The sequence below is a fragment of the Procambarus clarkii genome, chromosome 52, assembly GCF_040958095.1.
Source record: "Procambarus clarkii isolate CNS0578487 chromosome 52, FALCON_Pclarkii_2.0, whole genome shotgun sequence".
Classification (NCBI taxonomy): Eukaryota; Metazoa; Arthropoda; class Malacostraca; order Decapoda; family Cambaridae; genus Procambarus; species Procambarus clarkii.
Window position 1 is genome coordinate 23675353 of NC_091201.1, and position 71519 is coordinate 23746871.

General features: G+C 40.5%; 6 protein-coding genes across 10 annotated transcripts in view; 4 read left to right on the forward strand and 2 right to left on the reverse strand.

Moving 5' to 3' along the window:
• Positions 1–1965: 1965 nt before the first annotated feature.
• On the forward strand, positions 1966–21766 carry Ero1L (endoplasmic reticulum oxidoreductin-1-like protein). Of its 2 annotated transcripts, XM_069304330.1 has the most exons (13): positions 2010–2449; positions 3833–3952; positions 5190–5273; positions 6332–6433; positions 8094–8227; positions 9247–9441; positions 9970–10016; positions 14625–14717; positions 15242–15379; positions 15900–16017; positions 16443–16596; positions 16757–16905; positions 19899–21766. In XM_069304330.1, exons 1-13 carry the CDS (start codon positions 2324–2326, stop codon positions 19951–19953), a joined length of 1515 nt encoding a protein of 504 aa, XP_069160431.1. In that variant the 5' UTR covers positions 2010–2323; the 3' UTR covers positions 19954–21766. The 2 variants fall into 2 exon arrangements, with proteins under 2 accessions (XP_045606879.2, XP_069160431.1); XM_045750923.2 differs by lacking the exon at positions 6332–6433 and having other exon boundaries at positions 1966–2449.
• Positions 21767–25057: 3291 nt separating this feature from the next.
• On the reverse strand, positions 25058–53690 carry LOC123763659 (WD repeat-containing protein 89). Of its 2 annotated transcripts, XM_045750925.2 has the most exons (5): positions 53553–53690; positions 38295–38448; positions 30906–31088; positions 29778–29920; positions 25058–27998 (listed from the first exon to the last, which is right to left on the reverse strand). In XM_045750925.2, the coding sequence occupies exons 4-5, from the start codon at positions 29797–29799 to the stop codon at positions 26842–26844; spliced, it is 1179 nt and encodes a 392-aa protein (XP_045606881.2). In that variant the 5' UTR covers positions 29800–29920; positions 30906–31088; positions 38295–38448; positions 53553–53690; the 3' UTR covers positions 25058–26841. The 2 variants fall into 2 exon arrangements, with proteins under 2 accessions (XP_045606881.2, XP_045606880.2); XM_045750924.2 differs by lacking the exons at positions 30906–31088; positions 38295–38448; positions 53553–53690 and adding an exon at positions 30206–30312.
• Positions 30956–36631, forward strand: LOC123763657 (histamine H2 receptor). The gene is made up of 2 exons (XM_045750922.2): positions 30956–31090; positions 33747–36631. Exon 2 carries the CDS (start codon positions 34841–34843, stop codon positions 36254–36256), a length of 1416 nt encoding a protein of 471 aa, XP_045606878.2. The 5' UTR covers positions 30956–31090; positions 33747–34840; the 3' UTR covers positions 36257–36631.
• Positions 39474–46622, forward strand: LOC123763656 (uncharacterized). Its single transcript, XM_045750921.2, has 2 exons — positions 39474–39801; positions 42681–46622. The coding sequence occupies exon 2, from the start codon at positions 42684–42686 to the stop codon at positions 45210–45212; it is 2529 nt and encodes an 842-aa protein (XP_045606877.1). The 5' UTR covers positions 39474–39801; positions 42681–42683; the 3' UTR covers positions 45213–46622.
• LOC123763796 (solute carrier family 23 member 1) lies at positions 46752–58912 on the forward strand. 2 transcript variants are annotated; one of them, XM_069304329.1, is made up of 13 exons: positions 46752–46976; positions 49603–49722; positions 49954–50111; positions 50786–50988; positions 51857–51983; positions 52589–52712; positions 53202–53343; positions 53633–53746; positions 54146–54285; positions 54573–54812; positions 55231–55360; positions 56947–57052; positions 57979–58912. In XM_069304329.1, exons 2-13 carry the CDS (start codon positions 49609–49611, stop codon positions 58292–58294), a joined length of 1914 nt encoding a protein of 637 aa, XP_069160430.1. In that variant the 5' UTR covers positions 46752–46976; positions 49603–49608; the 3' UTR covers positions 58295–58912. The 2 variants fall into 2 exon arrangements, with proteins under 2 accessions (XP_069160430.1, XP_045607070.2); XM_045751114.2 differs by lacking the exon at positions 46752–46976 and adding an exon at positions 47181–47297.
• A 4451-nt stretch (positions 58913–63363) lies between these two features.
• LOC123763655 (mucin-22) overlaps positions 63364–71519 on the reverse strand; it is a 14937-nt gene continuing 6781 nt past the window's right edge. Inside the window, exons 7-14 of one of the 2 annotated variants that reach the window (XM_045750917.2) lie at positions 70796–71519; positions 68982–69206; positions 68348–68812; positions 67809–68033; positions 66583–66843; positions 66229–66453; positions 65535–65837; positions 63364–65319 (exon numbers count right to left, since the gene is read on the reverse strand). The exon at positions 70796–71519 is cut by the window's right edge and continues 698 nt beyond it. In XM_045750917.2, coding sequence (XP_045606873.2) covers positions 65095–65319; positions 65535–65837; positions 66229–66453; positions 66583–66843; positions 67809–68033; positions 68348–68812; positions 68982–69206; positions 70796–71519 — 2653 coding nt within the window. In that variant the 3' untranslated portion in view covers positions 63364–65094. Of the gene's footprint in view, positions 65320–65534; positions 65838–66228; positions 66454–66582; positions 66991–67808; positions 68034–68347; positions 68813–68981; positions 69207–70795 lie in introns of both variants that reach the window. The other variant, XM_045750916.2, reaches the window with a different exon arrangement.

The window sequence follows — 71519 nt, forward strand, 5'->3', positions numbered from 1 at the left end:
GTACGGTACACCTCCCACCCACGTGGGCCGCTCCAGGGAAGTTGTGACGCAATACTTCCATACTATTCCCATTTTAATTATTGGGTTATTAATTTAAAGAGAGAGAGAGAGAGAGAGAGAGAGAGAGAGAGAGAGAGAGAGAGAGAGAGAGAGAGAGAGAGAGAGAGAGAGAGAGAGAGAGAGAGAGAGAGAGAGAGGAGAGAGAGAGAGAGAGAGAGAGAGAGAGAGAGAGAGAGAGAGAGAGAGAGAGAGAGAGAGAGAGAGAGAGAGAGAGAGAGAGAGAGAGAGAGAGAGAGAGACAGACAGACAGACAGACAGACAGACAGACAGACAGACAGACAGACAGACAGACAGACAGACAGACAGAAAGACAGACAGACACACAGAAAGACAGACAGACAGAGACAGAGAGAGAAAAAGAGAGGGGAAGGGAGAGAGGAGAGACAGAGAGAGAGAGAGAGAGAGAAAGAGAAATATGCGGAATAAGAAGACAAATATAACCTGGCAATAATTGGTTTCCCCTTCTTGTACTAGATAAAATAATTCGGCTAATTTAATGCTTAATTCAGAGCTAATAAATAGATTTTGTATGAGTGATCATAATCGCATCTGTAGACCAGGAGAGACAATAATCTACAGCTGCAGTTGAGGCAGGAAATTCTGTAGAGTTAGACTCAAACGGCTGCTCAATTGCTCAAACATATATGATAGCCATTCTTGAGGCTTTAGAACACGTCCTTACTAAACCTCAATGGTACGTCATTATACATAAAGATCTGTGAATTACAACTGAAACCTTGGAGCACAATTACTTACGTGACAAAATCTATCTGATCACAAATGTTGGAATATTAATGCAAACACCATATATTCACCACACATTCTGCTGTGCTATTTACATGTACAAAACCTTGTTCCTAAATGTTCACTCTGATCTAAAACTCTTCATTGATAGATGTAATAAAACCCATGAGCACCACACCAGAAATAAATATCTCTTTGATATCCTCAGAGTCAGACTAAATCTATGGAAACACTCAATGCAAAAAAAAGACCCAGTCTATGTAACTGACTCCCTACTGAATTAAAACATCTCAACCTCTACTGTATTCAAAAGTAAAACCAAAAAGTACCTAATTTCATCTTCACAGTTTCCTAATTTGCGCTTCAAACTCACACTGTATCTTGTGTTACCCATTTCCCCAATATTATAAAGTATTATAATATAATTATGGTATTATTAAAGTATTATAGTATTAATAAAGTATTATAATATTATTAATTATAGTATTATTAAAGTATTATAGTATTATTAGTACTATGCATCTTCACCAGTGTAATCATCTCCGTCAATTTATATTGTAGTTATTATGTTTAACTCAAATTTGGCTACAATATACCTATTCATCTTACCTTATCTGTTAAATTAAGGACCTGCCCAAAACGTTAGCGTGTTAGTGGCTTTGCAAGAATGTAAAAACACCAATGTTATGTACTCTCACAAACCCAATGTATCTTCTAAATAAAAACAATAAATAAAAAAAAATATGTCTAAACTGTCTGCCTATTTTCCGACACAATTAAGCCGTTCGTTTTAACCGTACATCCAAGGAGCAAGGAAATAATGATCTAGAATAGCCACGTTTAAGTCATTATAGCTATATAGCATATACAGAGAAGAAGGAATAATGATGCATTATTTTAGTCTTAGATATGACACGATTCACCAGCTTTCTGATGCAATTAGAATGTCGCGGTCGTGCCTTAATACACGTCACTCCCCAGCCTCCTCGTCGTCTTCTTCCGCCACCTAACAATCATCAACTGGGAATCCCCCCCCACACGATAATTCATAATCATTATTAAACAAATATCACCCAATGATGATTAAAGAATTATAATAAGTGCTTGTTAGATAACCAATAAACTCAAGCTGTCCCGTGTGTTGAAGGGATACTACTTTATTTTGCGTAATAGTGTTTACATGGGAGGCGCGCGGCGGGCCAGCTGACGCAGAGGAGGAATGGCATTCCTAGAGTTGGTCTAGAGCGGCCCGCACGTCTCCTCCCACGCCCCCTGCCTCAAGAAACCCTTGTATAGTGTGCCATATACATCACTAACTAACTTTTTACAACCAAAAAGGATACTTGGTTTATTCGCTCTCGCTGGGAAAAGAGATATAGGACATTAAACGTTGATAGGCGAGTCAGTGACATCCTGCACCGGGTTTCTGTGATTTCACCTGAAGCGTTACCTCTAGTTTTTTTTGTGTACTGTAGACTGGAGGTTGGTGTATGGGGTGTCGGTGGTAGATATACACAGGATGCGGTGGTGGACTCCTGTCTGGCTGTTGGTAGGTGTGGTGCTGGGTGGTGCGGCGGGACAGTGGTTTGGTGGCCAGACAGTCTCCAAGGGGGACACATCCGCAGTCGAGCGATGCTTCTGCCAGGTAAGACACCGCTGGCTTTTGGGAGTGTCTCTTTACGATGTACTGGTCTTGTTAGTTAGGGTCTAACAACACCATTACTGGTTACTGGTCTAGCCCCCATAGGATACTCAGTTTTATTTATATTTATAAACATATTTAGGCATTGAATGTAATAGTTCTATCTATAAATCTATCAAAGTTTTGTATCTATGTATGTACTTTACCTGAATAAATATTTGTATTTGTATTTACTGAAAAAGTGACTGCTGCAGAGAAGTGGGGTGGGAGCTGCTGCAGTTTATTTACAAATAAAATTATATGGCTATTTTATCACACATTTTTTTTTAAGCAGAGTTTGAATGTAATTATAAACTAATTAAAGGTGTCATACAATCCTTAGGATATCAGATACATAAAGATTTTAATGATAAATGCAATACTATATTGATGACCAAACTACAGAACACGCCAGAATATGAAGAAACGACGATGTTTTGGTCCATCCTGGACCATTCTCACAATTGACTTGATAATAGTCCAGGATGGATGGAAATGTAGTAGTCTCCTCATCTTCTGGTGTGTGGTTTGATCATCATATCTTCAGCCATGTTATTTATATATATAGTGACTCATCATCTCCAATAATATTGTCAATTGTCAATTATAATACTGTTTATTAATTATGTTTAAAAACTCATCACACTTAAAGGTCAATAAAATAATGGGCCTCAGATTTATAGATAAATGGTCACTGGTTCTATTTCTGCAGCAGGCCAGATATTTGGGCATGGTTTCCATTCACATGATGCACCTGTTCACCTAGCAGTAAATAGGTACTGTTATGGGTTGCACCCTGGGGAATAGGTCATCAGTAACCTTGGTAAGCCTAATGGGAATCCTGACCTCTACAATAGACTACTAGTGGAGAAATTGACAATAATTTGTGTTTAGTATGTAGTTAGCTGAATTAAGTTAGGACGAAGCAATGAACTTGATCAAGAAATATGATGCCATAGAAATAGTTTACTTAAAGGTTGTAATTTACAAGTTTGTATTAATAAGCAGAACATATATTATCCATTGTGAAAAAAACTTTGCTTTCATTCAAGAATTTAAAAGTAACTGGCTCAGCAGTTAAGACATGTCTGTCTTTGTGAATGGAAAGCATGAAGCTGCAGTTAGAAGATGAGAATGAATGGGTTCAGTAGGTATGTTGTTGGTTTTGAGGTTATCCAAAGATTTAAATATTTAAACCTGGTATTTAGTTTTTCATATTATGGAGGGCAGTGTACTGAAATAATGTAAGATTTTTTATTTTGTAATGAAATGGTTGGGATCATATGAGTGGTCTAGCTATGTTAATTATGGCAATTGGATATTAATTTTTATCTTTTCTTTTTATAGCTGAAAGGTGCTATAGATGATTGTTCCTGCTCTGTAGAGACAATTGACAGTTTCAACAACCTAAGAATATTCCCCAGGCTCAATAGTTTGTTACATCAAAACTTCTTCAGGTATTGGAAGGTGAGCCATAGATGAATTGAGTTTTGAAAAAAGGAAATAGCACTACACTATTGTACATATTTTTTTTTAATTCTTCTAAATAATGCTTTTATAGATTTAGTGTGGTAATTTTTGTATTGGTAAGTTTTTAAGTGTAAAAGTCACCAAGAACTCTGATCCTTGCTTAAATCAATCTACTCATCTATACCGATAGTGCTGCTCCCTTTTTTGTTTCACAAGGCCTAAACTGCTACCTTCTTTACTGCTTTTTTTTCATCCTTATCACCCTGTCTTCATATATAATCTGCATATACCCTAATTTTTGCAATTCATTTTATTAAATATATAAATAGTGTATTATTATAAACTACATAGATGGTTTTAATTAATATGTATAATATTCCATTGCTAATCAAAAATACCCTAAATTATGGCAACAGTTAGGTGTGGTATATATCTAAATTAAAGTGACAATTCTCCTAATGTGTCTGGATAGTAAAAAAATTACATAATACTAATAATATCTCGCCTCTGTGAACATGCATTCTTTGCTTTTGATTAAACTCTATTTTAAATTATTAGACATTATTCAACAAAACAATTTTGAGATACAGAGTTGTTGTGTACAGTATTTTAAAACTTGTGAAGTGTAAGAGGATGTGATACTGTATACTAAGTATGGCATAATATTACTAAGCAATGGACATTTATTTATTGACACACTTGGTATTTGCAAGTGTTTAACTCTTGCGAGCTGCAATCTTTGCCATTGATTGTATTTATTTGTAGTTGGTTACATCTTATTCGACAGTGACGAGACATTTAGACATGTCTGTCCACCTGATGCCTCTGTTCTCCTAGCAATGTAATAGGTACTTAGGAATTGGGCAACTGTTATGGGTTGCATCCTAGGAATGGTCAGTAGCTGGCTAGAGGGACCTCAATAAGCATAACTGCAGGCTTTCTGTCCCATGGCAATGGGAATTAATATCAATAATTGGGCACCTTTTACATTATTATATATATATATACTGTATGTGGACTAAATATTGATTCAAAGCCCACACACACCTGAAAATGAAGAAATGAAGATGTTTTGGTCCATTATCAAGACTTGATAATGGACCAAAAAGGGTCCAGGATGGACTGAAACATCATTTTCTTCATTTTCATATGTGTGGGTTTTGACTCAAGACTTCAGCCACATTGTCACTCATCGTCAACTATAAATAATGTTGTAATAAGCTTTTCTCAACAGGTCAATTTAAACAAAAAATGTCCATTCTGGGAGGATGATGGCAAATGTGCAATTCGTTATTGCAGTGTACAACCATGCACAGATGTAAGTCATTTATCTTTTGATTTTTGTATGAGAGGGCAGGAGGGCAGTGGTGGGATGTATTTAATACAGGAGGTAAAGCATCCTAAGGGTTAGCAGATCTAGCTCAAATTTTATCTTCTTAACATTTTTAGCAGTACAGTTGTCATGTTGGGTAATTACTGATGACATATGTATACTTTTGAATGATAGGTTCCTCTTATTGTGTCATTTTGCACCCAGTGGCTGATTTTAAAAATTGCTGTATGAGAGATTTTGAGTAATATCAAGAGCATAGCTACACAAAATCTTCTACACGTCTTAATGATAGGAAATTACCTCTCTTGCAAATGGTATTCTAAGAAATTTTGCAAATATATATTTTTTAATTGCTCAAAATTGTTAAAGGTGAGAATGCTACCTCCTATACTAATTATACTGTACTCCCTATACCATAGTTATCACTGTGTACTGTATCACCATTGTAATAAGTAGCACATTGGTCTACATCATCAGCTCACAACTGAGGATTCAATTCCTGAGCAGGATGGACTGGTTACCACTTTTCTAAATAGGTACCTGGAGCTAGGCAACTATTATAGGTTGCTTCCTGGAGAAGGTTAGTACTGTAGTTGGGTTACGGGACCTCGATAAGCCAAGTGCAGGTTTCTTGAACTCGACATCGGAAAATTAATTGATGACCAAACCACACATCAGAACATGGAGACGATGACGTTTCGGTCCGTCTTGGACCATTATCAAGTCGATTGTGGAAATTAAAACTATGAAAAACTCTTAGAAACTAGAAGCAGCAGATTCAGGCCGTGAGCTGTGTTTACAGCAGTAGTAGTTAGCAATAATGTTCAGATGGGTGTTTTATTGAGTAAAGTGGAAAATTGTTGAACTTTGGAGAGCTCTGGAACACACACAGAAATGCATCCTTAGTTTTCTACTTCATTTAAAAAAGTGAATATGACATCACCTTCTAAAAATTTTAATATTTCTTGTATGTTGTATATATATACTAATAATGTCACTCTTTATTTTTCTTTTATTTATACTCGGATTTCTTTACATTGTAGCAAGAGGAATCGATTAAAGCAACCAAGAACAAAGAAAGTCAAGCAAGCAAAAGTGCAAGACTGAATTTGAATTTTATTGAAGATACGGAATCGTGTAGCAAGGTTAACGTGGATGAAACTGTAGAAACATTTAGTTTTGAGTAAATATATAAAGCAAATTTCTGAACATGACACTCAGATGCTCCCGAGGGCAAGCTCACTGAGTGTCAGATTGAACAAGATCATGAAACTCGTGGTAGGATAATATTTTGCGCTGGCATGCAAGGGAACTTTTCAAACAACCCCGACAAGTTATACTTGTGTTAGGCAAGCAGTGGAGAAAAGCTCCTCAGTGCACACCTACCCTGTCTCTTCCCTGCACACATCTTTCCCCATCTATCCTACCATACACCCTCCAAATCTTTTTCTCCCTCCCCCCCCCCCTTCTTCATCTCCCTTTTCACAGCCCCCGTCTCCCTTTCCACACTCCCTTTCTAGACCCCCATCTGCCTCCACACCCTCCTTGCCTCTCCATACACCCTACCTCCCTCTAACCCCCTCCTCTCTTACCAAGTGCATTCCTGGCACCTATATGATCCATTGGAGATATTTGAAGAGGTCCTTCCTGTGCCAGCACGGAATGCCAAGCTGCCCTAGACCAGGATTCATCAAGAATTTACCTTGTGAAACCTGTACATCTTTCCTCAGTCATGGCTGCTTAATCTATATTTATTAAACAGTTTATTAGCTCTGAAGTATCACAAGGTTGTTTATAATAATATCCATTGGTTGTGAAGCATTGAAGCTCGTTAGCTGTTTAATAAATACACAGTAAGCCGTCATGATTGAGGAAATACATACAGGTTTCATAAAAGGACATGTAAATAATTGATGAATAATGGTTCTGACTGTCATGATCTTGTATAATGAGATATTTAGTGAACATGCCTTTGGAGGCATCAGTGTGGAATGATCAGAATGATTTTCTTGTTAAGTTTCTCAACGTTTTAATTTTTTTTTTAAATACGGCATTAGTTACTCATTATTATATGTATCTAATAAATTTTATAACAATATCACTGGATTATGTAATATACAAGAGTATATATGAGTGAGTAACTTTTGTTAGCTAATTGAAAATATTGGTGGCACACGATTGCTTCGATAACAGCACTGGGTTTATTGTGTGTTGGATTTTTGCACATTATAAGCAAGCTCTTATATTTATATGTTTATATTTATTTATACTGAATATGTTTTATTGTGTTTGGAATATATGCTCTCTATTGTCATAAAAATCTGATGCATAAAGGGGGGATTTTCCTGGCACCTTTAAAGATTTCCCTAAAAATATATCACTTATCAGGTAACTAAGTGTTTTCTGATTAATTTTGTTCACAGTTCTAGGTTATGGAAATGTTTGGTCATGTATCATGACTTATTGCCCTCTTGATTATAAATTTCAAGTTTAGACTCTCCTAATATTAAAGTAATGAGTGCGTGGGTTTTACTGCAATTGTCATTAAATATTGCATCTTAAGAGCTTAAGTTTGACTGTGGTTTACCGCATTCAGATCACTGCAGAATATATAAACTTGGTTTATGTGCTTCGGGAAGCTTAATGCAAGTTTTAATCGGTTGGAAATCAACATTATGTATTCTGTGGCTACGTTGGGGCTTGCATTAGTGTGGTTGTTGACTGTAATTTTAAGTAACACCTTTGTATACGACAATTATTATTATTGTTTTGAAAGCAACAAACCTTTTGTTACATTAAATCTAGGTCCCAGAAGGCATCAAGGGAGCAGTCACACCTAATGGAATTGACACGTCACAAAGGCAAATAAAGAAATCTCCACCGACTGCAACAGACTGTGATGCTGAGAATGATTTGGGTTACCTCAACACAACGCTCAGGTAAAGGCAAGATGTAATACTGTTATGAAAGATGTGGAAGGTGAAAATCTGACCTGTATAACTGAGGACATTATACTTGAAATGGTATGGTTCTCTAAATAATTGGATAAGGATTGATGAAAAGGATGCAAGTGATATTGAGATTGGAGGAGGTGAAGGCCAAACACATGAGGAACTATGGACATTAAGCAGTAAAAGGTGTAGAGATGGAATACAAAGATAATTGCAGACATAAGGAATTTAAATAAAAGCCTATTCATTAGTATCTGTGCCTTGGTTGGAGTGAGACTTGGGTGTTAATTCATCAATATCCATATGTGCTGGGTTAAAATTGTGCACAATGTTCATCCACAAACTGCACTTAACATGTACATCTGTATCTCATTGATCCATATTAGTTAATTTACAGTAAATACAGAAAAATAGAATAAATACATTCAATAATTCAGGAAAATTAACAATGGTAACACAGTCTTTCATTTGGTAAGTACTGGACTATTTCTTATAATCCACTCCCTCCCTGGATGCTCCCCGAGTCAATTCCCCTTAGATGCTCCCCCCGAGATCCCTTTTCCGGAGGCTCCCCGAGTCCCCTACCTCAGAAACATCACTGTAAGTGGAGCGGAGCCAATGTAGGCAAGGAAAGGGATGTCGACTGAGAATCCCAAATGTGGCCCAATCAGGTCTGAATCTTGGATGGAACCAACTGGGACTTCTACCAGTTTACCTGAATCTGGTGTGCTGGGAAAGAAACAGATTCCTGTCCAACTTGTTCTAATTTTGAGGCCACATAAGAGCCTAGTGGAGGCAAGAGACCTGGGTGAACCATAATGATTCAAGCTTGGGAAACGTCTAAGAAAGTGGCTCGGAAAAGAATTTCACTACTCTCACCATCATCCTATATTTAGTTTTTTATAAACTTGCTTAAATATTAACAAACTTTCATGTAATTCAGCAATAATACATTGAAAATGTAAAAAAACTATTCACCTTACAATTTGGAATGTTTTTATTTCCAGTAAAGAGTCTATTGATGGGTTTGAGCGGTGGGCTGCTCATGATGATGCTCAGGATAGTTTTTGCTACCTAGATGATGATTCGTCCCTAGACAGTGAGTATGTGGACCTCCTGCTAAACCCCGAGAGATTCACAGGTTATGCTGGAGACTCTACACATCGTATCTGGAGAGCTATATATCAGGAAAATTGTTTCAAGTGAGTAAAATGTTTGTATATATTGTTTAAATTAAAGCTAAGATTGTAGTCCAAGGTAATTTTAACTTTGTTTTTATAAAATATTTTTTGGGGAGGGAAAAAAAGTCTAGATACGAAAGTTTTTAAATGACTTTAGATATTTTGAAATGTTGTTTTGGGGAGTTAAGAATATTGAGGGGGTTATAATGCATGCAGAATATTATCATGAAAAATACCTAAATGGAAACAAAATGAAATTAAATTTTAACTTCAAATCACCCTAACCAAGAAAAGGCCTCCAAAAAGGGGCAAAGAATCAGAACAGGCTACAGCAAGGTAAAAAATCCATATAAACAAAACTCCAAGAATCATGAACCACTTGGTAGTAAAGCCATTCTGACTTTACTTGCATCTTTGCACCACCAGATGGCTGTGTACCTTCCTCCTCAAATCCCCAACCTTGAAGCCTAAGCTAACTTTGTTTTATATTCATTAATGAAGCTTTGAACCAGAAAAAAAGACTCATCATGAATACTTTTTTCTTGACAGACCTACAAGAAGTTTTCGGCCATATGCAGACTTCAGTAATATTGGAGGTAAGTGAATAATTTTTACTTTATAAGTTGCTCAGGATTGCTTCATTAGGCAATTTCATGCTGTTTTAGAGAAGAAATGAACTAGATGAAGTAATGCAGCACCTTCAAGTATGAATTGGTTTTATGCTCTGTGTCTTTGTCAAAAAAGTGCATTTGCATCTTTAAAAAGCAACAAACTTTCAAGCCTTTCATCAACACTAAGCAATTCGTTGCATACAGGTACAAGTATGTTTAAACGGAGGCGAAGCAAGGCTGGCATTTGGCTACCTGTATTATGAATGATGTACTGTATAAAGAAGTGGATGAGTGAACATTTTGGCCCTGGTCTAAGCCCTGAGATCACGAGTTTAATCAACATGTATAGTCGAGGGCTCGTGTATCAATAACTGCTGACAATCTTAGGGAACCCACAAATGTGATAATAAATACATTATTGTGGATAACATTGTCAGAGCTCTCAACCTAAACAACCTTTCCAATTTTATGAAGTTTGATGTGAAAAACATCACAAATAGTTTTCCTTTTCCAGTTGAGAAAAGTTGGAAATATTTGTTTGGAAAATATACGAGGAGACTGGAGAATTTAATTTCTTCAAGAAAGATAGGGGTAGTCTGTAGAATTTTAAAGGAAATGGGGAAAGCAAAATTTTTTTGTTTGTGGCCACTCTAGTGACATGTGCGTGCTGCTACCCTAATGGTCCAATGTTTGCTGTACCTGTAGCTTAACAGCCATATTTGTTTAATGCATAAGTATTTTGGTGTACATTTTTTTTCCCCCTCTTCTACCCAATCTTAAATAAAAAATATGAATGTCTTGAACTGCAATATTTTCACCTAAATCGTTGTATTCATTTTGGTGTGTTTAGAATAATAAAAGGAAATGTCGTAAGTTTTTTACTAAGAAGTCTGATATATATTTAATATTTTTCTCCCATTTACCATAATTACAGCAGATGACTTTCTAAAAGGTAAGCAAGTTATCTGTAGATTGATGTGGTTTATTTTACTGTAGAAATTCTCAGACTTGTCTTGAAAGTACTGCATAACTGTTAAGTAAGGCTGACATTTATGGGTTAAGTTTTAATTGCAAGTTTTGTTAATCAATTTATTACAGAAGACCAGATCTAGAGTACAGTAAACCTTAAAACTGTAACCTTTGTAACTTTAAAAACACAGCTCTACCGAGTTTTGTTTTGGCAATAATTCTGTGTTTTCTGCTTGAATGGATTAATTGGCTTCAGATTTTCTATTTCATCCAATTTTGGCATACTTAACTTTTTATTTTAATGCAATGAATAGAACACCTATATTAGCACTTTGAAGTTGCAAACGAGTAACATAATATTTTTAAATTTTTAATAAAATGTAAAACTAATTAGGTAAATAAAACGGTAAATATGAAAAGCAGCTATTTGAGCAGTTTACACCTTTGCTCGCTAAGGTAAGAACAACGGTTTCTTAAAGACAAGGTCGTGCTGTTAGAATCATTAACATTCTAGCACAGACGCTGCAGGGAATTTCTGAAATGGTCCCTGCAGGATCATATTGGTGCTAAGGAACAATGAATATTGAATCCAACTTGGAATGACCTCTCTAGGATGAGTTACGAATTTGCTTGTCCATGTCTTACATTCTTGCGCCTCGTATTTTACCGATTTCATATTAGTATCACTCGGTGCCATCAATATTACTTTGATACTGAACTTATTGGAAGATATTAATCCAGATCACTTCTTTAAAAGATCTATGTAATGCATTCAAGGGGCAACAGCTTCAAGCCACAAATCAGAACTGGAAACCGGATATGCTTTTTTTACCCATAAGGTAATAGTAATAAACCTATAGAATTGCCTACCTGCTGAAACCATAAATGCTAGGATATTACTTCAGTTTAACATTAAATTGAAAAAAAAATCAGGAATAATGGGGAGGGGGGGGGTGGATCTTTGACAAGCCACTGGCTTCCTGTCCCCATCACGGCCATTAGAGATGTTGGCCCTTCATGAACTCGAGTCATATTCTTTCTCGTGATTGTTATAAGTTGCTTTCATTTATCTAACTCCTTTCTTGTTCCTGTTACTTGCTGGTGGGCTTTAGGCATTTATGATTATTAATTTTTTTGTATAGTTTAACATTTTATGTTATCACCTTTACATCCTGTGGGTTATTGTGTTCGGTAATATATTATTATATATTATTTAATTTAAATTTGTGTTTTCCTTAATCCTTGCACTGTGCAAATACACAAGTAAATGGGCTTTCACAGGACAGAGTCCAATGGATGGCAAACACTTGGCTAGAATTAATTCAAAGATGTTTAGCATCTCCAGGAGCAGTCCACACAGGCGGACATCAAGCGAAAGACTGATTAGTGTTGGCATGGAAACCAGCGCCTCCCGTGGTTCTGCCACCCGTCAGTTGCCACTTGTAACTGTGAGGGTTCAACTGATTACCGAGTGGTTCATTTGCAGTTGTTTGCGCCTTGTTTATCTTTTCTGTGAATTTTGTGATTGGCCTTTTTGGCTTATCCCATTTTCAGGATGCTTCCTTAGGTGTGGGTGATCTTCCCCTGACCACCTCAGGAGGTTCCTGAGGAGTTTCCCTTCCCCATGATTTTGAGGTTTTTCTAGCATTTCTGATCACATCTGTTATTGTTTTGCCCCATTTAGTGTCACTCATAAGGGGTCATTCTTCACCTCCTTATGCATACTGATTCTTCTATATTCATTTTCTTTTGTTCAGAGGGTTGTTACTACACCTACAATTTTCTCCAGGTCAAAGGCACCCTGCTCTTCTGGACCAAAAACTCTCATAATCAGAGAAGCAAGAGTAAAACCTCATGGCACAGTCTCTGAATACAGCATACATGAAAATGGTACACCGCAAGGAGGCATTCTTAGACCCTCTTCTCTTCAACTGCTTAATTGAAAGAACAATGAGGCTGAAACTCCCACAGCACTGCAGGCTGCTAAACTATGCGAACAACTTTGTCATCACCATAAAAGGACGGGATGTAGCACCTTGCACCCAAATGCTTAGAATGCATCAGTGAAGTGGCAAAGCAGATTGGTATCAAACTTAACTCCATCAAGATAAAAAGCCATGCCCATAAAAATAGTGAAGCCTAACAAACAACTCAAAGTACAGGGTCAACCAATTGAATGGGTGGACACTTATCAGTATCTAGGAATAATTCTGGACACAAAAATTTTAATGCTGAGGTCACTTACTTGAGAGAGAGAACTGCGGCCCGGACAGCCATCCTCAGGTCACTGCCCGCCAAACACACACCGAAACTACAACATTGGTACAACGTTCGAACAAGTTTTAACACCTAACCAGTTATAACAACCAATATAGCAAGTTGTAACAACGTTCTAATACGTCATAAACACGTTAAGCCAAGATGTAACAACTTTATTACAAGTTGTAACAAGCGGAAAATAGACAGTTTCGGTTTGTGTTTCCAGGGTGACCTTCCTCTTAAGAGGAGCCAATCTGCAAGTTCTTCGCACACATTATGTACAGCAGTCAGTGATCGACTATGCAGCACCTTCACTAACAAGACTATCACAACAATAGTGGAATAACCGTGAAGTAGCCCAAAACAATGCTATGAGAGATGGCCTGGGAGCCCCTATGTGGACCAGGCTTGAAACTCTAAGACTGGAAACAGGTTTGTCCTTTCTTCAAGAAAGAATATCTCGAACAACAGCTACGATTATCAGTAAAATAATTGTTTCCCCTGATCCAATCCCAGTACGACAGGCCTTGGTGGTTGGACTTTGCCAAAACATTGGTAACTCTTGGGCTGCCAGAGCCGGAGATGTCATAAACAAACTACAATTAATTAGCATTATTCTGGATAGAGAACGTGATCAACCACACCTTGGTATAGTGGCTAGCATGCTGACCCACCCATCTCGCAAGTGTGAACAACCCGAGTTCAGGTCCTGGGCAGGGAAGGACAAATCTGACATCAGTGCCCCTGTTCATCCAGCAATAATTTGAGATTGCATTTAATGGAACATGTTCTGGGGAAAATTAGTACTGTAGGGCAAGTCTTCCAATGAGATGTGGGAGGAAGAGATTTTAGCATGCAAACAAGATGCAAAAGATCTCTGGTTATAGTTAAAAAAAAAAAAAAAGTTGCAAGATCATACTGCAGCAGAAATTTAGCATTTTCGTAAGCCGTTTATGCAAGGAATATGGGCAAGATTTCTCTCTGCGAGAATTTCCTTATAACTTCATAATCTATCCCCATCAGCCATTGTGTTAGGCTGTGTAAAAAGAAATTCATTAGCAAGTTAATGAATATATTAATAGTTGTATAGACTGTAAATTTTCATAAATATTACCATGTAAAAATGTAACGAGACATAACTAGGTATGGATGTTTTTGATGACAGCTTATTAGTTATGAATAATTGTTACAAATATAGGAATACAGTATAGCTAGTATTATTTGTCTATAAATATTTTTGCATGTTATTCAGCCATTTTTAAAGACAAATTTTGTATGACATTTGGATTTGGAAACTTCTGTTTTGCCCATAAACGGTCAAAGACAAACAGTTTATAACTAAGAGCTTATTTTATATTTTTTCAGATTTATGCTTAGAAAAGCGTGCATTCTACCGAGCCATCTCGGGCCTCCACACCAGCATCAACATTCATCTGTCTGCACATTATCTCCTCTCTGGTATTTATATTGCTAAGTATTTACAGTCAGATTTGGTTTCAGATCTTAAAAGCCAGAGGCAACACATTAATTTATTTATGAATATACGGTAATGTATTAATTAAACTACGAGTGCTGTACATCTTGCATTTTTCAATCTTTTTTTATGACACCAGTATTGTATTTGATATTAAGTTGTCTGGTAAACATATGCCAAGTAAGTAAATCTGCTGCCAAGTTGTGCTTATCTATAAATCTTTAACATGCAGGCATACTGTGAAGCTTAGTTTAATTAATCTGAAAGTAAATTTTCTGGCGTAAAAGATAAGAGTAAAAATCAAAGTAACACAAATGTCAAATGTTGTATTCAGCTGCCTCAAGAGCATAGTGGATGAAATGTTGAATATTTTTCCTTGCATTTTCCCGATTCATTAGCGATTCTTGAACAGTTAGATACATACAATTAATGATTTGTTATTTTAGTTCTGTACTAAATTACAGTATACCAAATACTATTTTAATACACAATGTATTTTTATAAACAGATAAAAATGGTTTTGCCGAATCCAAGGACGGAGTGTGGGGTCACAATTTAGAGGAGTTTCAGCGCAGATTTGATCCAGAGATGACGGGAGGAGAAGGACCGCTTCGTCTCAAGAACTTGTATTTTGTTTACTTGCTCGGTAAGTAGAATTCCTCAATACAAGGGGACCATTTAATATTCACATTCATATTTTTTGTTAACTGTTCATAGCAACAGGTAGAGCTATGCTCCTGGTGTTCCATCTTCTTGATATCTTTAAGAATAGTTTTAAACCTTGAGGTGGTGTTAGCTCATGCACCACTTTCTGAAATATGTTTATACTGTAATGTCAACAACTCTTGGTGGCAAAAAGCACTGTGTTCTGTCTACATGTTTTCTTCTGGAGTTTACAACTATGACTTACAGTTCTGCTTGTTTATGGTTCCAGCTGGTCTTCCCTGTCTTTTCTTTGCTGCTAATATTTCTTAGTTCTGGAATCCATTTCATTGCATGATCTTAGACTTCTTGTGTTTCTTTAATGATGGTCACTATACCACAGTTCCATAAATTAGTTTAAATTTGATGTACTATACAATAAATTGTAAATATTTTTGTATTATTCTATACCCCCATACATAAAAGGTTTGTATCTCAGTGGTGTGCTATTCTCTCATTCCTAGAACTTCGAGCATTAGCCAAAGCAGCACCATACTTGGAAAGCCTCGAGTTTTACACTGGGAATGAAGCTGAAGACAGTGATGTAAGAAAGGCAGTCACAGATCTCCTGACTGTTGTAAAGTGAGTAATTAAAATGTTAATAATTCTCAAGGCCCACATTATTATTATTGAACACGTTCATTTGAACACATTTCATTCATTCATCTTTTACTATATAATTTAAAATAATGATATACTATACAGTATTCAGTTTATTTCCACTATTCTGTATATTTTGTATCCAAATTAATTTTATAAAGGAACTTTATTTTTTTGTGTGTGTATAGGCAGACATAAGGAAAATAACCAGGAGTATACCAGAAGGGGCTCTTGGTCTTTCTCACATTAATGAGCCACTTCTTGAATATGTCAGTAAATAAATAAATAATATATATTACACACACACACACACACACACACTGGAGTATTATTAAAAAAGTAATACTGTAACTGGATTTTTTTCTCTAGAATATTGTAGCTAATGGCCATTTCCATAAACTTTTCAGGAGTTTTCCAGAGCACTTTAAGGAAGAAACAATGTTCACTGGGGGACTACAAGCCACCAAGCTTAAAGAACAATTCCGTGAACATTTCCGCAACATTAGTCGTATCATGGACTGTGTAGGATGTGACAAATGTCGACTGTGGGGCAAGTTACAGGTAGGGAAACAAGCCACAAGTGTGTGTCCGTCCCTTTTATTCCACTTCCCTCCCTCATCATTGTGTGTTGGAAATAAACATATTTTCGTAAGTTAAGATTCCGACTTTGTGGGAGGTTTGTACAATATTATACTATCGGGTAATATGTATTATGTTGCAGGTTACTGGCTTGGGGACAGCTTTAAAGATACTATTCTCAGGCAACTTTGACCAACCTTTGGATCAGCAATTAAATTTATCAGCAGTGAAGCAAACCAAGTTTCAACTGTCACGAGGAGAAATTGTTTCTCTATTCAATGCATTTGGGAGGTGAGTTGATTTTATCTTGTTAGGTATCCCCAGTAGTTATTTATCTTAGGTCATGTATTTGTTTTCTTAAGAGATTTCCATACACTATTTGGAGAATGTTTAATTGCATTAACTTGTATTTTAACACTACAGTAGTTCATACCTTGATCTGTGGGTTAATATCATTTTTATTTTGGTTATCACCCTGTAAATAAATACTTATATATGATATTTATTTACATCACTCGTATGATATTTACATACAAGTGATGTAAATATCATTATAATACTGTACATTTATATGCATGTAACGGAGTTATCCTAGACCCATAAACAAATTCTGCTATCTTGAATTGCTTACTATCGACGAGGTTATCTTGTACCACAGATAATGCGATTACTATATTGTCAATGCTCAATTTGATTTTTACCCACTGGTGTAAGGAAATTTCATTCCCCTATATAAGTGGTTGGCAAGTGTAATGCACTAAAGGTAAAGGTTGTTGAAGTGAATTCCATCCACAACTTTTTTTAATGTTTTCATTGTATTTTAATGTTGAGAGCAGTAATTATCATGCCAGGTATAAATGGCTAGGAAATGGTATAAAGATTACACACACAAATCACAATAGCGTGATGCATCAAATGAACAAATCCTCATCACTGCCTTTGTGGATTTGTTCATTTCCTCCGCCCCCATCACTAAAAAATCTTCAATACTTGTGGTCTTCTCTGTAGATACCTTAACCCCCCACCCCCCCACCCCACCCTCTCCATATCCTCCAACCTACTACACTCCCTATCTCCTCCCAACACACGTGCCATTCACCCCCCCCTTCCCCCACAATCTCCCTGACCCAACATATGCTTATCCTGTATCCTCCCTACCTACCAAAACACGCTCTTTGTCAGTTTCCTCCCTACTTGCAAACACCCCCCCCCAAATCTCATCCTTCTCTGCTCACACATGTTCTTTCACCCATTTCTCTTTCCCTGAACATATGCCCTTCGGTTTCCTTCCCTACCCACACATACCCTTACCTCATCAATATAAGCACAATGTTGCACTCAGAATGCAAATATGTCATCAGAACATGCCTTGAAAGTCAACATACAAGTACAGTACTGTATTATTATTTAAAATAATAAAGTCTATAGACTTGACACTGACCATTTCCCATCTACAGACTTTGAGAAGAGAGTCCACTGGGATGATCCCCCAACTACCTATGACTCCTGATAAAATAGCCATTAATCCATTGAAGTTTAACAAGACTAGCCTCAAACATTTCGCCCCCAGCCTTGCACATTCTCCTTTATACACTATCAATGTCTATAAGTATCCACATCTGAAATATTAAACAAAAATTTGAAACTTTGTATTTCAACACATTTTTAACACTTTCGCGCTCTCGGCGCTCAAAAAAAAAAACAATACCCCAGATGCTTTCGGCACTTCGCGCGCCTACGCGGTAAGACTGAAAAAGTGTACACTCTTTTGACTGTCCTGACAATAATTGAAGGCGCACGTATTTAAATTTGGTATCACTGTGTTCGCAATGAAATTGTCTATAAGAGCATACCTATAAAATGCCGCCCAAGCATAAGGAGTATCAACACCAAATAAAAAACTATGCAGATCACTCGCCGAGAGCGCCAAACAGCAACAAAATGTTTCCACTCTCTTAATGGTTGCGAAGCCTACAGTTGTCCTACATCGCTAATTTTGGTATCATTGGAATCGCAATAAAATTCTCTACACGGACATATGCATATGAATGTTTAATATAGGTAATTGCCCACCCGCAAGAGTGTGTGAATTGGAGAGTAGTTAGCCGCGAGCGCACTGGCGAAAACACAGGGGGGAAATCATGCTTGGAAATTTTATACGTTTCCTGACCCTACTTTTCTATGTACGTATTTCTTTTTTATACCAATGTGTTCGCAATAAAATTTTCTATAAGATGAACTGTATAACATTTGTACAAAGCATGTGTAAGAGAAGCGCCAAATATAGAACCACGTCGCTCAGTATGCGTTCGCGGCAGAAACGAACGCATTGTTTTCGTTCGTTTGATGTTTGTCATGTTTATACTTGTTGAAACATTTTATAATTTGTATGACAGTGATCGCAGTAAAATTCCCTACACAGACATATATATAACACATACAAATATTTCCCACGTGTTGGATATATCAACGGCTAAAGGGAACCCACTGCCACACGTTCGCCACACCCCCAAACATACTTTGTGTATTTTTTTTTTTACTCATAGAAGTTTATGTGATATAATATTCATTCTGGTACCAAAAAATTCGCAAATAAATTCTTTACAAAACAAAAGTATCCCCATCCATTTCGGTTAAAAAATGGAATTTATAGAAATATTTTTTCAATGGACGAGAAAAGTAGGCTGTTATGCGGAATCGTAAGAAAAAACGGCGACGAGTTATCTCTAATCTAAAGCGCGAAAGTGTTAAGTATGTTGTTGCTTTAGATTCAGCTACTTGGAGCAAAATTTCCATGTAGCATGGACTAAAATGAGCCCATGATTTTCAAGGAATACAGGAATCTTATATTCATCGAAAATGCACCGAAACGTGAAATTGTTTGGAATATTTGTTTAATTATTCCTATATGGATACTTGTGCATAATTTAATAGCATGTTTTTGTGATTATTCATGCATAATTAGCAGTGTATATGCCAAAACTCACTCTGCTTCTCTTACAATATTACTAATTACATAACACAATTACACAATAATGTGTTGTGCAGGTTAAGGGTTAAAGCTACTGTATATAGATATAATAAGCCCTCAGACTCGCCATATCCATTGCAGTGCAGCCACACACAATGGATTTAATGACAATTTGGAGATATTATTTTTCTTATATTCTCATAATTGAGTTATGCCTTGTATGGTATGCATATGATATGTAATGCAATGCATTTCACAGTATGAAAACCATTTGATCCTGCTTGGCACCTCACTAAATGTTTGTATTTTTCAGGTTATCACGCAGCATCATGGAACTTGAAAACTTTCGCCAAAAAAGCCTAAGATAATAATGGCAATGATCTCGATGAACATTTTCTGTGATATTTGTTATACATAATATTTGTACTGTCACACATTGTTATGATAAACAGTGGGTTCATAATGACCTGTTGAGCAGTTGTGAAAATAATGTGCTGCACTTTAAATACCTTTATTATAATTTGCTATTTTAAAAAGGAACAAGTAGCCTCTTTATTGGATGCAACAAAGAACATTATTATGTAATACTACGTACATATACGTGTACTACAGTACTCTTATCAGTTGAATATTAACAGACTACAAAATCACACATTTTATCTGATAATTGACACCTTTGACAGCAGACTATCACAGATTATCCCCACTACTGTACTATGTCTGTAGTATGGTATCCCAGCCGTCCCTAGCGATAGTTTGGGTGCTTGGTGTAGGAGACACAGGATACATTTCTCGATTGCCTCTTATAAAAATCATACCTGATGATTTTCAAGGATGTCATAATTTTTATAATTAAAGTGGCTAAAAAAATATTTAAGTATAATTTTGTGCTATTACTGTGACTGATATTATAGCGAGACTTGCACAACAAAATGTATTGATGCTATCACCGAATAACTCGTTGATGTTTCCTTTGTATAAGAGGACAGTGCATTCGGTAAACAGTGTTTGTCTTGTGATTATTATATAGGTAAACTGACAAGTTGGATTTTGAGCATATTTGTGTTCTGTGACATATTGATATATTATCTGGTTCTAGAGACCAATTGTGGTAAAGGGAACATTTATGAATAACTGCTAAATATTTTTGACTATACAGTATGGTAGTTGCTTTTTTAATTTTTTATTGATACGGGATTTAGGGGAAATATATATTTAATTGCATATGACTACTGACTAATATGAGCAGCGTGGTTGGTTCTGTCCACTTTTTCCAGATTCACGTTGTAATCACCTATTTATTACAGCATCATTGTATTCTACCATAAATGCATATGATTTTTTTTTTTAATGCTTAGAATTAAGGTGCACAAAGATAAAGGGACTAGAGGCCTAATAGGCATGATAATGCATCTGTCAGTAACACTAAGCTCAGTATTAAATAAATTTATTTTATTGATCAAATAAATGTTTTTGCTTTCATAAGTCTTTTGGTCAGTGAGGTGAAGCACTGAGTCTGATCAGTAACTGGATGGGTGACTGCACAGGCAGCCATGTCTGTGCGTGGATAAATACATTTTTCTATAAAAACCATATTTCTTAAATATAAAATTTAGTGAAATTTGCTTTCCCCAAGAAACAGAACTGGTTTGAAAAATATTGGACAGAATAATCCTAAAACCACAAAGACAATGGGGATAATAAGATTTGTCTACCTACCTAATAATGGTAGCTTGGCCACTTGGTTGACTACTCGATCAGTCAGGATCTCGGTACAGTACTTGGATGCAGTGACTACTTCATATTATTTGTTTTCAAGATGTAATGTTAATTTGGAAGTATGTTAATTCCCCATTTTATTTAAAACATTTAGACCCCTTGTATTTGTTGTTATCTGTAACTTTTAGCAAATATTGAAAACTTTGTTTCCATAATATATAGATAACGCATAAAGGATTGTGACAATAATACAGCAACAGACCTCCAAAAGTTGTGATTATGACAACAAAAAGTAGCACCAGTGGGAGGAATGTTTAATGCTGTTTTATTTCTCTAATGCAGAATGAACAATAATAAATTTATCACCATCAATATACTTGCACATGCTGTACTGTATTTAGAAAATACTCTTATGATAAACTACATTAATGAGATTCATTAATAAAGTTGGCATGAACTTAATATTAAGGCTTTAGTTTGAATTAATTAGCCCTACTATTCATTTAGTGTTTAGCCATATTTATGGAACATGAATGATAACCAGATACTGTTCAGGATGCACCCTAAGAATTAAGAAACTTAGAACGAGTGATGCTTAAGATATATTCACCAAGGATTTAATCGAGACGTGACTCAAAAGCATATAGGCAAAGCAAGACACTCTTGCTTTGAACTTTCAGGATGACCAGAAAGACATCCTGAAAGTCGGAACAATCTACAAAACGTTGCACATCTAAGTGGCCTAATGCACTGACACCAAGATGCTGGTCATGTTTTCATCAAGTGCTCATGAGTTAAGAGCCTATGGCCAATATGCAACCTTGCTAGAATCCTTTTCCACCTCATGTTATGGTGGAATAATGAAAGCTACCGGGTTGTCATATTTAACACTACAGTTTGTTATTCATAATAACCAACTATTTATCCAATAGTTGCAGATTATGCTTCACTGGGTAGGAATTCATTTTTGACCAATGATTGGCATGAATAGATTTTTAGCAAGGATATCCACAAGTTCATTCAATATGGGAAGAAACCCAGCAAAATTGAACTCTGCTAAATCTGAGGAATAGCCAGTATTGCATTTCGATCACCACAAAACAGGAGGGGGTTAAGTCTAACAGCCACAATAGCTGGCCAACTTAGTGGCCTGATAGCCGAGTGGACAGCGTTCTGGACTTGTAGTCCTAGGGTCTGGGTTCAATCCCCGGTGATGGCAGAAACAAAATGGGCAGTTTCTTTCACTCTAATGCCCCTGTTACTTAACAGTAAATAGGTACCACACGGCCAATACAAAAACCAAACCAACGGACCCAGCAGATGAGCCGGGCGACCCGAACCTCAGAACAGGAGGGAAGGGAACCTGGGCAAACCAAAACGCACCCACGGCCCAGAGGCCAAGATGAGCAGACAACATCGAAGAGCCGCAACCGAACACAACAAACAAATCACCCCCAGCCTGAACAACCAAGCAGCAACCCAAGGACCCCTCCGGAAAACAGCAGACCCAGCCTTCACCCGAAAAGGATACCGCAGCTAACAACCTACCACCAGGACCAAATGAGCAGAAAAAACACACCAGAACCGAAGGTGTCGCTACAAACTGAGGAGAAGAAAGAAGAGAGACCATCCGGGCCAACGACCAGGACAGCACCAGAAGTGCATGAGCAGGTCAGAAGTGAAACAACGAACTTAACAGCTTGCGGAACGGAGCAGAAGGAAAAGCAACACCGAACGCATGCTGGGGCAGTGGCCCCGCCAGCGCCGCCTGAAACGAGGCGACAGTATTCGGCATCAAACGACGGTCCAGGAACAACCCCGAAGGGAAGGACATAACAACCCCATCAGAGACTGCGGGACACCTACGCAGTGATAAGAAAACCGGAAGGACCGCCAGGAAACTACACACTGCCGCCAAGACGAAGCACGCAGCTGGAAGACCAACAACGAAGCCACCAGTGCCCACACAAGCGACAAGAACTCGATACACGAAGACTCGAGGGGAAAACGAACCAGCCTCGTACTGGGCTGGACCGATCCGTAAAAAAAGGAGCGGAGCCATGGGAATACCTTCAGGAACAGACACCGAGCCAAACAGTGCCCCCAACCAAGGCTGGCAAAGAACCAGAAGGAACGGCCGCCAGGTAACCAGGAACCCAAACCCGGCGAGACTGGAAGGACCCAACCCGGGCGAGCAGACACACCCCGCCCAGGACTACTGAAGGACCAACAAGGCCGAAAACAGATGGCAATGAGAAGAATCCGCCAGCCGAAAGAACCAAACTGCAGACACCACAACAGCTAGGATCAAATGGCGATGAAAACTGAAGAGCCAGGGCCCAGGCAGAGGCCAACGAGGAAAACAAACGCCACGAACTGAATCACGAGACTCGAAGCAAAAAACAGCGACCCCTGCAACCCGTAGGAGCAGCGCAACCAACAGGGAAGAACGATGCACACGTCTCCAAGTTATATATGAGGAGAACCACTCAAGACGTGTGCTGCACTAAAACAAAAATGTACGTTCTGGAAAAGGAACAAAAAGACAACCTGTAGTCAGGACCACAATCCTAGCACCCTCGTCCCAACAAAAAGGAACCTAGGGGCAGGAGTGATCGATCGGAGAGCTACATCCACCCGCAGACATTGCAACACCGAAGCGGGCAGTGACAGACAAGGAAAAATGAAAAAACATAGGTCCATAACTGAACACTGGGGCAGTCCCTAACCAGGGAATTGAACATGTACAGAGGCCAACTGAGCACCAACATCAGTATAGCCAATAAGCACCTACCAAGACACACAACAATGTGTAGTATAGAGGTAGGAAATATGGAATTAGGCAATGAAAAGACCCTAATGTTGCACAGCCGAGCCGTGCAACATACCAGGAACATCGCTATGGGAGCATGTCCAGGGGAACAGGCACAGAAGACGACGAGGTGCAGCACAGAGGTGGAGGTGGCGCCTTCAACCTCGCAAAAAGCGAGGGAACTCAAGGGTCACATCCACCAGACCACAGAGCCCCCGCGGGGTTTCCCAGGGCCCTTAGCATTTTAACACGCTAAGGGAAGCCCAGGCAGGGTACTGCAAACTGGCGCCCAAGTCTACCAAACAAACTGCTAAAATCTGAACCCCCAGGGTATGTCCATTCATGGGGGCCAAGCAGGGGATACCACCAACCACAAACTATATATATACACCCCCAACAGCTAAGGGGAAATATGCAGGCAGAGCCCACCCCCCCAACCAGGCAGAAAACAAAAACAAAAGAAAAACCCCGCAAGAGGACTACGCACCCAAGCGGAACAGTCGGCTGCTATAATTGGTGAAAACTAGCCGTGAAAATCCCCACACTCCTACCAGTGACAAACTACCCCCCCTTACCCAATGACACACAAGGCAAGAAAATCCCAGTAGACCCCAAGGGCGGCCAAGTACCGAGCAGTAAAAGGCACAGCGGAGGCAGATCCCAAGGTGACTTGTGGAAGGTGGCCCAAAGCCCCAAGGGCAGTACTTACAGGGCACTTAGGGAAGATAACCCTAGACGCATGCAGCCCGAGTACCGTGGAATATTACTCCAAGCACATTGACCGATGCCAGAAAGTTACACATATCCATTCAGCCTGAATAGCTCCGGGGAGCTGACAGGGCTATCCCCCAGAAAAAATGGTTTTTAGCAAAATACATTTACTGTACAGTATATGCAATTATTTGCATAGTCTTCAAAGGATATGAAAATAAATACATGTCTTTGATTGGTTACTAAAAAAATGTTTTATTAAAATATATTTGAATTTTTATCACATACTGATAATATTAAGCCAAGTAATGTATCGCAGTACAGCATAAATGAAGTAGAATGTACATTTAAACAAAGTGAGTTGTAGTAATGATACTCTACCTAATGATCATCCTTTTAACAACATTGGTTGTAAGCTTGGTATTAAAGGCTGCTGCTTGCAAATATTGTAGATACTGTACAAGATGCATACAGTGCGGTAGCCTAATTTACTCCAATATGAGGTGTGCTCAGCTATACAGAATTAACTACAGCATTGAAATGCATAACCTGAAGTCATTATCCATTATCTCAGGACCTGGCAACTTTGAAATGAATTGCACAAAATATTTTCTGCATTGTACTATGTAAAATGAGAGTGGAAAAAAGACCGTTACATAAATACTGCCTAATCTGCACAGCTTATCTAGTGCATCAATGATACTAAAACGAGTCATCCATCTTGATAAAACCCCTGAATTTTTTTTTTATTTGGGAAGGGTGGGGCGGGGAGCATTGTGGGCATAGGTTATCAGGGGACCAACCAAGGTTTGAGGAACCATTACAAAATCACCTCGGCCAACTACTTATCGCCTAAAATTGATAATTTTTTTTTTTACTTTTGAGTACCTGTATTTCACATTGCAAATTACCTGCCAAAACAGTGTGAAAGTCCCGTTTGTTTCTTCTTATTGCAATATAGAAAAATCATGTGCGTACATTTCCCTATTTTTTAATTTTATGTTGAAAAATATATGAGGAATGTTAAAATGTTAAATATTAATCTACTGTACAGTATATGCACACAGTTTAATGCTAAATTTCTAGTTACAACCCAAAACCGAGAAAACGCATATATAAAAAAAAAATCTTTTTAAAGATTTTAGGAGTTGCTGACCAGAACCTGAAGATTCCCGGAATGTTTACAGTTGCGTAAGCACTGGTGGCGGGATGGAACATTAAAGATAGGGATGTGGACCAAGACACCAGGCATGAGTTCGCATATTGCTTTTCACTTTAGCAATCCAAAGTGTTTGTACTGTAGTCTGAGTATACTATACTTAACCTTGGAAAACAGTATGATAATTTTAGCAAGAAAAACTATGAATATACAGTACTGTACTATAATAATGCATATTAAACAAAATTCCATTTTTTTTTTCAATAAATTTTTGTTAATTCAACTATGAAACAGGAAACAAGACATGCCTATTTAGAGATGATTCTGAACTTCTATATAATAATCAGTTGAGATTAAATATCCCAAGACACTTAAAAGAACCTGGTCACTCAAAAAAGACAAAGCTTGTAAAGCTCTGAACTTTAGATATGACATTGTTAATTGATAACCCAGCCTCATTTTCTTTACACAAGCTACAAATATTGATTATAAAGTCAACAAGTTATATATATAATGTGCTGTAACATTATTTAACTAGAACAGTTGCCATAAAATTATACAATGATCTAAACACCCTCCTGAAGTAAGTAATTATCAAAGAAGACACCAAGCTGGTTTTTGCAGGTAAGTAACCGGCACTTACCTGAAACATATCTTGACTTCCAAATTATCATTAGAAGTAAGTTTCATTAATAACATAGTTATAAAAGAATCTTTAAAATTTCTTTTGGAGAACAAAAGGTATGAATTTTGTGATAATTTTTAGGGGCTGCTGTTCAAATGATATGACAACTATACATACCATAATACTGTAACATTTACATTTAACAAATTAATACACTCATTTTATTTAAACTAATAAGGTTTAGATCTATGTGCTTTGGTAAGCTTAGGAAGTGTGTGTTTGCCAACATTTTCAGTAGACTCTGGCTTCCACACCCTGACCACTCCACATTCCCCAGCAGTGATATAAGAGTTTGTCTCCAAATGATGCAATGCTACCCGTGTCATTAGTAGCTTCTGATTAGAAATAAAGGATCCTTTTGGCTTCAGTTGGCCAGTATGAATGTCAAGTTTCAATGTAGAGAGGCAATCACTTCCATCACCAGTGTGCGAGCCACTCAGCACAACAGGGTTGTCCCCATCATTAGACATGTGCATAGCCACTAGGTAACATTCGTCCGGTGTATTGCGCTTCATAGCACTAGCTATTTCTTCCCTGTTATACTTGTACAATGGTGCAGCCTCCTTGATATCCCAGTATTGCAAAGACTCCATGTCAGTTACTGCAGATAACCTTTCGTGTTTGCCATTTTGACTCAACCATGATAATTTCCCAACTGTCACTTCAGCATTCATGCAATATGTAAGAGCTTCATCCTCAGTATTTTGTGAGATGTCAAACACATTAATAAGTCCATCTGTAGCAGCTGTAGCCATAGTGTCTGCTTGTGTAGGGTTGAATTTAACTTGAGTGATGTCATCTGTGTGACATTCCCAATAACTCCCTAACATTTTATCACCTCTGATATCCCAGAATAAAAGGAAAACACTAGTTTCAACTAATTCAGTTCCTGCACATAATATCCTTTCATTATAAGACATATCAAAACATGTGATAGGCTTTAACACAGTTGAATCCTTAGTCATTCCTTTCAACTCTTTTTCACATTTATTGGACCTGATGTCCCACATTTTGACCAAGCCATTTCTGCTACTGGACCAAAGAAGGTTGCTGTTACTGGGAGAGAACCCTATTCCCGTGATACATTTTTGGTGGGGTTCAAAGCTGGACACTTTTTGAAGATTTTCCCTCTTCAGTACAGACACGGAATTATCCGACACCGAAACAGCTACGTTTTCCCAGCTGGCATCATGTGCTAAATGCAAACAATATTCCTTCTCCGAGAGAGTTGTGCTTGTCACAGCTCCATACTTAGTGGGGAAAAATGCTGCAATTTCCTTTTCTAGATTTGTGCTTGAACTTGCTGGCTTAGCACCTGCATTTTTTTCTAAAAGCAAAAGAAAAATAATATGCTATTAAAAACTATGATAATGTTACTGTATTAATATAATACAGTACAAGTGTTTAAAATCATCAATGAGCATGACAATGCTAATGCAGAGAAGACATTTTAATTTCGCACAGATAAACATAACTTGTTGAAGTATTTAAACTTACAAGAAAATTATTTCACTCTAATGAGGCTAAATATTACTTCTTTACCCGAGTGGTAAACATTTAGTACAGCTTACTAGGAGATAATGATAATAATAAGAATAAAAATGATGATGAGAAAATCCATAGGAGCCGTAATGATGGTTTGAACCTATGTGGTGAGTGTTCCCACGCACATGCTCTAGCGACTAGACCACGACATGATATAAGGATTACAACCTGGATTTCTACTAAACACACAAGGGTTTCCCGAGGCAAAAGTGTTACTAATTTTTTGTGGGAAATTTATATTACAAATCCATATGTTAAAATAGTGCTTGTTTATTTACCTGAAGGCCACTAGCTCTAGTGGCATGACAAGGACAGAAAGCCAGCAGGTTGTCAAGGGTCCCCACATGTCTTGAGGATTTTATTGAGCTGAATTTTAAAATTTAGCCTTTTTGCATTTATGGGTCTGATGGGTAGGCAGTTCCAAGCATTAATTAATAACCCTATTGTTGAAAACACATCTCCTGTTTTCTACCCCCTTGTATGTGTTACACTGACCTTTTGAAGAAGTGGTCTGCATCAATATCCTCCAAATTATTCAGTACATGTACTGCATTTTAAAACTTTATATTAACTCATAGTGAATATCTTTGAGAAAGTCAGAGTTGATTTTTTCTACAAGTATTAAGTCTGCGCAATAGTTTTACTCCGTAAATTGTATTTTATGTCTTCATAAAATACTGTCTACAGTAAAGAATATACTGTACGAAGACCAATTACTGTATTTTCCATCTACCTCAGCAACTGTATACACCAATACGACATTAAAATAACAACCACAAACACAACAAACTCCCTTCATTTATTTTTTATTTATTTATTTATATATACAAGAGTTCTTACATTCTTGTACAGTCACTAGCACGCATAGCATTTCGGGGTAGATTTTTAATTATAATGATCCCCGGAATACGACCGCCGAATCATTTAACAACCAGGTACCCATTCACTGTAGGGTGAACAGAGGCTATAGTTATGGATTGGCGCCCAGTCAATCCTCTCCGGCCAGGATACGAACCCAGGACAAAGCACTAGCAAAACGCCAGGCAAATGTCTTACCACTTCGCCATGGACTGCATTGTTTCATAGCAATGTCTTCTTAAATATTAAGCATCTGATTGACAATAGTTTATCTCATCAATAAAACCTAAACACTGGCACTGAAAACAGCCTCACCTGGCAAGAGACACCAGTCACACACACCTGACAACACTAGGCCTACCACACACCACTAGGCCTACCACACCTAACGCAACACTAGGCCTATCACACTATTAGGCCTACCATAAACCCGAGTATCAGTGCTTTTAAATAATGTCAGGTTTACCTATGAACTCACAGAACAGTTACAGCCCCGCTCCTGTGCCAGGTAAGTCCACTACGGGCTCACCATAGCCCGTGCTACTTACCCCGCTCCTGTGCCAGCTAAGTTACGAGCTCACCATAGCCCGTGCTACTTGGAAATTTGTTCCCAGTAGCTGAATGTTAAACAACAACCTATGACCTCCCCACTAGGCCTACCACAGGAACAAATGACCATCAGCTGACACAACTTGCTGCTTACCTGCTGAATTCATCTGGGTCATGGTTGTGTGTCCTGCTGTGGCTCTTTATGGTAGTTGTGGTAGAGGAGGCGGCGGCAGCAGCGCCTGCAGGAGCCTGGTGGTGGAGGAGCAGCAGTGGCCGGAGTCCCAGCGTGGCCGCCCGCTGTTGTGCAGAGAGGGATACAAGCCAGTACACAAGACATTATTTTGACTATTTCGGACAGAAAACTTATATATCATTGCTCAATATTAAAACCATAATATAATAATAATTTTTTTTTAAATTTCTACTTAACAGGTATAGTTATTAAATTGAATTGAAATTGAAATAAGTTTATTGATGTAAAATACACACAAAGGGATGAGGTAGCTCAAGCTATTCTCACCCCGTTCAGTACATCGTGTTAATACATACATATACACACATCACAAACAATAAACATATTACCAAACATTCTGAGAGAGTTATTAAATGAAGCTGTGTAATGTAATGGACATAATCCGGGCTTCATAAGAACGACGCCGACATGAGTAAACCCTTCACATCTGAAGGCCCACAAACATGCTCGAACGCACAAAACACTAGACCATGGCCAGTTTTTGGGTAGACTCCTATTACATTTACTGTGATAGTTATACTTGTATATAATAATATATATATATATATATATATATATATATATATATATATATATATATATATATATATATATATATATATATATATATATATATATTTTAAGGGTAAACGCCTAACATGTATTATTAACTAATAAAAAAAAAAAAGTCAGAAGCAACACGCCTGTCTCCACGTGTCTTATGTGTTGGTCAAAAAACAAAGCAAACAAAAAATCCCATATGTCAGGGACTAGGGGCCAGTGTCTTAGTTTTTTTTTTTTTTTTTTTTTTTTTTTTGAGATATATACAAGAGTTGTTACATTCTTGTACAGCCACTAGTACGCGTAGCGTTTCGGGCAGGTCCCTGGAATACGATCCCCTGCCGCGAAGAATCGTTTAAATCGTTAGTGCCCCAATATGTCAGGGACTGGGGCCCATGCCCGTGTCTTATAAGCGAGATTTATTATAATTTTTTGCTGTACTCCTGAAGCACATGATACAAAGAAATTAATGTGGTGAGAGATACTAACTAAAATCTTGAGAACGTCATGTCCGCTCACACACGCCGCTTTCTCCGGAATGTCCCATAAGTTGACACTGCATCCTGAGGAGCACTGCTGCTTCTCCAGAAGTCACTGGCTAGCGGGGTCGTGTCATCCACGCCAAGGGTCGCCTTCAGTGCTTCTGTCTTTGTACCAGACCAACCAGCGTTGCTGTAAGTACGAGAAAAGTCTCATGCATACGACAGTACCCCTGGTGCAATACTAAGAATAATCGTCGTTTAAAGTACAATGCGGCAGTAGATATTGTGATTGTCAAAACGTACAATATTCTTCTTCGCAAATTTGTGATATGTATTTAATTTAGAACAAAAATTAACTATAAAGGTTAAGACTAACGCCTGCCTAATACTACACATAATCTACCCATGGAGGACAGAAGAAAATGTATATATATGCTAATTAGCATAGTAAATGTGTGGCCACGTCTCTGTAGTAGAAAATAATAATAATAATAATAATAATAAATACACATAATGAAGTATGGTAAATGTACCAGTCATGTTGAGAGTAGCCGCAATACTCAGACACAACAGAAAGGAAACAAGACAAAGAATTCCTCAGGGTCTGTCTCCTGTGTAGAGGGATGCATGGTTTGTGGGGTATGCAAGAACAGCAAGAAATGCTTAATAGTAATAGAATTTTGACTATCAAATCACAATAGAATTTTGCGGAGAACATTTTGTATATTAGGAACATTGCACTAATTAAGCCTATTGGGGCATCCGGAGTTGGTTCTGTGTAATCCTACACTTAATTTTTGTACACTTGTGTATTTGTTCAGCACTAAACTAAACTTAATATTTAGATTTTCTAAGGAATGTTCTGTAAGACTTTTCGCCAATTTGTTCCACATGCAAAGTTCAGTTGCAAACCAATGTTTACATTTTAGTAAATCTAAAATAATCATCATACAATTTTTAATTAAAAATTTCCCATTTTTAATATTTTGTTACAAGTTCTGCAAGGAAAGTTTTGTTATCCTGTTTGTATCGACCTTGTTAACACCTTTCCTCCATGTGGAAAAAGAGTGACTCCGTCAAGACTGTCCGTAGCGTGACGGAGTACGCTAGGAACGAAATAGAAGCATAGTAATCTTATACTATAAGATCATATTTAACCAAATATTATGTAAACATGTACATGCCTTTGTTAATTGTTGCGGACGGAGGTGACTAGTTTATTGTGCACCCCATACTCATCCTGTGAGCGGTAGCGCATAAAAAAGATTACAGAGGGCACAAAAGGTATTTATCAGACCTCAACGGAGATTATTTCATTAACAATTACCTTCTTTCCTGCACATCTTATAATTATAATGTCAGCTAATAACAGAGATTGTTCCATTTCAATAGCTATGTATTTAGTTAATTATTATACATTAATGGTAGGTATTTTCGCTAATACATAATTGTTTTAGCTATGGAACTATAGATATTATACGTTCATAGAAAAGTTGCCGTTAATTATTATTAGTCTTCACAATACACTACTTGCTTCTTAATCTAATACGTCATTTATCTACTGGAAGCGAAATATAGATACAGTGCAAGAATTTCAAGTATTTTATCCTAAGTAATATGGTTTGTCATTTCATTCAACGTGAGTTTAGATTTATATCATACGAGCTAAATTTGATTAGTCTAAGATATATTGTTCTATTGTGTTCTTGTCTGTCCACACACCTTACACTTTACTTCAATCAGACCCCCAACACAAGCCCAACTGCCAGAGATACTTGTAGCCAAGTCTTATTCGAACTGTGCCAACGTCTGTTGGTCTGCTGATTTTGTTACTCGCCCCCCATATACATGTTTTGTTTGACACACATTGTGCGGGGCGGGAAAGGCATATGGGGAAAGGAGGAGGGGCATGTGGGGAAGGAGGAGGGGGTATGTGGGGCAGGAGGAGGGGTATGTGGGGCAGGAGGAGGGGCATGTGGGGCAGGAGGAGGGGCATGTGGGGAAGGAGGAGGGGGGTATGTGGGGCAGGAGGAGGGGCATGTGGGGAAGGAGGAGGGGGGTATGTGGGGCAGGAGGAGGGGCATGTGGGGCAGGAGGAGGGGTATGTGCATACCCGAGGCCGGATATCCTGGCCGCTCTGTGGCTTACATAGCACACAGGTTACACTTGCCAACAGTGTTACTTGATAAGCCATAAAGTTTTTAATACTTTTATTCACAATATTTTAAATTGTATATTTCACTATTTGGAAAGTATACAATATTTTTATATTTTAAATGCGATATTATAGGAAGATATACAATTTATTTATTTATTTATATACAAGAAGGTACATTGGGATTAACAGAGAACATAGAAATTGAGTTGATCTTACATTCTTGTAAAGCCACTAGCACGCATAGCGTTTCGGGCAAATCCTTAAACTAACAGATAATTTTAGACAATTCACAGCAAAATTGACAAAAATATGTTTACAGGTACTTTACAGCTTTACTATACAGGTACAGATAATTTTAAGAAGAATAATTACAGCAAATCGTCAAAAATGTTTACGGGAACATTGCAAGAACTTTTGACACAAAAGCAGATTAGAATAATATATCAAATCAAATCAAATTATATAATTTGTTTTCCAATAGCAAATTAACTTAAGTACCCATGACCGCTATTGGCTCCAAACACAATCATTGGTGTAATTCCTATTGTATAACAACATATTTGTTATAAATCACAATTATTGCTATAATAATGACAATAATTTATTTTAATAATTTTTACCCTGGTTAAGACATCACCTGCAGAAACATCCGGGGACCTGAGCTTTCTTAATCTGTTTATCTTTCCCTAGGTGATGGTCAAGTGGGTCCACTGTGCAGCCTTCCTCCAGCTTCTGTTGATGATGGCGAGGATGGTAGTTTTCCCCGTGGAATCCCAGGCAGAGGCGGTCGCTGCTGGAGACAATCAAGACTCCAGAGAGCCACCAATGGTTGAAGACGAACCGCCACCCACACAGGTAGAACCCCCAGGAGATAGAGGAGGTCCTACACCCAAAGGGCCAGAACCATCCGGTGCTGGAGACGGACATCTACCCAGAGATGGTTCTGTACCCAGAGAGATACAGCCACCCTGTCTTGGAGAGGGTTCGACGCCAGGTAAGACAGAACCAATCAGTGTCGTGAATGTCTCGTCACATGCAAAGGAAGAGTCACCCATTGTTAAACATGGTTTGTCACCTGGAGGTGCAGAACGGCTCATGGGTGAGTTAGTACCACATCCTGTGGCAGTCAATCCGTCCCAGCATCAGAGAGAGTCACATACTGATGTTGATGAACAACCGGAGAATGCTCCTCCCGTGGTAGTCCTTCCTTTGTCTGAGTACAAAATACTAACCACATCGATCCTTCCGAATAGAGGAAGCAGTGACATTGAGCATAAATCAGGTAAAACCGCTTCAGTTAATGATACAAAACTACATACCACCGTCTTACCGATCATTGGATCACAAGTATACGGCTCTATCATCCTGGCCTCCTCTGACGACAACATGTTAGTAAGCTGGTCAGGGAAGCCACACGCGGCCATGTTCAGACGAAGCATTAAGTCAAAGATCTCCACGCCTAAAGAATACCCTGGTGCACAGACTTTGGGAATCTGTAAAAATGTACATAATTCTCTGTATGGAAAACCACAATCAACAATGGGATACCTTTATCGGATAAATACATTAAAGGACATATATTTGTTCGTAAATAAAACATTCGTAGATATATGCCTTCCTATTTTTCGAATACATGAGATCTGCGAAGAGTATAGATATCTGACCATATGCTCCAAGAGGAGTATAGGGTTCGTGCATTCTCATGGCTGTCAGCGTTTATCTGAAGAAGACATGTATTTCGATTTTTTTTGGGCCTTCATGTTCTTAAAAACGATTCGGAATGTATGAAGAAAGTGTGTAATGGGTCATTTAGGTTGAGAGAATCAAGTGTAGGAGGAGTCACATACCAGATTTTTAATCTTCTCGATTTCCATGGAGGACAGAAGGCATGTAATGCCAATTTCTCACTCCACGGTTCTTACACGTCTGGCAGATACAACAAGACCTACGTGACTATAAATAACCACTGGCCGAGTTGTTGTGTTGTGTGTGTGGTTGTCTGGAGCGATCACCCGGAGGACCACGGCATCAATGGAGGTTGGAGATATCTAGACGGGAGCTGCCAAGCAACCGAGGTGGTGTTGATTATGGTGGTGGCGTGCGTGGCTGTGCTTGGGGTGGTGGGTAATGTGGTGGTGGTGGTGGTGATGGTGAGCAGTGAACACATAGGTCAGGAGTCCAGCATGCTCCGCACTACCCTGGCTGTGACTGACCTCCTTCTTGGTATCTTCGTGGTTATGCCCTCATTCTTCGCCCACATTTCGCCATTTATTACAGAAACTTCTTACAGCGATTTAAAATATCTAAATTATTTTATACGTTCAACGCATGTTAAAAAGCGGGATTTATCTGATTTTACAATCACTAATCTTTTGACATATTCAGAGGGTTACCCTTTGTTCCAGTCTCTCTTAAAAAAAACGTGTTTGACAGTATCCTTGTTAATCATATTTCTGCTGAGTGTGGAGAGATTTCTGGCGATAAGTCGGCCACTTCGCTACAGGGATTACATTACACCAGGACGAATCAAGGCAGCTATTGTGTTCTGCTGGGTAATGAGTCTCTTGGACGCGCTCATTCTCTCCTATGACAAAGACGGTCGCATCATCTCGCAATGGTCGACGTTTAACAAACTCCCGATCATAGGTTTAACGGATTACCCTGATACTTTATTGTATGCATTTTTATCCAATTTACACATAGTCCTCCTTATTGGAACTGTAATTGCCACTGTTGCCTTATCCTTGCTAGCCATCAGGAGTTTTCTCATCAAGAAAGCTCGCGAGGAAGCTGAGTGGAGACACTATGGACTTACATCAACTGAACTGTATGATAATGACAATCGTCGTATTGTAATCACGATGATCCTGATGATAATATTCTATATTATATCTCTTAGCCCAATTGGAATCCAGTTTATTCTTTACAGTTGGAACAACAGACCTTATCAAACATTTCTCTTTGAATACCTGGCCTCATGGATGTTCCTAGCCAGCACGGCTTGGAACCCGTGGGTGTTCAACATCCGGAGCACCCAGTTCGTCAGTGACATGGCTGAGTTCCTCCGCAGAGTGCTGCCGGCCAGGGTAGGCGAGAGGCTTAGGCCATACATAACTCACTCTGGACACAAGTGGGATAACTCTGAACTAACGCCACGTAGGATGAAGATGCTGCGGGAGTTGGGCATCTCAGAAACCTGATCAGCCTCGACTCCCACATGTCTTGGCCATCTTGCTCACTGCTGGGATTCCCACATGTCTTGGCCATCTTACTCAGTTCTCTTTATTATCATCATTATTATGTTTATTTTCACTCATTATTATTATCATCATCATTCTTAAAGATTTTTGACATGTCATTAGAGTTACTTTGAAGTTTCGTCAAGCAAGAACTGCACTATCAAATGCCTGTCATATGTATCTTCTTAACAGTCATTATTGTTAACAATAATGACACTTGGGTCATTATTATTAGTATTATTATTGTTTTATTATGTCACAATAATAAGTAAAACGCATGATAAATAGGAATTGTTATAAGCTAAATACATAATAAACATTGAGCAAGATATTAACTTAGTTTAGTTTTATATTTTCCTACCCATATTATCCTTATCAGACACAGGTAAACTTTGTGCCTGCAGCGGTGAAACGTGAGTACCTATAGTACCAACACAAAGCTGCTATTAGGACAATATCCCACTCTGGCCCCAGACATCACTCGGTACCCCTACTCAAATCTCTGAATATGTTAGATATTAAGTCACTGCACATTCTCTCATGTGTATTATACATATATAAAACGCTGAACTGTAATGCCAATCCTGACCTCAAAAGCTTCGTTGAAGGTTGTAACAGAACCCATGAGCACCACACCAGAAATAAATACAGTTTTGATATTCCAAGAGTACGACTTAAACAAACTAGAAATGCTCTACAAATCAAGGGACCCAGAATGTGGAATGACCTTCCCAACCATGTTAAAGACTACATCTCTCAACCAGTTTAAGATAAAAACGAAGCACTACCTAATAAATTTCCTGTAACCTACCTTACCCCTCTATTGTCAATCCATGTCTGTTTTTTTTTTAAACAACGCTGTTTGTCGACCTAATTGTATTTGTGCTGCTTTTTCAGCCATGTTCCCCCCTTTTTTATCTCTATTTTTATTTGTTCTCAACACATTTTATTCTTTACACTCAATTAGTATTAAGATTTAGTCATTAATGTTTTTCATGGCTGAAACGCTTTGCGTAATAGTGGCTTTAGGCATTGTATGTACTAGCTCTATCTATAATTCCATCAATCTTTGCAAAATCTCTTGTATGTATGTACCTTACCTAAATAAACATTTATTTATTTATTATTTTATTTATAGTGAGGGGAAGGAGTTACTAGTAGTGGTGGAGGGAAGGTGAGTTACTAGTAGTGGTGGAGGGAAGGTGAGTTACTAGTAGTGGTGGAGGGAAGGTGAGTTACTAGTAGTGTGGTGGAGGGATATAAATTTACAGTAAAGAATATACTGTACAAAGACCAATTATTTTCAATCTCCATCGGCAGCTGTATTCACCAAGACAACACATTAAAATAATAACAACAAACGCCACCATGACAACAAACTCCCTTCATTTTGTTTTTCTATTTATTTATTTATACTATATACAAGAGTTCTTACATTCTTGTACAGCCACTAGCACACATAGTGTTTCGGCCAAGTCCTCAATCCTAATGTTCCCTGGAATACGACCCGCCAAATCATTTAACAACCAGGTACCCATTCCCTGCTGGGTGAACAGAGGCTACAGTTAAGGACTGGCGCCCAGTCAATCCTCCCCGGCCAGGATACGAACCCAGGACAAAGCACTCGCAAAACGCCAGGCGAATGTTTTACCACTTCGCCACGGACTGCATTGCTTCATAGCAATGTCTTCTTAAATATTAATTAAGCACCTGATTGACAATTGTTTATCTCATCAATAAAATCTAAAAATTGGCACTGAAAACAGCCTCACCTGGCGAGACACACCAGTCACACACACCTGACAACACTAGGCCTACCACACACCACTAGGCCTACCACACCTAACGCAACACTAGGCCTATCACACTATTAGGCCTACCATAAACCGCTGTATCACTGGTTTTAAATAATGTCACAGTTTACCTATGAACTCCTCACTAGGCCTACCACAGGAACAAATGACCATCTGCCCAAAAGCTCACACAACTTGCTGCTTACCTGCTGAATTCATCTGGGTCATGGTTGTGTGTCCTGCTGTGGCTCTTTATGGTAGTTGTGGTAGAGGAGGCGGCGGCAGCAGCACCTGCAGGAGCCTGGTGGTGGAGGAGCAGCAGTGGCCGGAGTCCCAGCGTGGCCGCCCGCTGACTAGTCACTTCGTACAGTATACACAAGACATTATTTTTACCATTCGGACATAAAATTAGTACATTTCGTATATTTATATATCATTGCTCAATTTTAAACTCATAATATAATAATAATTTGAAAAATCTTCTACTTAACAGGTATAGTTATTAAATGAAGTTGAGTAATGTAATGGACATAATCCGGGCTTCATAACAACGACGCCGGCATGAGTAAACCCTTCACATCTGAAGGCCCACAGTGCATAAGAGCGAAAAGTGACGTTATTTTTAAGAGGACAGGTTTCTTAACATGGTCGAACGCACAAAACACTGGACTCTGACGAGCAGACGTCTGGACACCACCTCCGCCTGGAAGCTGCCTGATCACGTTCTGTTTTCGCGTTTTGGCTTTGCTGCTGCCATTTGGCATCCCTATATAGCGGTCGGGTTGTACGACGCCTGGCGCACATATCGCCTTGGGTCCCGGGATTGTTGATAGATTTTTTTTACGTGTTGTGGCTGGTTCTCCCGGAGGGGTGACGGTGTCCGTCTTGGCCGAGAGGTGCCGGGGGTTGGTGGATCTTGGTGGGCTCCTGGTGTGCCTTCAGTCGTGGTGGGCGGCTGGCTTCTGCTCTGCCGGAGGACATTGGATGACTTTTGCGTTTTAGTTGGGGGCCGAGTTTTGGTTTTGCTACCCGGTGTTCTCTGTGTGGGGCGGGGCCGGTGCTTGTCACCCTGAGGGACTCCTGGGGCTCCCCAATCATCTGCCTGATCATCTTTGCCGCATGACATATTCAGAGTTTTCAGTGATTGGCGTCACTGGTTTCGCGATTAACCCTTACCGGGTACGCCGGGGCGCATCCGATCACACGATCGTCGTCGCCCCTAAATCATCAACACTAGACCGTGGCCAGTTTTTGGAGACTCCTGTAGTGCATTTACTGCGATAGTTATACTTGTATATAATAATAATAAGTATTAAGAATAAACGCCTAACATGTAATATTAATTAATAAAAAGTCAGAAGCTACACGCCTGTCTCCACATATGACTTATGTGTTATTAAAAATAAATCTCCCATATGCCAGAGACTGGGGGCCATGCCCGTGTCTTATAAGCGAGATTTATATAATATTTTTGCTGTACTCCTGATGCTCAGGATACAAAGAAATTAATGTGATAAGCGATATCACCTAAAATCTTGAGAGCGTCATGTCCGCTCACACACGCCGCTTTCTCCGGAATGTCCCATAAGTTAGCAGTACTGCATCCTGACGAGTACTGCTGCGTCTCCAGTGGATAGTGGCTAGCAGGGTCGTGTCTTCCACGCCAAGGGTCGCCTTCAGTGCTTCTGTCTTCGTACCACAACCAGCGTTGCAGTAAGTGCGAGAAGAGGGGGTAGAAATAGCCTAAGCTACTCTATCCCTTTGAGATGTATTTCTTTCTTGTCTCAATAAACATACTTGAACTTTAAGTGCAAGAAAAGTCTCATGCATACGACTAATAGTAATACTAAGTAATAATACTAAGAACAATCGTGGATTAAAGTACAATGCGGCAATATATATTGTGATTGTCAAAACGTACAATATTTCTTCTTCGCAAGTTTGTGATATGTATTTCATTTAGAAAAAAATAACTATATAGGTTAAGACTAACGCCTGCCTAATAATACACATAATGAAGTATGGTAAATGTTCCTATCATGGTGGGAGTAGCCGCAATACTCAGACACAACAAAAAGGAAACAAGGCAAAGAATTCCTCAGGGTCTGTCTCCTGTGTAGAGGGATGCATAGTTTGTGGGGTATGCAAGAACAGCAAGAAATGCTTAATAGTCATAGAATATTGACTATCAAATCACAATAGAATTTTGCGGAGAACATTTTGTATATTAGGAACATTGCACTAATTAAGCCTATTGGGGGAATTTTTGTCTATCAAATCACAATAGAATTTTGCGGAGAACATTTTGTATATAGGAACACTGCATTAAGCCTATTGGCGCATCCGGAGCAGGGTCTGTGTAGGCTTCCACTTAATTTTTGTACGTGTTTGTTCAGCTTAGATTTAGATTTTCTAAGGAATGTTCTTCTGTAAGGCTTTTCGGCAATTTGTTCCACACACAAAGTTCAGTTGCAAACCAGTGTTTACATTTTAGTAAATCTAAAATAATCTTCCTATATTTTTTAAATAAAAATTTCGTGTGACTCCATCACTACTTTGTCCATAGCGTGACAATCAGGCTATAGACGAAATAGAAGCATAGTAATCTTATACAATAAGATCATATTTAACCAAATATTATGTAAACATGTACATGCCTTTATTAATTGTTGCGGACGGAGGTAACTAGTTTATTGTGCACCCTATACTCATCCTGTGAGCGGTAGCGCAAAAAAGGATTACAGAGGGCAAAAAAAAAAGTCTTATCAGACCTCAACGGAGATTATTTCATTAACAATTACAGTCTATCCTGCACATCTTACAATTATTATATCAGGTAGTAATAGAGATTGTTATATTTCAATAGCTATGTATTTACAGTTAATCATTATACATTAATGGTAGGTCTTTTCGCTAATACATAATTGTTTTAGCTATAGAAATATAGATATTACCGGTCATAGAAAAGCTGCCGTTAATTATTATTAGTCTTCACAATACACTACTTGCTTCTTAATTTAATACGTCATTTATCTACTGGAAGCGAAATATGGATACAGTGCAAGAATTTCAGGTATTTTATCCTTAGTAATAAGATGGTTTGCCATTTCATGCAGCGTGAGTTTAGATTTATCTCTAAATGGCTAAATTTTATTAGTCTAAAAAATAACGTTCTATTGTGTCCTTGTCTCTGTCCACACACCTTACACTTTACTTCATCTAGATCCCTACACAAGCCCAACTGCCAGAGATACTTGTAGCCTAGTCTTATTCGAGCTGTGACAACGTCTGTTGGTCTGCTGATTTTATTGTTTGCGCCATACACTTTTTTTTTTATTAATATATTAGGTACATCTGCATTTGTACAGCTACCCTAGACTATATGAAGAGGAGTACAGTGTGTCAAAAAGCTAGCTACGTGATGCTAAAAAAAAATCCCCATCACACAGGATGGGTAGTCATACAGAGACATGTGATAAGTAATCTGCACTGGCGCTATGTTGATGACATTTTAGCTTTATGGCCTCATGACCTTAGTCTTTTCCAGCCTTTCCTCGCCTCTCTTAACAATCTGGCTCTTTCTATCCATTTCAAAGTTGAGTGGGAATCTAATTCCCTCCTTCCTTTTCTAGACGTTCATGTTCACAGCTGTGTCCGGGTTCTCTTTCTCTGTCTACCGTAAACCCATGCATAGTGGCATGTACATTCACTTCTTTTCCTACCATCCTCCTTCTGTTAAGAAAAGTGTCCTCGTCTCTCTCTTCCTCCGCGCTCTACGCATCAGCGATCCTCAGTTTCTTGATTCTGAAATTGCCTTTATCTACAAATCATTCTCTCGCCTTGGTTACCCTTTGCATTTCATCAACTGTGCCTACTCTCAAGCTAAACGAAATTTCTTTCATCCTAAACCTGCTTCCAACACTAGTAGCACTGTACTATGCCTTCCCTTCATATCTGAACTCAAAACTTTTACCAATACCTTTCGTCCTCTTGACATTAAACTCGCCTTTCGACGAGTTTAAACTTCCCCTTTTACGCTGGGGAAGGAGGAAGGGCATGTGGGACAGGAGGAGGGGTATGTGGGACAGGAGGAGGGGTATGTGGGGAAGGAGGAGGGGTATGTGGGGAAGGAGGAGGGGTATGTGGAACAGGAGGGGTATGTGCATACCCGAGGCCGGATATCCTGGCCGCTCTGTGGCTTACATAGCACACGGGTTACACTTGCCAAATGTGTTACTTGATAAGCCAACTACGAATGTTTTAATACTTTTATTCACAGTATTTTAAATTGTATATTTCATTATTTGGAAAGTATACAATATTTTTTATATTTTAAATGCGATATTATAGGAAGATATAATTATATAATTTGTTTTTCAATAACAAATTAACTTAAGTACCCATGACCGCAATTGGCTCCAAACACAATCATTGGTATAATTCCTGTTGTATAACAACATATTTGTTATAAATCACAATTATTGCTGTAATAATGACAATAATTTATTTTAATAATTTTTACCCTGGTTAAGACATCACCTGCAGAAACATCCGGGGACCTGAACTTTCTTAATCTGTTTATCTTTCCCTAGGTGATGGTCAAGTGGGTCCACTGTGCAGCCTTCCTCCAGCTTCTGTTGATGATGGCGAGGATGGTAGTTTTCCCCGTGGAATCCCAGGCAGAGTCGGTCGCTGCTGGAGACAATCAAGACTCCAGAGAGCCACCAATGGTTGAAGACGAACCGCCACCCACACAGGTAGAACCCCCAGGTGATAGAGGAGGTCCTACACTCAAAGGGCCAGAACCATCCGGTGCTGGAGACGGACATCTACCCAGAGATGGTTCTGTACCCAGAGAGATACAGCCACCCTGTCTTGGAGAGGGTTCGACGCCAGGTAAGACAGAACCAATCAGTGTCATGAATGTCTCGTCACATGCAAAGGAAGAGCCACCCATTGTTAAACATGATTCGTCATCTGGAGGTGCAGAACGGCTCATGGGTGAGTTAGTACCACGTCCTGTGGCAGCCAATCCGTCCCAGCATCAGAGAGAGTCACATACTGATGTTGATGAACAACCGGAGAATGCTCCTCCCGTGGTAGTCCTTCCTTTGTCTGAGTACGAAATACTAACCACATCGATCCTTCCGAACAGAGGAAGCAGTGACATTGAGCAAAAATCAGGTAAAACTGCTTCAGTTAATGATACACAACTAGATACCATCGTCTTACCGATCACTGGCACTGGATCAGAAGTATACGGCTTTATCATCCTGACCTCCTCTGACAACGACTCGTTAGCAAACTGGTTAGAGAAGCCACACGCCGCCAAGCCACACGCCGCCATGTTCAGGCAAAGCAATAAGTCAGAGATCTCCACGCCTGAGGAATTTCCTGGTTCACAGACTTTGGGAATCTGTAGAAATATATATGATTCTCTGTATGGAAAACCACAATCATCAATGGGATACATTTATCTGATAAATTCAACAAAGTTCATATATTTCTTCGTAAATAAAACATTTGTAGATATATGCCTTCCTATTTTTCGAATATTTCATGGCTGCGAAGAGTATACATATCTGACCATATGCTCCAAAAGGACTATAGCGTTCATACATTCTCATGGATGTCAGCGTTTATCTGAAGAAGACATGTATTTCGATTTTTTTTTGGGCCTTCATGTCATTAGAGACAATGTGGAATGTATGAAGAAATTGTGTGAAGGATCATTTAGGGTTAGAGAATCAAGTGTAGGAGGAGTCACATACCAGATTTTTAGTATTTTCGATCCCTATGGAGGAAATAAGGCATGCATTACCAATATCATACTCCACGGTTCTTACACGTCTGGCAGATACAACAAGACCTACATGACTATAAATTACCACTGGCCGAGTTGTTGTGTTGGGTGTGTGGTCGTCTGGAGCGATCACCCGGAGGACCACGGCATCAATGGAGGTTGGAGATATCTAGACGGGAGCTGTCAAGCAACCGAGGTGGTGTTGATTATGGTGGTGGCGTGCGTGGCTGTGCTTGGGGTGGTGGGTAATGTGGTGGTGGTGGTGGTGATGGTGAGCAGTGAACACATAGGTCAGGAGTCCAGCATGCTCCGCACTACCCTGGCTGTGACTGACCTCCTTCTTGGTATCTTCGTGGTTATGCCCTCATTCTTCGCCCACATTTCGCCATTTATTACAGAAACTAATTATAGCGATATAAAATATCTAGATTATATTATACGTCCAACGCATGTTAAAAAGCGGGATATAGCTGATAATTCAATCAAAAGTGTTTTGACATATATTAAGGGTTACCCTTTGTTCCAGTCTCTCTTAAAAAAAACGTGTTTGACAGTATCCTTGTTAATTATATTTCTGCTGAGTGTGGAGAGATTTCTGGCGATAAGTCGGCCACTTCGCTACAGGGATTACATTACACCCGGACGAATCAAGGCAGCTATTGTGTTCTGCTGGGTAATGAGTCTCTTGGACGCGCTCATTCTCTCCTATGACAAAGACGGTCGCATCATCTCGCAATGGTCGACGTTTAACAAACTCCCGATCATAGGTTTAACGAATTACCCTGATAATTTATTGTATGCATTTCTATCCAATTTACACATAGTCCTCCTTCTTGGAACTGTAATTGCCACTGTTGCCTTATCCTTGCTAGCCATCAGGAGTTTTCTCATCAAGAAAGCTCGCGAGGAAGCTGAGTGGAGACACTATGGACTTACATCAACTGAACTGTATGATAATGACAATCGTCGTATTGTAATCACGATGATCCTGATGATAATATTCTATATTATATCTGTTAGCCCAATTGGAATCCAGTTTATTCTTTACAGTGGGAACAACAGACCTTATCAAACATTTCTCTTTGAATACCTGGCCTCATGGATGTTCCTAGCCAGCACGGCTTGGAACCCGTGGGTGTTCAACATCCGGAGCACCCAGTTCGTCAGTGACATGGCTGAGTTCCTCCGCAGAGTGCTGCCGGCCAGGGTAGGCGAGAGGCTTAGGCCATACATAACTCACTCTGGACACAAGTGGGATAACTCTGAACTAACGCCACGTAGGATGAAGATGCTGCGGGAGTTGGGCATCTCAGAAACCTGATCAGCCTCGACTCCCACATGTCTTGGCCATCTTACTCACTGCTGGGATTCCCACATGTCTTGGCCATCTTACTCACTGCTGGGATTCCCACATCTCTTAACCACTACAAATTGATATAGTTATGTATATTCATTTTTTCCATGCTTCGATTCGTATTTTGAATATGATTCTTAACAGAGTGGAATATTATAGGGAATTTTGTAATCAAATTTAAACCAGAGAAAATAGCACGAATCTCTTACAACAAATGCTCCTTTCAGTAAAGCTATGTTCCAGAGTTAGACGAATAAAGCGTTGAGCTCCAGCTCAACGCTTTGTGGATATGCTAAAACGAGGAGAATTAGAAGCAAAAATAATAGCTATTAACGTCGAACACATGGTTAATAAACGTTAATGCTAACAAATGCAATATAATGAGGAGCGGTTCAGGGTAGACAGGACTCCAGGGACAACACGGGCTGGAAATAAATTGACAAACATCAGGGAAGCCTTTCAAACCAAATAGACAAAATGGTCTTCAGAACACTATACAGAACGTACGCAAGACATACCCTTGAGTCTGCAGCTATGGCATGGAGTTCACAATCTAAAAAAAAAATATACAAATAAAACTAGAAAAGAACAGGCATGTTGGAGAGCTCAGGCAGGAGTAGTCTTGGAAGGCTTCCAAAGGTGTACCATAGCTCGTTCTCACGAACTTTCCCAACGTCAAGAAAACGTCAATCGACTTGAGAATGGTCCAGGACGGACCGAAACGTCGTCGTCCCTTCAACTTCTAGTGTGTGGTCTGGTCAACGTCAAGAAACTGTCGTATTAAAGTGCCAGAAGCTAAGGGCCAGCTACTGATCCACGTTATTATTCGAGTACTTATATATGCGATCTTTTCCCGGAAATGCTGTGAAGCGCTGAAAAAAATCGGCTCAGTGTACTATATAAGCGATCTATGACATATGTATATATATTGGAGCTGTAAGATGGGACCCGCCTGTATGATCCGCATTCCTGAGCTCCTGAGGTACGCACATTACCATAGTTTGATCCCATTACAGGACTGTGATATGTTCTCATTGATATATATCACGTTCTCGTGATTATACTGTTTACATGTATATATATTTTATAGTTCCTTCAGATAGACTACCACTATTATTATCATCATCATCATTCTTAACAAATTTTGACATGTCATTAGAGTTACTTTGAAGTTTCGTCAAGCGAGAACTGTACTATCAAATGCCTCTTGTCATATGTATCATCTTAACAGTCATTATTGTTAACAATAATGACACTTGGGTCATTACTATTATTATTATTTGTTATTATTATTGTATTATATCACAATGAGAAATAAAACGCATGATAAATAGGAACTTGTATAAGCTAAATACAGAATAAATATTGAGAAAGATATTAACTTAGTTTTATATTTTCCTACCCACATTATCCTTATCAGACACAGGTAAACTTTGTGCCTGCAACGGTGAAGCGTGAGTGTCTAGAGTGAAGGGAAGGAGTTACTAGTAGTGTGGTGGAGGGAAGGTGTGTTACTAGTAGTGTGTGGTGGAGGAAAGGTGAGTTCACCATTTGGTCACCATTTGGTCCGGGAGACATCTCCCGTCACGCAGGGTGCAGTTGCGCCTCCACAGATCTCCAGTATCATCTTTTGATACTGGTAATGGCTCAAAAGGGCCACCACTTACGGGCTATTCATGCCCGTGCCACCTCTTGGGTGGCTTAATCTTCATCAATCATCATCATCGAAAGGTGAGTTACTAGTAGTGTGTGGTGGAGGGAAGGAAAGTTACTAGCAGTGTGTGGTGGAGGAAAGGTGAGTTACTAGTTGTGGTGGAGGGAAGGATAGTAACTAGTAGTGGTGGAGGGAAGGATAGTTACTACTAGTGTGTGGTGGAGGGAGAGGAATAGGTGGATGGTGTTGTGGGTGGGTGTGGGAGGGAGCGCGGGGAGTCATGGAACAGGAGAGAGTGAGGCTTCTTGTCGCCACACAGCGCCTGGCCACCCTGAAAACAACACCACCGTCCTCTGGAAGCCAAACAGCCAGCAACAACACTCTTGGCCTTCCCCTTGGTAAATTATTATAATTTTTTACGTTATTACGCATATTTATCCCATTTAATGAGCTGAGAAGGATGCTAATCTTTTTACTTTTTCTGTCGCCTGTGGTGGGTTCCTGTCGTAGCCTCGCCCATGGAGAGCAATCACAGGCTAAACTTAGCATTTCTTCCAGTCCTGATAACAGTATACCAGTTTATTTGTTGTTGTTTGTCAAGAAACATATGAAACAGATGAGTTTGTGTGTCAGGACGAGAGAGGGACACAGTGTTATGGTCTCACAAGGGCGCTAATGTGGTTGTTGACGAATATCTGTACTTGTGCAGTACACCGCGGCCTTGTGTTCATGCACAGTGTTACCTGCTCAGTGCTCAAGCCTTCTGTGTCATACTGTATCACCTCCTCATTGGGAACGTTAGATCTGGCCAATCTAATCTTCCCAATTAAGTCCTTAATCCTTCACAATCAGATTTTCGAAAATCTGGCACCATAATTGGAAAACTGTCGAAGAAATGTGAGGAAATACTCAAACCCTGCATGAATTGTCAACAAATAGAATGTACTGAAAGAATGAGTTGTGGTAACCACCGCCTTACACAACTTTAAAACATTCGATTCGATTCAACAAAGAATTCGAACATAGAATAGTTAAATAATAACGCAACAGGACTAGTATGGGGGGGTACAAAAACCTTACTTACTTACGGGCTATTCATGCCCGTGCCACCCCTTGGGTGAATTAATCTTCAATCATCAAACAATCTTCACCGTAGGTCACTGTTGTGTAAGCACGAAAGGTAAGCAGTACCATCTGCTCAAGCCATGGACAAAATCCACCTTTATAAACACCATACATTTTACAATTAAGACCAAGATATATGAAAAAGTTTCGTCCTCCCTCCGTCCGTCAGTGTCAACATTGTCATGAAATATATTCCGTCCGTATGAACAGATTTACACCAAATGTGATCAATACAAGGATACCGGGAGATACACGTGATAAGGTCAAATGTGATCCCCTGGTAGCAGCTATGGGAACCTGAAGTTTGCCGCTAAGTACACGGTAGAAACACATGGTGAGGTAAGAGGTGCTCCGAGATACATGACCATCATATACCTCTTTGCAAAGTGTCCTCCAGTAAACTTTAATATAATTTTTTACGAAATACTGATGAGGTGTATGTGTGTGCTTGTATTTACTATTTGTGTCTGCAGAATCGAGCTATTAGCTCTTGGATCCCGTCTTTCTAATCAATCTATTTTTCCTCTATTATGTCTATTACATATATATCTCTTACCACACGCACGCGCACACACATCCCCAGGAAGCAGCCCGTAGAAGCTGTCTAACTGCCAGGTACCTATTTACAGTTAGGTGAACAGCGGCATTACGGGTTAAAGAAACTCTGCCCTTTTTGTTTCCGTCTCCGACGGGGATCGATCCCCGGACCCTAGGACTACGAATCCCGAGCGCTGTCCACTCAGCCGTGAGGCCCTCCAATGAGAGAGTGAGAGAGAGAGATAGAACAGAGACAGAGAGACAGAGCACAGGGGCGAGGGTGAAAATGATGATAGGCTTCATGCGTCTGCTTCACTTCAAGTAGTTCTCCCGACCACCTTTGTGTGATAATATTTAATAACAGAATTAATATTCTTAACACGAACGGGAGCTTTACTCAATGACACGACGCTTTTAACAAGAATGGTGGGTCATAACCCATTGGACCCGCGTTCGATTCCCTGACGAGAGAAGCTACTGTGCTACAACTTGCTACCCAAGGCTTGAGAACACTAATGCTTCTCAACTTGTATACTCTACACAAAATTTGGGGCCGTACTTTAGATAAAAGCACACACCGATTTCATTGTCTATTGTAAGGAAACAATTTCTGTCTTTGCTTTTGATATTGGTTAAATGATAAAATTACACATAAAATTTACAAAAAATTGTCATTGTAGAAGAGCAGAAAAGTGTGTGTAGTGTGTAGCAGAAAAGACAAAAGTATCAGGATGACAGGAAGGATCTGTCCCTCGCCCTGCCTCCGCGCGCGTCTCTGCCACAAATGTGACAACACACGGTGTGTTGTCAACAATAACACTCGCCTGTTATTCATATCTCATGGAATAATGAGCAGACGTGCGGTTGCTTGGGCTCGGATCTCATGCAAGGACAGAGGTGGGTATGACTGGCATCTCGGAATTCGAGAAAAGTTCCATAAAATATTCCGTTGTGGCACGACTATCATTTCCCAAAACACGAACCTTCGCATTAATGTCTTGTTTGTGGACGGTGTTTAAGAACTGGTTTTAACGTCCACAGATAGTGATGACAGGGAGTCGTCGGCCTGATGTCACCGAGGAGGAGGGCTTACCCTCGGAGCTGGTCTACACCTTGGAGGACAACCCTCCCTGGTATCTCTGTGTCTTCCTCGGAGCACAGGTCAGTGTCAGTGAGGTGACTAGTTGTCACTGTCACCTTGACAATGGTGACATTAATGATCACAACTGCCACCCCCATTCAGTGCCTGTGGACGATAACATAATCCATCTTCATCACCATTATTTCCCCAACCATTGATGGTACCCTTTGAAATATTTCTTGTTGAATAACAATTCCTTTTTAAAAGTGGCATGACATATTTAGCCTGATCATGATGTGATGTGTCTGCAGCATTTCTTCACCATGGTCAGCACCACCATTCCTATCCCCTTCGTGCTGGCGTCTCTGGTGTGCCTGGAGCCCTCGGACCCCGTCCGCAGCCATCTCGTCTCCACCATCGTCTTCGTCTCCGGTCTCATTACCCTCCTCCAGTCTACTGTAGGCGTCAGGTGGGTGGTGATCAAGTCAGATGGGTGGTGGTCGAGTCAGGTCGGTTGTAGTCAGGTGGGTGATGACCGAGGCAGGTGGGTGGTGGTCGAGTCAGGTGGGTGCAGGAGTATATGATGCACAATAAACTACGCTCACAGGAGTATGGGGGTGCACAATAAAATGACCGTTAGGAAACGATAATTAATTATAGTAGCAGTTAAGATAGGCTTTGCATTTTTTTACCTATATTACCAGTAGCCGTTAGATAGGCTGCGGGTCTATAGTAGTGTGTTGGGATGCTAGCCGTGAGAGCCTATAGGCAGGAGATTCTTTAAAGGTGCAGAAACTGTCACAACCCGACCATCACACACCCATGGCGAGAAGTGTTGTCTGGGTGTCGAGGGGCAGCAACGCCTGCACGCCTCACTAAGGTACCAAAATAGGTTAAGTATACGAGTGATCTGTTACCCTTCCCTTGCCACTTCTTCAACAAATACCGTGTTTTGTGGATTGAAGATCGCCGTAGGATCACAAAAAATATATTGTTTGTGGGTATTTTGAACACTATGCCTGTTAATCCAGAAAATATATAAGATGAAATATATTTGGTTTCAAACAATGAATAAATGCATCATTTTTTGTTTAGAGTGCATATACGTCCTTCCGGGAAAAATATTTTTGTTTCCTCTCCTAGGCTGCCAATTGTACAAGGCGGTAACTTCGCGTATCTCATCCCAACAATGGCGCTTTTGTCTGCCAACTTTGGGTCCTGCGAGGCCCAGTGGGCGGCCAACATTACAGCACAGGAGCAGCAGGAGGCATGGCAATCCAGGATGAGGGTCATCCAGGGTAATATTGCCGTCTCATCCCTTTTCCAGATCTTACTCGGCTTCACAGGTTCGTTCATCGAAGAGTTTCGCATTTTTTGCAGTTTACTAATCGAAGACGTCTTTTTTTTAGCGACTTTCTCTCGAGATGTTCACAATGCGTTTACCAGTTGTTTTTTGATGACTGGGTAAGCTTTTAAATTTTGCTTCAACAGCAGACATTAACACGCTGCCAAAGTGACACTAATTCTATTCTTCCAATAAACATCGATGTTCCTTAAGTAGCATATATACTTGGTCTTCTCATATTACTACTCTTCACATGACCCACAACGCTTCCCAACATGACAAAATCTTTTGCTGACATAACTTAATTTGTCTTTTAAAAATGTAACCTTGACGAAAAAGCTAAATACAAATTAAAAACGAAATACAAAAATGTACTCATGGCTATTAATCAGGTTTCATATTTAACAAAAAAAAGACCTGCTAAAATGATTTAGAAATAAATCAGCTATCCAGGATACCTTAAAATGATATCATCAATATCGATAGCATAAAAACAGATCTCAACAAAATTCAGTTGTCAGAGCACCAATTAATAAACTTGAGCCTTAGACAGCATACAACACAATATTAAACTTCCAAAGAGTTTATACATAATACTACACACACTCTCTCTCTCTCCAGAACTATACTGTAGAACTAACCCAGACCCAAGACTATATAGAGGGTTGAAACAGAACCATTGGTCACCCCCACAAGACCCAAGAATATAGAACTATAGCCACTATAGTCTTAGTCTATACCAAGACTATAACATCAGTCACCAGACAAGATCAAAGTCTGAGTATCTAGTAAAACGAGTTACGTTCTGACACGTGGTACTGGACTTGCTCTTTGTCAGAGACTTCTAACCATCTTCGTCTGCTCATTAGGTCTGATTGGCGTACTGCTCAAGTGGATCACTCCCCTGACGATCGTTCCCACTGTCTCTCTGGTGGGCCTCTCACTCTTCGACATAGCGGCCTCCCGCTCCTCGCTACACTGGGGGGTCTCTCTCTCGTAAGTCCCTTTTGCTTTATTTCAAGTTTATGCGTTTTAATTTTGAGATTGTGCCTTTGTTACATGCTTTTCTATTTTTGTCAGGTCTGTCCTTATATATCTGGGGTTTTCATCTTTTGCTCTTGGCATGAGTAAAGGGATTTTGGCATGCGTCTTCATTCTTAACATGTGTCTGCGGTCTTGACATGTTTCTCTGTACTTTCGATGCGTTTTTGTTCTTGCTATGCTTCTGTCCTTTTCATGCGTTTCTGTGTTTTCCATGTGTGCCTGTTTCTGATATATCCCATTGTGTAATGTCTTTCTTGCCTATACATTCATGCTCTTGACAATTGTCTCTGCTCTTAATACTTAGTAATACTAAGTGTAATTAGTTTAATACTAATACATCAAATATTTATATTATCGCACTAGGAGTTAGTATTTGGGTGTCAGAAATTTCCGACAGCATATCTTATTTACATATTATTAGTACGTCCTATTCCGAAATATCATTGACGATTAAAAATCACATTCTTGCCTCCACGAATTAAGTAATGAGGATGTGGCACCGACATAACAATGTATAGATGGTACATATTTACTTGACACACATCGATCACCTTCAGGACGACAGTGCTGATGATTCTCCTATCACAGTACATGAGGGACGTGAACCTGAGCCTGCCCACCGGCTACCGCAGCGGCCATGGTCTTACCTACACCAAGGTCCAGATTTTCAAGATGTTCTCGGTTCGTGCAAGTGATTTCAGTTCTGTACTGTGCTTGCAGCTAGGCTATAAAATTATATCTCACGCTTGAAACTAGGCTATACGATTATATACCATGCGTGAAACTAGGCTATACAATTATATATCATGCTTGAAACTAGGCTATGCAATTATATATCACGCTTAAAACTAGACTATACAATTATAAATCATGCTTGAAACTAGGCTACGCAGTTATATGTATCATGCTAGAAAGTAGGGGCGTATTATGTTTATATTCGTCAAACATGAATATCACGTCTTAAACAGGAACGAAATCAGCAAGCGACCATGATGAAAAGCAGTGGGCTAAGCTCGGGTCAGATCAAGCCCAGGAGAAGGGGGGTATAAATCACTTGCTTAGCCTCCCTGTCACCAAATACTTTCCTCCAAATTTGCGACTTTCATATCTAGTTTATCGGGCGCTACAAATGGAGGTCGGGGTTGCATCACAATGTCACTCAACACACAGGTCCTGTTGACATTGTTGGTGGCATGGCTGGTGTGTTGGGTGCTGACCATCACTGACGTGTTCCCTGAAGGATCTCCGGCACGCACCGACCTTACCTCCACCCTTCTTCAAGACACACCTTGGTTTAGAATACCTTACCCAGGTGAGTCAAGTGATAGTCCTCCACGATACTTGCTTCAGGCTACTTTACCCATGTAAGGACATGCCATAACTACAAACAATTGGGTGCAAATAATATACATGCCTGATGAAATGTACAGAAAGTAGAGAAAGAGGGGGGAGAAACTACTCTTCTAACCATCGGTTGTCTAACGTACTGACTTCCGACCTGGTTGTAAATATGAGCTTTACCTTAACTCTGTTCTTCCTGCTGTACATGCCCAATAATGTACTTTTACTCGGCTCTGTATCCTGGGACGCGGCTGGAGCAGGTCAGTGGGGGTGGCCGACGGCGACGGTGTCCGGGGTGCTGGGGATGATGTCAGCCGGGCTCGCCTCCATCATCGAGAGTATCGGAGACTACTACACCACCGCCAGGATCTGCGGTGAGTCTTAATGTCGCTATATATGAAATACAAATAAAAGTAAGTATAAAGAAAATGCCATCAAATATTAATCTAAATGCCTCAGTGCTGAGGATAGAGCCGATGTGCAGTAACCAACACAGTTTTTTCTACCAGTTTAATTCATTGTTGATAGGCTACACACACGAGAAGCTTGTTTAAGGTAGGCAGGTTTCACTTGAGGTAAATCCTAATAATAATGCTTTTGAATTTAGAAATTCTTCATTCTCTAACGATCGTTTATGTAACTTTGTGCTAATTCCTTTCATGTCTTCACTGTCCAATCGTCATTTGAAACGCTACTTTGGACACAACTTTCATACTCAACTATTTTTTGCAAGTCCTACATTACCAAAAATTCACTACAATTACCGTATTCAGGTGCGCGCGCTCCCCCTGTGCACGCCATCAACAGGGGCGTGGGGATAGAGGGCGTGGGCGTGGCTGTGGCAGGAGTCTTCGGTACCGGCAGTGGAACCAACTCCTACTCTGAAAACCTTGCTGTCATCACCGTCACCAGGGTTAGTGACCGTTATGATACTCTGCTCTATAACACTCTACCGTAGTCCTCTCCCGAGCACGGTCACATGGCTGGCCACGTTTTCTTATACCTGATGTCTCTGTCCACCTTGAAAAGATAACCGAGAACTAGGCTACTGTTGTGGGCTGTATCCAGTCGTTGGTTTGAAGAATCACGATATACCTAACAGGCTTTCTGTTCTCAACAAAGATAATTAAATCTTAAGCAATGTGTGTGGACTATAAACTATGTTTAGCAAAACATTTATCACGGGCTGATTCTCGGCAGGTGGGGAGTCGTAGAGTGGTCCAGATGAGCGCCGTGATCATGTTAGTGGCCGGGTCGGTGTGTAAGTTTGGGGCTCTCTTCGCCTCCATCCCCGAGCCAGTCGTCGCCAGCATCTTCTGGGTAATGTTCTCTCTCATTACCGCCGTCGGCCTCTCCACTCTACAGTTCGTCAATATGAACAGCAGCAGGAACCTCTTCGTAGTGGGATTCTCTCTGTTATGCAGTCTCTCCGTCTCCAAGGTGACACGTTATTATAAGAAGAAACATATTGGTATAGTCTCATAACAATAAGACTAAATAAATATTTACAAATTTATTGTTTCGTTGTATTAAATTTTTTGGTTTGAGATTCTAAGTATATACTTTTGAAATTGCTGTCAACGCCTCGAGATTTGGGCGTTGTTGGTGACTGATACTGTGATATAAATTGACGTGTGATGTGAGTTTTGTTGCATATGTTGAGGTGTTACCGTATGTTGTGCTCGCATATATGATGGGGAATCGTGCATAAATGATTTTCAGAAACTACATATGATTTACTGCCACATCAGACCAATAAAAAAATTGTCTGCTCGAGAACTACAATTTTATAGGCTTCTGGTTCTTTAATATTTTGCCCTTTATTTTCTTTTAATTTTGATAATATAACCCTCTCCAGTACGTGAAGGCCAACCCTGAGAGCATCGCGACGGGGCTGCCTGTGCTGGACCAGTCGCTGCAGGTGATGCTGCAAACCACCATCTTTCTAGGCTGCTTCTTAGGCTGCTTCCTCGACAACACTATTCCCGGTAGGTGGCGTTATCAGAGAGGAGCCCGGATGGAGGGCAGTCTCATGACCAAGCCACACACATCAGAAAATGGAGAAACGATTAAGTTTCGGTCCGTCCTGGACTATTATCAAGTTGTGGACGGACCGAAACGTTGTCGTTACTTCATTTTCTGACGTGTGGTTTGGTCATCATATCTTCAGCCACGTTATTGTGATTCATCGTCTGCGGAGGGAAGCGTCCAGGAGGGCGGAGAGGGCAGAGAAGGCTTCACTGGTGGCGTAGAAGGGAGAGTGAGAGAATGGGTAGGGAGGGGAAATGAGAGAAAAGAAGAATTAGAGGGAGGGCGAATGGAAGTTAATGAAAGAGAATGGGAAAATGGGAGAAAGAGAGGTAAAATTGGAGGGAAGAAAAGAGATAGGACGGTGGCATAGCATCACACTACTTTGTATAGTGATTTTTGTAATCTTACAAGGTGAATAGCGGCGGTCCCTTTCATCCCCTTGAAGGGAAACCGGCCTCTCATGCATCCCCTTCAAGTTTTTATGAAATATGAAACCGAAAGTCCGTAGAGTTTAATATTAATTTAAATATTAATGTAATCAGATAATGACATTCAGAAAAAATGTCCAGATGACAGAGTTGCGTCCTGGGCACAACCATCAGATTACTCCGATGTTGACAGTGTGTAGTGAAAATAGTTACACTGATAGAGGGATATGGGAAGAGTATGTACTTACCTAGTTGTGCTTGCGGGGATCGAGCATCGGCTCTTTGATCCCGCCTCTCAACTGTCACTACTGGTGTACAGGTTCCTGAGCTTATCGGGTTCTATCATATCTGCATTTGAAACTGTTTATGGAGTCAGCCTCCTCCACATCACTTCCTAATGTATTCAATTAAGTACTCTGACACTTTTTCTAATATCTGTCACTCATTTGGACACGCAGTTTCCACCTATGTACCCTTGTGCGAGTACCACCCGTGTTAAATAATCCGTCCTTATCTTCCCCGTCAATTATCCCGAGAATTTGTATGTGTTAAGCATCATGTCCCCCTATAACTCTTCTGTGCTCCAGCGACGCGAGATGCAATTCACGCAGCCTTTCCTCGTAGCTCATGCCTCTTAGTTCTGTGACTAGGCTAGTGGCATACCTTTGAACTTTCACAAGTGAGTCTGACACAAAGCAAAACTGGAGAAAGTTCAAATGTGTGAGTGGAGAAGGGAAGAGCGTGTGTTGGAGGGAGATGGATATAGTGGGAAGATGTTTACAGTGGAGACTGTGTTGGGAAAATGCATAAAGCGAAATGGGGAAGAAGTGTGATGGGGTGACAAGAAGCGTGGATGTTGGAAGAGATGGTGTGTGTGTGTCTAACCTAACTTAGCCATCGATAAAATCATCAGGACAAATGGGGAGGGGGGACCTTTGACAAACCGCCGGCTTCCGATCTTGGTCGAGGCCACTATAGTGAGATGGTGGCCCTCAGTTAAATTCAGGTAGAAAATAAACACTAATTACATTGTAGTTTTGCAAGTGATTACCTCCAAGGTACCTCGACCTCCCTGAGAACTGGTTGCCGAAATTAACTTGTTTGTGGGTGGACAGGGACGGCGGAGGAGCGGGGCCTGGTGGGGTGGCAGGCGCAGCTGGACGCCGGCCGGGGAGACTCCTCCAGTTACCACCTCCCCTTCGTCATGCCTGCCCTCAGGAGGTAGGTCCCCCGACCACCAAAATACAAGTCATTCTGAAAGTATTTTAGCTTCTATTAAATAGGTTCTCCTAACAAATTTCAGGAGCTTATTTTCAGCCTACTAACGTAGGCGTATATTATATATATATATATATATATATATATATATATATATATATATATATATATATATATATATATATATATATATATATATATATATATATATATATATATATATATATACATACATAATGTCATATCTAATTGCCAGAACGTACTACTTGGCCTAGTATGCAAGGCTTTATGTGCCTAACAGGCACATCGATTTTCGTTGTTTTCAAATATTTCTTTTCAAATTGGTTTGAATTAATATAATAATATTTTATTAAGACCATGAATTGCCGAACTATTTATATTAAGTTAGGTTTGATCAAATTTCAACGTTAGCTTACTCAAGAAAATGAAATGTAAAGTCAGTTATATACCAATAACCACCGCAGTAAGAGGAAGCAATAACTGTTGGGTCGAGCCTCACCCATGGTAATGCTTTCCTTGGCAGGCGAGACTAAGCTCTCCGCCCCTAGACAAACACACAACTTGCCAGGGAGGGCCAGAGTCACGCGGAGGGTTATATAGTCTCATATTATTGTCTCAAGAATGGTATGTCTGCCCCTCATGCTTTCACTCAATTTTTACTTGGTGATCTTCACGAATTAGTGTGTGTACAAGAATTAATGCAAAATGTGCTTAATAATTTGATTAATATGTCAAAATTTTCCACCTTTGGTTCATTGTTTCTGTAATAATACTTTGCACTGGATTTAGGCTATTTGTAGTGTAGGCCATTTTATTAATTACCTCTGGGCTCTTTGCAATTAGTTTACCAATTGTGGCGCCCAACACAAGTTGCATAACATACAGCGATGTATTTTCTTTGTTCTCAGGATAAAATGGCTGAGATATCTACCCTGCAGCCCCACCTTTAGGGGCTTCAGACGAACGAAACGCAAAGCTGAACACGCCGCCACCACCACGGCCTCGCCTACAGCTGTACTCTCCACCACACCTGCCACCAAATTTACACGTAAAGCTGTATCTGCCACGACGCCCGATCGTGAAGCTGTGTTCTCAACCGAGCCCAACGTCGTACACGGCGCCAAGCCGACGCTTGAAGCCGCGTACATAGCAGCGTCAAGTGATGCAGAGACGTTGCTTCATGAGGCTAATGTGGCGCCAGGAATCCCGTTGTTACAGCGCTAGTGATCCCCCGGTTGGTATGGCCCCTGTTAACTCCCCGTTGTTAAGGCGCCAGTAATAATGTTGTTACGGCTCCATTAACCTCTGTTGTTATGGCGCCTGTGAAATGTCCGCCAGTCACTCAGTCAATATTCGAAGCTGTGTGGCCAGTTTCGTTAATGCCTGAAGCTGTACCCATCACCCCCACACCTGAAGCTGTTCCCAAGACCCCCTACACCTGAAGCTGTACCCAAGAACCCCACACATGAAGCTGTACCAACCCACACACACATTGTCAGTTTTGCCGACGACCGGGTCAGCTTGGGAGTGCTTCTTCAGTATACCTGCTGCACACATAGATCACCACAGCTCTAAGCTTCGGTCTGTATGGCTTAAAAATCTTACAAAAAGGCGAAGGATCTATTGGCCGCAGGACTAACGAGGCCGAGCACCCTCACCTACACACCCCTCCTCACACCGTGATGTCACATGGACAACTGATTACCCCGAGGCGGAGTCAAATGAGTGTCCGCTGAGGCATGACGTCATATGTCTGCTCCTATTGGTCATACTAGGTCACGTGATCTGAAAACTATCGTCGATATATATGAATTAAAATTGATAAATATGATGGCAGAGTTCTACCAGGTTTCATTTTCATTAAATAAAATTGTATGTTAAAAATGCAGATACAACTTAATTTCATCGTTATTACATAATTTTAGTTATTGTAACATAATTAAAGCATTTTCTGCCCATCTCAAGCTGTACCCAACACCCCCCACACCTGAAGCTGTACCCAACACCCCCACACCTGAAGCTGTACCCAACACCCCCACACCTGAAGCTGTACCCAACACTCCCACATCTGAAACTATTCTCACCGCCACACGTAAATCTGTAACAATACAGAAACTCTGTATTTCTCCTTTCATCAAAATCAAAGTTGGAAGGATTGTAAACATTGTCAATTCACTTAGCATGGTTATAATTACTTGGCCTCACTAACTTCTACCAACCTCTCAACGACAACTGCTCGTTTGACCCGCGCTCCCTCTGCTTTGAGCGGGAACAACGGGCCAAGCCATAAGCAGTTCTGATTAGTCTTCTTAACAACATCGGAGACGCTCTTGGAAGTACTGACAAAATGCGATTATCGTCTTACTATATAACCTAGACTCACCGTTGAAGATACCAACTATATTATCCTAAACGGGTAATGACACACACACACACACCAACGCCCAGGCTTCGTGGAGCATATTCCCGAAAGCTGATGCGACTAAGTTTTTAAGCAAATTATATTGCTGGAACACATATACTTCTTATCTTGAGGTTATCTTGAGATGATTTCGGGGCTTTAGTGTCCCCGCGGCCCGGTCCTCGACCAGGCCTCCACCCCCAGGAAGCAGCCCGTGATAGCTGACACCCAGGTACCTATTTTACTGCTAGGTAACAGGGGCATAGGGTGAAAGAAACTCTGCCCATTGTTTCTCGCCGGCGCCTGGGATCGAACCCAGGACCACAGGATCACAAGTCCCGCGTGCTGTCCGCTTGGCCGACCGGCTCCCTCTCTCCCGACTTCCTGGATGATGGAACACATATACTTCCTGGATGATGAAACACAGACTTTCTGGATGATGGAACACTCGGACTCTCTGAATGATTGAACACAGACTCCCTGAATGATTGTAGAACATGATTGAACAAACTCACCACCGTAATGCTATGCTGTACTCAGGGTTAACATAATTCATCAGTTATATTTAATTTAAATATATATATATTGGGGGAATGCAGAGTAAATAGAAAGGAGACGAGTTAGCATTCTAATGCAGCATGGTGACTCAGCCAGCTCCTGGCTCGCCGTCAAAGACATAAGTCAGCAAGCGCACGGGACCTACAGACAAACTCAGGAGATCTCTACCTAGAATTGTTTGGCCATAATGATCTTGGCACAGGTCACACCAGACTCGCGCCACAGCAGCAGCAGCCTTGAAGGGATTATTCTCACACTTCTCTCTCGGCGTCGCAATGAACTAGATTGTTAATGGGCGGCTTTTAATCTGAGGTAACATAGTGTGTCGTCGTAGTTCTGTCTGTCTGTCCAAAGTAGGAGGCCAGACTGTTGGGGCTAGCTTTATCAACCTTTCCAGTATGACACATCTCGGATATGTGAGTGTCATAGGCACGTCGGGGTCGGCCCTAGTGCTACGCTTTAAGAAATAACGGCGTCTTTAACGACCCCCCTGCTGTTTTTATGACACTTGAAATCTGGGATTTATTTTTCGTATAGTTCTCAGCAGTTGTTCAGTGCTTTGTAATTTTTGTTTAGAGAGAGAGAGAGAGAGAGAGGGGAGGAGGAGAGTGAGAAGAGGGCACATGGGGGGGGGGGGGAACTGGGAGAGAGGGGGAGAAAAGTGGAGAGGTGAGAGGGGGGGAAGAAAGGAAGAGAGTGGGAAGGATAGGGGAAGAAAGATGAAAGAAAGGGGAGATTGGGAGATAAGGAAGGGGATAAGAGACCCGGGTTCACCATGTAATATACCTGTATGCCTGTTCGAGGATGGAAACTAAATGCTTTTGGACTAGCTTCCCACAAATTTTCCCAGTAATTACTGCTAGGTACGTGCCCGACATGGACAGGTAGTGATTGCAATCAAATAAAAAATGTGTCACATGACATTAGTGACTCACCTAAAATTTCGCTTTACTGTCATGATTCAACTTTTACCATATTATTAAACGTTATGCACTGATCACAAAATAATCATTATACAAAAAAAACTAGTCATAAGTAAAATTAGATGATACGGTTTTTTTCTCCTGAGTCTTTCTGAGAGTTAAGGTATTCTTAGTGTTGTATAGTTCTAATAGATCCATATCTCCTCTCTTCTTCTTCTCTCTCCTTCCTCTTCCCCGCCCTCTCAATATGTCTCCGCCATCATCCCTCTTCTCTCACCTATTCTCCTCCTCTCTTTCTCCACCCGTCTTCCCCTCTCGCCTTTCCTATCTTCAAGCTTTCCCATTCTTCCCTTCTCGTCCACTTAGAAAAAGTTAACAATTCTAGGGACTCGACCAGCCACTTTTCACTATTCAGCCCAACTTCCTCTTAATTAAAAAGGACCAGAATGAGGAAGGAAGAAATAGCCTAAGCTACTCAATACTTTTGACATGTATCTTACTGTCTCAATCAACGTACTTGAACTTGACCAATATAGGATCGACCTCGACCAGCCTATGCCCATCCCATTCTCCAGACCAGGTACCTTGCAAAGTTGGGTGAGGCTAACCCCAAGCGTCTGGTCTCCAGCCTTGGACAAACAAACATTTTCTTATAGATAGAATAGATGGGGTCCCAAGTGGTGGCTTGGTTGCTGTCTCTTAGATCTTGTAATATTCTCGCGCTCAACAAACACACAATATAACCACAACATTAGTTTTACTTTCGTTACTTTGATGCAATGTTGTAACAACGCCGTCGTTGCATTGTGTGTGTGTGTCATGAACTGCTTAAAATATGGTAAAAAGTCTATGGAAAATCGGACCCCATTTTAGACTTCATAGGAGTCGTTGGCTGTCGCAATAGGGACCAAACATACCTAAGGAGGAGCATGGGGAGGGGTCGATCTTCACTTCCCTATTGACACTCTCCATATAGTCACAAATCACCATGGAAAGTTACATGAGGCTAACCGCAAGCGTCTGGCCTCCAACCTCGAACAACGAGACATTGTCTTTTTATAGATACTGATAAGAATACATATTTGGCTGTAATTATATATGATGATAATATCTCCCGAGGAGCCTGGAGCCGGAGACGAGTGAGGAGGAAGGTGGTCGAGTGTGGCGTCTTCACAACCAGGAAATAAGAACGAGGGGTGAAGATGGCACCATCTATAAAAAGTGCTAATGTGTGCAGGTGGCGATGGCCGGGAGGGTGGGGTCTGATTGATGTGTGGTGGTGGGGGGGAGGGGGTGCATGTTTTAAGAGGTTGGAGACGGTTGCTAACTGGTTGCTAACGGAAAGGTGAGGAGAGGGGGGGTGGGGTCGTGGTTGAGGGATGGGGCTCGTGTAGTGGTAAGGTCGTTGGGAGCGTGATGATGGGGTTATGGTATGGGGGAGGACCTGAATGGGCGGCCTTAATGGGTGGCGGTGTGGGTCTTGATGTAGGAGGTATCATGGAAGAGGTGATGATGGGGGGTTATGGGGAGTGGTGGTGATGATGGGGGGGGGTTATGGGAGGGGTGTTGATGATGGGGGGTTATGGGAGTGGTGTTAATGGGAGGGGTGGTGATGGGAGGGAGGTGGGTGATGGGAGAGAGAGAGTGAGTCAACAGGCAGCAATGGGACCTTGGTAAACATGGCCGATTGCCATCCCCTTCTTGCTTACTCTATCTGTTTTCCTTCGTTTTCCAACACATTATTTTTTATAGCGTTGTTTTTTGTTTCACAGATAAGCATAAGGAATGAGGAAGCGAGCCAAGCCGCGATCTTTATTTATACCCCACTAGGCTGCCTGCCTGCTGGCTATAAACTCTAAACCTCCTATAGTAAGGCCTATGTAAACAAATGAATCACTTGCTTTTTGCTGTAAACTTGCCAAATACAGATGATCTATATTACAGAAAACGCTGGTTCAGCAGGCTCAAAATTCTTCTCCCAAATATGTACTTCTTGGGTTCCCAAATCCAACAAAATTGGGGCAATAATTTCAATACGTTTAGAATGGATGATTGAAAGAAATCCATTACACGTTACCACAATCACTTTTTCTACAGCTGGCATGTTAGCAACATGGGGCAGGGAGCTAAATTCTTAAACTCACGAAATTAATGGTATATTCTATGTTTTCACTACCTTATTGGGCGAGGTGCAGCCGGGTGCTCTGTACCAGCCACTGTACCAGCTGCACCCGCCACTGTGTTTCACAACTTGCCTTGCAAATAAGGTAAAGTTGTGACTACTTTACCTTACTTGCAAGGTAAGTAAGGTAAGGATCCTAACTTCCGTTTCAAGGATTCTTTACCGCCTTAGGCTAGCAATATGCATCATGTAATGTTGTATAAGGTTTGGATTGGTTAAAAAATGTCAGTTTGTTTGTTGAGATGTCCTACCGGGACCTTTATTATGCCAGATAATCCTGGACACTATTAGGAAGTTATTATATCAATTAAAACATCAACAACACAGGTTGTGTTATTGTTCAAATGTATAAGAAACATTAATTTTCTTGAATGATACATGTATGTGTGTGTGTCATCCACTGGCCATGTGTTTCCGAAGTCACATATATGTTGGCTGAACCCACACCCTATTGTTATAGAAGTTAAATTATTATTATGAAGTTTAAACTCAATATGTACTATACCGTAGTTGGATGTGCATACAGCATACGGAATCGTAATACAAGCGAAACATGTAGTATTGTTACTGTAATATAAAGTGAGGAATATATCATTGAATTACACTCCAGTATACATATTAAATAATGCCATTAAAACATGTAAATAAGATTCGTGTGAGGCTCACGGCTTTAGGAACACCAGCTGAGGCTTCCAGGGTGAGGTGCTCTGCCACATGAGACATTCTCCCACACACTTGCATCACATTCACTGCCTCGCGCTATACACAACAAGCTGCTCACTCAATGTCTTGCGCCTGCAGCACTTGACTAATAAGAATCAATCAAGAGATTCTAGTCAATAGATAGGGAAGGGAAGGGAACTACTAGGAAAAATCACCAAGCCATTACGACTATATGGCACTGGGAAGGGGTCAGGATAAGGATGTGGGGATGGGATTGGGGGGATGGAAGAAGGAATGCTGCCCAACCACTTGGACGGTCGGGGATTGAACGCCGACCTGCATGAATCGAGACCGTCGCTCTACCGTCCAACCCAAGTGGTTGGAGTAGTCAATAGATAAAATGACATCACTACCTGTAAGTCATTGTCAAAATAAAGAGCTAAGTTATTATAGCTAAATTGAAATGTCTTTCTTACAGAATATTCATCAGGTCCAAGATATTGTTTATACATTCAAGAGATGATAAATATCCTCCAGGATGCCAAATCAGGACTTAGTATATGGCAGTCTTCATCCTCTAACGTTTGTACACATATCTATAGTCATTGCTATTATTTTGATCGGAAAATCTGGTTCCCAGTTACACATGTATAAACACATGCACATTTGCTATCATACAAAGGTCACGTGTATAGCAGGAGTTTGACAGCAATTACTGTCTCAACGTGTGAGCTGGTCCAGTGCTAGGCTATCTAAAATAGGCTCTTGGTGATCGTAACTAACCCGTTTGTTTTTTCCTTGCCTGAAATACGTACAAATATATTTGTTGACATCTGTTGTTTGGATACAAGTTTATGTCCTGGCGCACGTATATAAGTCTTAATGCAATGTGTGTGTGTGTGTATATTGTGTATATTCTGTGTGTATATTTATTTAACTTAAAACCTATAAGCACATAAATACCAAGTAATATTTATAAAGATATTTACTGAACAACTTTAATATTCTATACATTCCCTTGCACTGCGTACGAGTCTAACTGTAAGAAAGAGGAACTCAACAATTCAATTCAAAACCATCAACGTTTCTTAGTAGACACGTTCCTTGGAGATTTATTTCATATAACCCAACTCACACATGTAAAGTGAAACGAGTAACAACGTTTCGGTCCATCTTGGACCTTTAACAAGTCACACTAAGGGTTCAGAAGGGGCCGAAACGTCGTCAATTGCATTTAAGTTCAATTATGTGGGTTACGTTATTTCTTTCAAGCACACTGTTTTGATATTCTTTGGCTTTATTTTATCTTGGGGCCGACAATTGTGAGGACGCCCTCAGCCGACATGACAGCGGAGACGGCCTCCAGGTCACAGTCGTCAGGGAGGATGAAGCCTCGCATGAAGCTGAAGGAGACCACAGACACGCCCTCTTGTCTGTTCCCGCGTCCCTCCACCTTGATCTCTTGTCCGTTGATCACCTGCACCTTCACACCACCGACGAAGTCGCACACGTCAATCACAGCCTGGGGGGGATAATGCAAGGAAATGTTGCTGTAATCGCTGGTGTTTCCCACGAAGTGCAAGTTATAGCATTGGGAATACAGCTTGAGTTTACCTTGAGGTGTTTCCGGGGCTTAGCGTCTCCGCGGCCCGGGAGGCCTGGTCGGCCTACAGTTTAATACTATCGGGAAAAATCCTAGGAAATATATTCGTAATCTTATGTGTAAATGTTCCTTACCTTCCAAACGTCTTCAGTATCCTTAACGCAAAACGCTTGATTTTCATTCTTGGGGTTCCTCTTGCGGAAGTTTCTGTACGCGGTGAACTGGTCTGTGCTAGTTGTTTCTATCTTAAACTTCTCCACGACAGTTTTGATGGATGACTGGAATTCTTGGCGAACGTCCTCAAAGGTTGTGTCGCTGAAGAAGGCTCCCTTGACCACGATGGTGAGAACCTTGTTGAAGGTGCTGCGGTCAACTGTCTTGCTGGTCACTTTCTTCTCTACACTAACTTCCTTTTGTTTCGTCGTTGTGATGGTAACCTGAAAAAGTTGTTGTCACTTAAGTCTCACGAGACAGAGAAACACAGGAGAGGATAAGTGACTGAAATGTCAAGAAAACCTGAGAGATTTTGAATTAGGAGTCCAAAGGTGTACATGGACGGACATCACCTCTGCAGAGCAGTAATACCGGCCTCATGGGTCGAGAAAGGCCCTAACTAGACAACCTCAAATAACGATTTATACTATCTCAGGCTCTTTATAACGATAACGTGGACCAACACGACACTACACGGCGATGTGAACCTACACAATAAAACGAAACTACACGACATGAAACTACAAATCGAACAATTAATACACGGTAATAGGCATGTTGGTACATAACAAAATCTAACTTCCCCCCCCCCCCATCTTGGCAGCCCGAGCTCACCTTCTTTCTGGTTATAATGGTAAGGACGCCGTCAGCGGACATCACAGCAGACGCGGACTTCGCGTCCGTATCCTCCGGCAGGACAAATCGTTTACAGAAGCGTTTGGTCGTGGTGGTCTTCACCTCCTGCTTCTCTATGCGACCTTCCACCACCACCTCCTTCTCGTTCACTATCTTCACAGTCACCTCCCCGCCGTTCACGAAGTCTTGGACGTCTACAATTATCTGAAAGAACACCTCTTCGTATATCTTGTACGAGTTACGACGATTGTCTATGGGTTATTTAATAACATTATGACATGTTGCACCTACTTTCATGTACTGTTTTTCTACCACAAAATATAATCCACCAACCTTATGATTTTGCTGGTCTTCGTTGACTGTATTGGCTTGGTTCTCTTCCCTCAGGTCCCGACGGCGAAGATTCCGGTAAGTGGTAATTTCGTCAGTTTGAGTAGTTGTCTCGTGGAACGTTTCCAGGACGCGTCTCACTGCTGACTGGAACAGTTTGCGGGAGTCTTCGAAGAAAGAGTCGCTGAAGAAATTACCCTTTCTGATGATGGTCAATATCCTAATGACAGTGTCGCTGGCGGTGCTGTCTGTCACTCTCTTGACCTGTTGGGTAACAGTCGAGACGGTCTTATCTTTGGCAGGAGCGGGTTCACTAACATCCTGTCCTGATGTTGTTATGGTTGATGTCTGTAGTGTCTTCTTAGTTTGTGTTGTCTCTGTGCTGTCCTCAATCTGCTTTGTGGACGGTGTCTGTGGATTATGATGTTGTTCATATTTTATTGTTGTGTATTATTATGCTGTCATGCATATATGTGCCTGAGTACCACAAGAAAGGAAACTAAAAGCTTGTATATTAACACGTTAGAGTACAACTATACATATTATATATATATATATATATATATATATATATATATATATATATATATATATATATATATATATATATATATATGCAAACAAGCCTGAATGGTCCCCAGGACTATATACAACTGAAAACTCACACCCCAGAAGTGACTCGAACCCATACTCCCACAACTGGTATGTACAGGGACGCCTTAATCCGCTTGACCATCACGACCGGACATAAGGAAGTGATAGCCGAGGCTATATGTGGCGGGGATAGCCGGCGGGGAAGTGGTTCATATAGCCTCGGCTATCACTTCCTTATGTCCGGTCGTGATGGTCAAGCGGATTAAGGCGTCCCTGTACATACCAGTTGTGGGAGTATGGGTTCGAGTCACTTCTGGGGTGTGAGTTTTCAGTTATATATATATATATATATATATATATATATATATATATATATATATATATATATATATATATATATATATATATATATATATATATATATATATATTGTGTTGTTACTAACACCCAGCTTTTCCCCGTCTTCTAACGTGTGGGTCTAGAGTTTGTTTACAAATATGTAGTGATGATACTGTATGCCCGATGTGAAGGACAAGTCAGAATACCTCAGATATACGTCACAAGATATGAGACCGAAGGCGTATACGGAGCCAGCTGTTGGGTCATGTTTGTGTTGTGATAGAAATACCATTTACCTTTCTTGGAGCAGTGATGGTCAGGACGCCATCAGTCGACACAACAGACGTAACAGATTCCACTTCAATATCTTCGGAAAGAATGAAACGTTTACAGAAGCGCTTGGAAGACTTTCTGTTGCCCTCCTGCTTCTCAATGTGACCTTCCACCACCACCTCTCTGCCGTTCACTGTCTTCACCGTCACCTCTCCGCCGTTCACAAAATCTTGCACGTCTACGATCATCTGGAAGTCAAATATATAACTATCATTAATACTGACATAATATGGACGATACTGCATTATGCAATCATGTTTTAAACACTTGTTCAGCATGCAGGGTATTTTATATTTTACAAATTAAATTATGCTCATGAATGAGTGATTGTTAACAATATTTCTGAATTCAAAACAGAAGGGGCTGTAATGGAAATAGTACAGCCTACTGTAGCTTGAACTGGCCACTGACACGAAACTATTGTCAGACAATTGTCGCATTGCTATGCATGGTTAAACAGATTGTAATACACAAATGTATTCATACAGTTTGTGGCACGAACCTTTTGAGACGTCTGATCTTCGTTGACAGTGACGGCTTGGTTTTCCTCTCTCAGGTCACGCTGACGCAACTTCCTGTAGGTGGTGATGTCGTCAGTTTGGGAAGACGTCTCGTTGAACTGTTCCAGGACTCTCCTCACAGCTGTCTGGAAAAGCTGGCGAGAGTCCTCGAAGAAAGAGTCGTCAAAGAAGGAACCTTTCTTGATGATGGTTATAACCCTTGTGACAGTGCCCCTTGTGGTGCTGTCCGTCACTGTTGTGTCCTGTTGGTTCACCGTTGACACTGTTTTCTCTGTATCAACTTTACGAGTGACAACATTTTCATCAGATGTTTTCACAACTTCTTTTGGTTTGACAGGAGTAGGTTCATCGTCTTCCCGTCCTTCTATTGTCGTAATGGTTGTGGTTTTCACTGTTTTCTTAGTGTGTGTTGTCTCAGTGCTACCATCTATCTGCTTCGTTGTTGGCTGTGAAATATAAATATACGACTGAAACTTGACAAATAAATCCGATTTAAATCTATATTCAATTAAGAACAAAAAAGGTACGAGTATAACGTGATTATGAAAGCACATTTTCTATCTTTTAGTATCTTTATGACTGTATCTTTTTAAATAAATACAAATAAGCACTCACTTTTCTGGGAGCAGTGATCGTGAGGACTCCATCAGCCGAGACCACACACGTCAAGGACTCCACGTCAATGTCCTCCGACAGGACAAAGCGTTTACAGAAGCGCTTGGAAGATTTTCTGTTGCCCTCCTGCTTCTCTATGTGACCCTCAATCACCACCTCCCTGTCGTTCACTGTCTTCACCGTCACCTCCCCGCCGTTCACAAAATCTTGCACGTCTACAATCATCTTAAAACCAGAGCGCACATCGGTTAATTCGAACCACCATGATGTTAAAGTTAATGAAGACTATGCAATTTGACAGTTGAAATGAAAAAGTTAGGTTATATCCAATAATATATCCAATTTTAAGCAGAATATGGCAAGAGAGAGTGGGAACAAGTGCGGAGAGAGCATTGACTACAGGTCAACGGTTGATAACGCATTAACACTTCCCATTAACCCCTAAAATGCGGCTGTCATAACTGTGTGTGGGGGGGGGGGAAATATTATGTTCCTGTCATATTATACATTTGCATGGAAAGAGTAAGGAAAATGCAGAAAACACAAATGTCGAAAACTTTCTTGCTTGGTGCACATCAGGAGGAGCAACGGTTGTGAGAGCTGTGTGGTGATTGGTGGCTTAGGGCCGGTTGTGAGGGCTGTGTGGTGATTGGTGGCTTGGAGCAACGGTTGTTAGAGCTGTGTGGTGATTGGTGGCTTGGAGCAACGGTTGTGAGAGCTGTGTGGTGATTGGTGGCTTGGAGCAACGGTTGTGAGGGCTGTGTGGTGATTGGTGGCTTGGAGCAACGGTTGTGAGAGCTGTGTGGTGATTGGTGGCTTGGAGCAACGGTTGTGAGGGCTGTGGTGATTGGTGGCTTGGAGCAACGGTTGTGAGGGCTGTGTGGTGATTGGTGACTTGGAGCAACGGTTGTGAGAGCTGTGTGGTGATTGGTGGCTTGGAGCAACGGTTGTGAGGGCTGTGTGGTGATTGGTGACTTGGAGCAACGGCTGGGAGGGCTTTGTGGTGATTGGTGGCTTGGAGCAACGGTTGTGAGGGCTGTGTGGTGATTGGTGGCTTCGGGACGCAATACACCTTAATCGGAGTGTAGTGGAGGGTGGGGAGGGGGGGTGATGCTCAAGTTAGATGGTTTATATGCTCCTCTTTTTCACCTTAGTTTATGCAATCAGTAGAACAATTCGTTTTATTTACACATAGGTGAAAAAAATATCTGAGTACTGTACATTGGTCTACAATGTTATATGTATACTTATTTTACATATAAATCTATTCCTGGCACAACTAGAAGGTTATGCCTTACAACCCACTCATTCGCTACCATCCTGTCTGGGAATGTGTCTACCAATAGCTCTGAACACTAACGGGGAACACTAAACTGTATTTTGAAGAAATCCGCAACCTATGCGTGATAACGTCATCACACAGTAAACAATTAAAAACGATAGCAGTATTTTTCCATGGATGCAGGTTATTAACTCCGTTTCATCCATAAACATGCATCATAACTATATTTATATTTGTATAAAAACTGGATGAAGTAAACTAAAAATAAACATATAATAATAACCACATTACCGTAGGGGGAGGGGGGTAATAGGGGGGAAAATAGCTTAGGCTATTTCTAGCTTAGGCTAGAAATAGCCTAAGCTACTCTATCCCTTTGAGATGTAATTTTTCTTGTCTCAATAAACATACCTGAACTTGAACTTCAACTACATTACCTAGAGGAAGAAAGAACGACGACATAGCAGCATTCTATGGGATAAACTGAGGGTGAGGGCAATGGGAATGCATTCATACAGTTCGTCTCACGAACCTTTTGAGACGTCTGATCTTCGTTGACAGTGACGGCTTGGTTTTCCTCTCTCAGGTCACGCTGACGCAACTTCCTGTAGGTGGTGATGTCGTCAGTTTGGGAAGACGTCTCGTTGAACTGTTCCAGGACTCTCCTCACAGCTGTCTGGAAAAGCTGGCGAGAGTCCTCGAAGAAAGAGTCGTCAAAGAAGGAACCTTTCTTGATGATGGTTATAACCCTTGTGACAGTGCCCCTTCTGGTGCTGTCCGTCACTGTTGTGTCCTGTTGGTTCACCGTTGATACTGTTTTCTCTGTATCAACTTTACGAGTGACAACATTTTCATCAGATGTTTTCACAACTTCTTTTGGTTTGACAGGAGTGGGTTCATCCTCTTCCAGTCCTTCCGTCGTTGTAATAGTTGTGGTTTTCACAGTTTTCTTAGTAACAGTTGTCTCAGTGGATTCTGGTTCGACAACAACAGGCTCTGGCTTGACAGGAGTGGGTTCTGGCTTGACTGGAGTGGGCTCAGGCTTGACAGGAATTGGTTCTGGCTTGACAGGAGTGGGTTCATCCTCTTCCAGTCCTTCCGTCGTTGTAATAGTTGTGGTTTTCACAGTTTTCTTAGTAACAGTTGTCTCAGTGGATTCTGGTTCGACAACAACAGGCTCTGATTTGACAGGAGTGGGTTCTGGTTTGACAGGAGTGGGTTCTGGCTTGACAGGAGTGGGTTCATCATCTTCCAGT

Coding starts and splice junctions, on each gene's coding strand:
- LOC123763659 (XM_045750925.2), bottom strand. CDS start 29,799: ATGACCCAGATGAATTCAGCAG. Junction 27,999..29,777: donor GACCCAGATGAATTCAGCAG/GTAAGCAGCAAG, acceptor TTTTGCTTTTAG/AAAAAAATGCAGGTGCTAAG.
- Ero1L (XM_069304330.1), top strand. CDS start 2,324: ATGCGGTGGTGGACTCCTGTCTGGCTGTTGGTAGGTGTGGTGCTGGGT. Junction 16,018..16,442: donor GATCTCCTGACTGTTGTAAA/GTGAGTAATTAA, acceptor TAAACTTTTCAG/GAGTTTTCCAGAGCACTTTA. Junction 16,597..16,756: donor GACTGTGGGGCAAGTTACAG/GTAGGGAAACAA, acceptor ATTATGTTGCAG/GTTACTGGCTTGGGGACAGC.
- LOC123763796 (XM_069304329.1), top strand. CDS start 49,609: ATGACAGGGAGTCGTCGGCCTGATGTCACCGAGGAGGAGGGCTTACCC. Junction 50,112..50,785: donor CAGTCTACTGTAGGCGTCAG/GTGGGTGGTGAT, acceptor TTCCTCTCCTAG/GCTGCCAATTGTACAAGGCG. Junction 52,713..53,201: donor AGATTTTCAAGATGTTCTCG/GTTCGTGCAAGT, acceptor CTCAACACACAG/GTCCTGTTGACATTGTTGGT.
- LOC123763656 (XM_045750921.2), top strand. CDS start 42,684: ATGGTCAAGTGGGTCCACTGTGCAGCCTTCCTCCAGCTTCTGTTGATG.
- LOC123763657 (XM_045750922.2), top strand. CDS start 34,841: ATGAAGAAAGTGTGTAATGGGTCATTTAGGTTGAGAGAATCAAGTGTA.